The sequence below is a fragment of the Artemia franciscana genome, chromosome 3 (genome assembly GCF_032884065.1).
Source record: "Artemia franciscana chromosome 3, ASM3288406v1, whole genome shotgun sequence".
Lineage (NCBI taxonomy): Eukaryota > Metazoa > Arthropoda > Branchiopoda > Anostraca > Artemiidae > Artemia > Artemia franciscana.
The window spans coordinates 11,528,983-11,588,828 of NC_088865.1; the positions used below are offsets into that span (position 1 = coordinate 11,528,983).

Below are 59,846 nucleotides of genomic sequence, written 5' to 3' on the forward strand. Positions count from 1 at the left end.
ACTTATGTAGGTTGTCAATTATTAGCCCAATTAAAATTGCCCATTATTGCCCAAATTAAAACTTCTAGCTAGAGTCAAAAGTGATTATTGGCCAACTAGCCCAGGCCCCCTTTCTCAACGGGCACCATTTAAGTGACTAATACTATCTTAAGTTAACAATGAATCGCTAGAACATAAATTAAGGGATTTACTAACATATATTAAGCAAACAATACAAACTAACTTAAATAAATACGCATGATGTACTATCCAAGCACACACGAAGGAAGTTATCCGCGTAGGAGATGGGGAGGTGAGAAGGGATTAAAAAAAATTGTGTCAGAAAAATGTCACATTATTTCCGATTGCTACATTACTTCGTGCATTTGTGTGTTTTTAGTTTTGTACCTTGACGCTATCTGATAGTCACAATATATGGATACCAGAAATAGGGAATAGGAGGGAATATGATGTTTTATTATAATTTATTATGATGTTCAAACAGATGCTCTGTGGAGTCAGAATAAGAATTCTTAGGTAGAATAATCAAACAGTTCGTGGTAACGAACTGTAGTAAGGAGCGACCCGGCTCAATAGTAACCAAAACTCTAAAAAATGGAATTTTGGTACCAATAGCTACATCAAAAGAATCGCATTTTAATGTTGATTTTAAATACATAAGTTTCATCAAGTTTAGTCTTACCCATCAAAAGTTATGAGCCTGAGAAAATTTACGTAATTTTAGAAAATAGGGGGAAACACCCCCTAAAAGTCATAGAAATCACATCATCAGATTCAGAGAACCCTACTGTAGAAGTTTGAAGCTCCTATATACTAAAATGTGGAATTTTACATTTTTTGCCAGAAGGCAGATCACGGATGCGTGTTTATTTATTTATTTTTTTTTTTTTTCAGGGGTGATCGTATCGGCCCAGTTGTCCTAGAATGTCGCAAGAGGGCTCATTCTAACGGAAATGAAAAGTTCTAGTGCCCTTTTTACGTGACCAAAAAAATTGGAGGGCACCTAGGCCCCCTCCCACACTAATTATTTTCCCAAATTCAACGGATCAAAATTCTGAGATAGCCATTTTATTCAGAGTAGTCGAAAAACCTTATAACTATGTCTTGGGGAACGATTTACTCCCCCACAGTCTCCGTGGGAGGGGTTACAAGTTCAAAACTTTGACCAGTGCTTACATATAGTAATGGTTATTGGGAAGTGTACAGGCTTTGTCAGGAGGATTTTTTGGTTGGAGGCAGGTGTTGAGAAGAGGGGGATATACTGGGGGGAACTTTCCATCGAGGAATTTGTCATGGGGGAAGAAAATTTCCATGAAGGGAGCGCAGGATTTACTAGCATTACTTATAAAAAAAACAATAAAAAATAAATATGAAAAAGTTTAATTCAGCTGGAAGTAAGCAGCAGCATTAAAACTTAAAACGAACAGAAATTATTACCCATATGAGGGGCTCACCTCCTCCTAATACCTCGGTCTTTACGCAAAAGTATTTTTAGTAATTTCAACTATTTATTCTGCGGCTTTTGTGATTCAGGGGTCATTCTTAACGAATTGGGACAAAATTTAAGCTTTAGTGTAAAGAGCGAGCTACTGACGAGGGGGAGAACCCCATCATATATGTAATAAAAACATGAGAATACAAAAGTTCTTTACGTAAGCTAATTTATAAGTTACGTATATCTTTTACTTATAAAAAGATTCGTAAAAAATTAAAAGTTCTAGTTGCCTTTTTAATTAACCGAAAATCGGAGGGCAACTAGGCTTCCTCACCCGCTCTTTTTTTCTCAAAAGCATTCGATCAAAATTATGAGAAAGCCATTTAGCCAAAAAAAATAAATATACAAATTTCGTTTTAATTATTCCTCTGCGGAGAGCCAAAATCAAAACATGCATTGATTCAAAAACGTTCAGAAATTAAATAATAAAAAAAGTTTTTTTTAATGAAAGTAAGGAGCGACATTAAAACTCAAAACGTACAGAAATTACTCCGTATATGAAAGGGGATTTTCCTTCTCAACGCCCCGCTCTTTACGCTAAAGAGTCAAACTTTAGCGTAAAGAGCGGGGCGTTGAGAAGGAAAAGCCCCTTTCATATACGGAGTAATTTCTGTTCGTTTTAAATTTTAATGTCGCTATTTATTTTCATTTAAAAAAACTTGTTTTTTTTATTTAATTGTAATTAAGGCTTTGGGTTCCATCTAGCGAGTTTATACCTGAATAAATACTATGTCTCGGGGACAGATAATCAAGAAACGGCCCAGCCCTTCTTTGTTTTTTATTCAAAGTCAACCTATGTTTTTTATAGTTTGGAGAATCCAGCGATTGTCGAATTGCACAAATTGTGAAATTTCGCTACATAAGCTGCAAATGGCATGCACACGTGACTTTTTTGGGTTGGTAGGGGTGGGGTGGTTGTTGTCCCACAATTGGGGCAAGGATAACTAAAAAATTAAAATAGACGAATCGTATGCACAAAATAAGAAAATATAAGACAAATCATAACAGTCATTTGCAAGGAAATTTTTATATTCACAAAAGATCCAAGTCACGTGTATGCTAAACCAAAAATGACAAATGAAAAGTTGAAAGGTATCTTCAGGAAAAAGATGATGGCTCGAAAACCAGGTTTAATGATATACGTCTTTTTTGCTGGAACAAAATACTTAGTAAGTTTACTTTCAGAACTTCGACAGTTTTCTAACTAGCCTTTTTTAATGCTACATTGAAGGTTAGAAATTAGCAAGATTTTTCATGCCAAGGACCTCAACATACTTGAATTTATGGTTGTAAGGACGGGGTTGAAGGGAGGGCCTGGGAATCAAATAATTCACTTGAGCCTATAAAGAATTTGCCGAATTCTCACTTTTTTGTCATTAATTTCATTCTTTCATAATGGAAATTTCATTCTAAATATATGGTGTAACTTTGGGTTAAAGACGGGCTCTGAACGTGTAATTTTGCAGAATCTACAGAATCTTTCTTTGCTTTTTCCCATCTACATGTTTGGACTCTAGCAAGAGTTTTCCTTCCTTCAGATAAGAGCTTTCCTTCGTATCAAAATACGACTTGCCCTTAGTGTTATCGATAGTGGCTATGCTGTGGCTATAATCACTATTAAATTGAAAAAGACAGTTTTTTTTTCAGCTGAAAGTGGGAGCAGCGTTAAGACTGAAAATGACCATAAATTATACCTCATATAAGGGGGTTGTCACCTCCTAAATACCTTACCTTTCAGACTAAAGTTTTTTAGTACTTTAAAAAGCCTTCCTATTTTAATTAAAATGTCCTCGTGTTTCATGAAACTTCCTTAAAGATAAAAAGGCAAATTTTACCGCAAAGATCGAGATATTAAGGAGGGGACAGTCCCCATCATATACGGAACTATTTCTGTTTGTTTTAAGGTTTAAAGTTCCTCCTTACTTTCAGTTGAAAAAAAAATAATTTCTGATTTTTTCCAAATAATTCCCCCCCCTCCCCCACTCCATCGAAAATTTGTTCCCCCACAGAAAATTCTTCCATGGAAAGTTTATTCCACGTAAATGCCCGCCTCCCCGGACAATCCCCCTGGATAACTCCATCCTCGCTGAAAATTCTCCCTGGAAAATTTCTTTAGGACGATTCAGCCTGAAAACCTCTCCTTAGCATATTTTCACTTGAAAAAGACTGTATTTTCTGTTGTTCAAATCAAGCTGGAAATCCCCCTTCATAGAAATATTTGTTCTCTGTGACAGCACCTCATTGGCTTTGAACTTTGAAGGTATTTTTATTCTCAAAGTTATGAGGCTGAAATTGGATATGAACCATGGGAGGACCTCGAAGCACGAGCCCCCTCCGTTTTACCATATCGTCGTTCCCTAGGGGTGATCGCACCACTTCCCTCAAAAATATATGGACATACGTTCCTGTGTTAGAACGAACTAGTTGATGAAAACTTTGCTTCAAAGGCATTTCAATTTTATCCATCAATCTTCCTGTTAGGTAGCTCAGTAAATGAACTCAATCCATTATCACAAGTAAATTAAAAATCTATGTTCGTGCCTTACCTGGAATGCGACGAACCATCTATTAGATTAATGTTTCGACTAATGAGAGTAGTTAATGTTTTTCAAGATACGAGAATAGTAATTATTATAAGTTCGGGTAGACCTTTATTGGTTTTATTTGTGCTAATAAAATTTAGGGATATAAATAAAAAATATGCATCGATTTTTTGAAACTTGAAATCCAGGATATCGCAGAACATGATTGTATTTTATGGATAAGTGCATTATGTTTGCTCATTTTTCAAACAGTTCGTGGTAACGAACTGTAGTAAGGAGCGACCCGGCTCAATAGTAACCAAAACTCTAAAAAATTGAATTTTGATATCAATAGCTACATCAAAAGAATCGCATTTTAATGCTGATTTTAAATATATAAGTTTCATCAAGTTTAGTCTTACCCATCAAAAGTTACGAGCCTGAGAAAATTTCCCTTATTTAGGAAAATTGGGGAAACACCCCCTAAAAGTCGTAGGATCTTAACGAAAATGATACCATCAGATTCAGCATATCAGAGAACCCTACTGTGAAAGTTTCAAGCTCCTTTCTACAAAAATGCGGAATTTTGTATTTTTTGCCAGAAGACAAATCACGGGTGCGTGTTTATTTGTTTGTTTTTTTTTTGTTTTTTTTCCCCAGGGGTCATCGTATCGACCAAGTGGTCCTAGAATGTCGCAAGAGGCTAACGAAAATGATAAGTTCTAGTGCCCTTTTTAAGTAACCAAAAATTGGAGGGCATCTAGGCCCCCTCCCACGCTCTTTTTTTCCCAAAGTCAACGGATCAAAATTTGGAGATAGCCATTTTGTTCAGCATAGTCAAAAACCATAATAACTATGTCTTTGGGGATGACTTACTCCCCCACAATCCCTGGGGGAGGGGCTGCAGGTTACAAACTTTGACCAGTGTTTACATATAGTAATGGTTATTGGGAAGTGTACAGACGTTTTCAGGGGGATTTTATTTTGTTTGGGGGTGGGGCTGAGGAGAGGGGGCTATGTTGGAGGATCTTTCCTTGGAGGAATCTGTCATGGGGGAAGAAAAATTCAATGACAAGGGTGCAGGATTCTCTAGCATTACTATAAGAAAACAATGAAAAATAAACATGAAAACGTTTTTTCAAATGAAAGGAAGAAGTAGCGTTGAAACTTAAAACGAACAGAGATTATTACGCATATGAGGGGTTCTAAAAATACTTTAGCATAAAGAGCGAGGTATTTAGGAGGAGATAAATACCTTGCTCTTTATGCTAAAGTATTTTTAGTAATTTCAACTATTTATTCTACGGCCTTTCTGATTCAGGGGTCATTCTTAAAGGATTGGGACAAAACTTACGATTTAGTGTAAAGAGCGAGGTATTAACGAGGGTACAAACCCCCTCGTATACATAATAAAAATATAAGGTTATGAAAGTTTGTTACGTAAGTTAATTCTTAAGTAACGTATATTTTTTACTAATAAAAACGTTCGTTAAAAATTAAAAGTTCTAGTTGCCTTTTTAAGGAACCGAAAAATTGGAGGGTAACTAGGCCTCCTTCTCCACCCCTTATTTCTCAAAATCGTCTGATCAAAACTAAGAGAAAGCCATTTAGCCAAAAAAAGAATTAATATACAAATTTCATTTTAATAATTTATGTGCGGAGAGCCAAAACCAAACATGCATTTATTCAAAAACGTTCAGAAATTAAATAAAAAAAACTAATTTTTTTAGCTGAAAGTAAGGAGCGACATTAAAACTTAAAACGAACAGAAATTACTCCGTATATGAAATGAGTTGTCCCCTCCGCAATCCCTCGCTCTTTACGCTAAAGTTTGACTCTTTGCCACAATTCTATTTTTTAAAACAATTAAAAGCTTTAGCGTAAAGAGCGAGGGATTGCGGAGGGGACAACTCATTTCATATACGGAGTAATTTCTGTTCGTTTTAAGTTTTAATGTCGCTCCTTACTTTCAGCTAAAAAAATTATTTTTTTTTATTTAATCTTATAAAGGCTTTGAACACCTATACGTAGCCTACAGAATCTCTATGAACGCTCTATATCACTTACAAACTCTTTAAAACACACATAAATACTAAGGAACGTCTAAATTATGATATCACTTATAAACACTTTGGGTTACGCAACTGATCACAATTGATCTCTTATCAATACTTCAAGTCTCTTATAAATACTTCATATAAACAAAAAAAAAAGTTTTTTTAAATGAAAGTAAGGAGCGACTTTAAAACTTAGAACGAACAGAAATTACTCCGTATACGAAAGGGGCTTTTCCTCCTCAACGCCCCGCTCTTCACGCTAAAGTTTGACTCTTTCTCTTAACTCTACTTTTTAAAACAGTAAAAAACTAAGCGTAAAGAGCGGGGCGTTGAGGAGGAAAAGCCCCTTTCATATACGGAGTTACTTCTGTTCGTTTTAAGTTTTAATGTCGCTCCTTACTTTCATTTAAAAAAACTTGTTTTTTTTTGTTTAATTTCATTTTAAAGTCAATTCTACTTTTCATATTATCTTATGAATTTGAAACTTGTATTTGGTGGATTATATCCTCTAAGTAACGTCTTTAACAATAAGTAATATAAAAATATAGATCTTCACGGTCTTATTTCACAGAAATAAGAAGGAATTTTTGCATAAGCTTAAATGCAAAGAGCTGGTTATTATCATTAATGTAGACGGGCTCATAGAACTGAGTTTAAGCTCAGACCACAAAAGTCAGTTGCCTCTACTCACTTACCTCCCAAAATAGTAGTACCGATAGTCACTGGCCCATATACGCCATTCTCACGCGTGGTATTTTCTAGGTAAGGCTTACCGCCTTTTTTTCCCTTTTGCCTTCTTTGACAGTTTCATGGTGTCTACCATCAATTTCTCATCCTGAGAACCTCATACACCAGCTTCAGACAGGCTTGGGCTAGCAAGACTCGTCACTTAAAGTAGAGGGAGAGTCAGGCACTGGTCAGGACAGCCAATGGCTCAAGGGCAAAGCCGTATCCAGAGAGAGGAGTTACGAGGTTGGACCCCCCGGAATTTTTTCTGACTCGTAAAAATATAACAAAATGCATATAAGCAAATTTGATGCGTTTTTTAAAATTTGTTTCCGCAAACCCTCCCCTTAACAAAATGAAAAAAAAGAAATGCTTGATATGCTCTTGCAGGAGGGTGTCAGAAGTCAGCAGTTATAGAGCCCCATGTGTCTACTAGTTCCAGGGACACCCCAGTAAGGTTGTCACCACCACTTTATGCTAGAATATTATTGTTGCTAGCTATATAAAAGAATCTCAGAGGAGATGTAAAAAACTCAAACGATCAGACTGGTTGGCTAAAACACATCTCTTAAAAATAAACCGTGGAAAACCTCCGTTTATAAGTTGATTTGGATCGATGTTTCATCTTATTCAATAGACTGTAGTTTGTTAAAGTACCTCTTTACTGGAAGTACCTGGCAGTAGCTCTGTATGAAAATACATGTAGAAAAATGTCAAAATATTATGACGAATCAACTCTGCCAGTCTAATATGAAATAGAAATTAATTATTTACGTTATTTAAAAATTAATTATTCATTAAATTACCCGCATTGCAGGCTAACATTAGTATTTTTAGTCAAATAGGAACAAGATAGACAGGGAACTACAAAATGGTGCTTATTATAGCTTCTTTTTTCTTCTTATCAAATACATAAACATTCTTTTAGTTCGCAGAGCCTACTTTTATGGCAGCGTGAACGCTTTCTCAGCAATGTAATTACAACGGATTTGAGAACAGATAACAATTGCAGCTTGTCGGTAGCTTTATCCTAAAGAGCATGCCGACTACTCTATCTAAATGTAAAATTACCATTGTAAATGTTGATATATTCTAGAATATTATTTTCACTACCACAATTTCTTTCATAACCATCAATTTCGTCACAATCACACGTAAAGACCGTATGTAACATTCCATGCTTCTGAGACCTTTTGATAAGCTGTCCTCAAATAGATGATAAGCATAATAATGTAGATCAGACGGACACAAGTGGGATTGGATAGCATCACCCTGTTTATTATTATTTTAAGAACAGCTTAGCAATCGGTTTTGGGCAATTATTTTAGAAGTGTCCACTACAAAATTTAGGTTGGTCATGACGACGATTTCAACGTGTTCAAAAATATCAATGTCCAGACATTAGAAAGTTGCCCTTTTTCAAAATAATTTACTTGGTATTAGATTCCAGCAAAACATCTTGAAAATAAGAACTAGTGTCGTAGTTGCGGTTTTTGGGTACGTAGACATAATCCGAACTTTAAGGAGGGGAAGATTTCTATGACATCTTATTATTAGAACACCCAGTTGGGGATTTTGGTTGTCAAAATGTAATACGAAGTTGGAAGGGGGGAGGCAATGAATTCATGTTATAAGGATGTTCATCCAATCGGTTATTGGGTGCCAACCATTCTTGTCAACAGTAAGAGCAAGTTACCTAGTTGTGAGTTTTGGACGTCTGTATTTGTCCCAGCCTTTTTGGAAAAAGGTTAGGCCTACTATAATTGTAATCATCTTGGGATTTACTGTTACAAGTTATCAGAGATTAGAAAAAACTTGGTAAGACACCAAACTGGGATCTTACTTTTGCTGCTTCAGGACCCCGACCGTAATTCGCCTTTATGGAGAACCGATAAAAAGGTTAAATTCATGTAACCAAAACATCTATAGGTTCTGGTCGATGAATTTTCACAAATTTTGGTGAAAAGGGAGAGTTAATTTCACCATTGTTCATTTAGGGTGTTGAGTACCAATGGAATCTATTTAGGGTGAGTGGGTTTCTAAATTCTTGCTATTAGGACATCTACCAAATTTTTTTGTTCAGTCTCAACCAAGCTTACCGCAAGTTGACAACCATTGCCCTAGTAGTTGGAATTTGGGACTAGCACTACCTCTCAGATGCAGGAGTGGGATAAGGGATATATTAGTTCAAGCAGATTTAATTAGGCACCTTTAAAATTATTTGTGATGGTGGGAGGAGAGTAGGGAAGGTCATAAAGTGTTTTATCAGAGCTTGTTTTAGAAATGCTTAGGAATTCGGTTAAATTTATGGGCTGGGGTCAGAGACCCCCTCTTTGGATGCCACCCTAGCTTCAGTGTCTTCGAAATGGGGTACTTGGACAACTCCATCTCTATGGGGAAAAAGGGTGATTTTCTTCTTTTTTCCCTTAAGGGTAACGGCACAAATCCAATAATTATGGAATGTTAAGAGAGGGCTCATTTGAAAGAAAATCGCCAAATTTAGTGCCTTTTTAAGCAACGAAAAAGACTATTACAAAGCAAAGTGGCGCTTCCTGCCATTTTCTGCCACCAACTATTAATTTTTGTACATAGAGGGTCAAAAGTCCAAGAACATAGGACATTTAAGACAGCTAGTCTGTTCTTTACAGTCTAAAAGTCTAAAGAAGAAATTTTGAGCCCCCGTCTTGAAAAAACTTCTGCGAAATAGCGTTTTATATCATCTCATACCATGAACCATCATTTTTGCCCAAAAAATATCAAAAGGCCAGTGAAAATCACATTCTAATAGATCCAATCACTTAATAATGGTTTAAAATCCTAAAAGAAAAGTTTTCATCAACCCAGTTAAAAAAAAAAAAACGATTCTAAAGTACGACATAAAAGCTGCAGCGAGACCTGCTTTTATTCATGAATCATCAGTTGATAAAAACACGAATACTGCAGTGATTACCAAGCTTTTTGGTAAAGCATCAGTGGATGATCGCCGTTATTGATCATAAAAGTAATAACGCCATAATCAAAGTAGAATTTTTTACCATTTTGCGCCACAAACCGTTTTTGGTTCCAGACCCATCTTACGGTAATACCTGAAAATCACAACTTTCTGTGAACTTCCTTTTTAGTTGTTTTAAAATTGAGAGCTTTTAGGATAGTTTTAGGATAAATTTTCGTTACTATTGCCACGTTAAAGGATTAAAAGAAGAAAAACTAATTGGTTAAATTTAATAACCCGTTTCGCCCGTAAAAATTCAACATTAACAGCGTGTTGATCCCCAGGGACAACTACATCTTCAAAGAAAAGCTAAGACCATTTAAACTATTGGTGGCATATGTTTTGTTTATTCAGTGCTGATTTTTTACAAAAACATTTCTTTTTTTTCTGAGTTCTGAGTTGAGTTCTGAGTTCTTTATTTAACATTAAAATCCATAAACAAAAAAATTACTTCAAGACAATCTCCCCCATAAGGCTCCATGGCCGGGAAAGAACAGGGGAGAAAAAAATACCAACAACAAAAAATATAAACAAAAACCAAAAATTGAGTCGCCCACCTTAATAATCTCCAAAAACTGACAAGCTAGGCAGGGAGTAGCACATGATTTCACCAACTCAATTAAATATCCAACTCATTCAAGAGACATCAACTCCAAGGGAAACCGGAATAAAAAATAAAGACAAAAAAAAAAAACAAAAAACAAACAAACAAAATTAATTACTAGCTAGAAAATCTCTAACATAATTTTTGAACATACCAAACGAGTGGCAGCTTCGTACGAACTCTGGGAGCGTGTTCCAGATCCTGTTGCAAGCTGTCAGAGGGTTGAAGTCAGACCTCACTGACGGTGTGTGAAGAACCAGTAAATTGTTGGATGTGCGGAGATGATAAGTCGATTGATCAGAAACAAAAGATATATTATGACATAGGACAGCAGGAAGATGGCCGTGCAACTGTAAAAAAACGAAAGAAGAACAAGAAAGAAAATAGAGAGATTTCAAATCAAGCAAGGGTTTAAGTGAAAAACGGTTAGTTTCCTGAATAAGAGTCCTTGCTTTATCATAAAGTTTTGAAAGTGGCTTCAGAGACGAGGGAAAAGTTGACATCCAAATAACAGAACAATATGAAACATAAGACTGAACTAGGCTGCAGAACAAGAGTCTAAGAATCGACCCTGGAAATATATATTTGAGCTTTCTAAGGATTCCAAGACTCCTGGAGACTTTCATTTTAATCAGGTCAATATGATACTTGAACGAAAGATTTTCGTCAAGCAAGATGCCTAGGAATCGAACGTAACGATCCTTAGGTCTACTTAAAGAACCTCTTGATACATTTATTTCATTTAAATCAGGGCAAGCCTTTGAGACTCTGGAGAAAATGAGAAAACATGACTTTTCGACATTTAAGGCAAGATAATTTACATCAAACCACTGGATAACTCTTTCAAAAAGGGCTATCATCCTTGAACGAAGATCAGACTCAGTTCTACCAGTTGTGCCAAGAGTACTGTCATCAGCAAAAGCAATAAGTGTATCCGGTAAGGACAAACTCTTGTCACAGCTAGTAACGGACACTGGTTGACAAAGACGACAGCAAATGGTAGGTTTTAAATTTTTAACCGCATTAATAAGGTCATTGACGTAGATTAGCATTCCCTCTTATTCCAATATGGGACATTTTCAGAAGAAGAATCTTGTGTGTTAATGAGTCAAACGCTTTTCGAACATCAAGAAAAAGAGCAGCAGGTATCAAACCAGAGTCAAGAGCTGAATTTAAATAATTCAAGAGAGTTGCACATGCATGCTCAGTTGAATGTTTGGCCCTAAAACCAAACTGAAAATCATGAAAAAAGAGTTTAGAATTAAGAAAATCAAGAAGTCGAGAAAGCATAGCTTTTTCAAAAATTTTACTAAACACTGATAAAAGAGATATGGGACGATAATTTGCAGGATCATTCCTTGATCCACCTTTAAAAAGGATGATAACACGAGCACGCTTTAGAGCACTTGGGAAGACACCATTTTCAAAAGAAAGATTGACAAGTCTCGTGAGGGCACACACAATGACAGGAAGAATGAACTTGACAACCTTAGTCGGAATACGGTCTGGGCCAGAGGATGAAGAACCCCTCAAACAATTGACAATTCTGGCTATTTCAGCTTCAGAGACAGGTTCCAATGCCATTGATTTAAGACAAGGTGGTCCTAGATAAGACCTAAAATCAGGTAGAGAAGAAGAAGGACTTACAGAAGAGGCTGTAGTTTTGCCGATATTAGCAAAATAGGAAGTAAACGCATCTTGAACTTTTAGCTCACCCTCTACATTTTTCCCGTCAATCACAACACTTGAAGGGACAGAAGGAGGCAGAAAAGATGGCCTGATAACAGAAGTGATTACTTGCCATGTCTTCCTAATGTCTTTACCGCACGCAGAGAATTTTCTATGATAAAATAACGATTTAGCCCTTCGGCAAAGCGAATTGTAAACTCTTTTATAAGCTTTGAAAAGTTGAAGCCGGGAATCACGCGAAAATGGATTAGAGCACCTGTAAGCCTTCCAAAGATAATTTTTCTTCCTCCAACTTTTAAGAAGTCCAGGGGTCATCCAAGGATTCAAAGGGGTTGTTCTTTTCGATGCTGGATTCGACTGGGGTGCATTACATGTATCAAAGATAACTTCTTTCAAAGAATCATAAAATGAATTAAACAAAGAATCTATGTCAGATCCATTTTTAGAAATACTCCACGAAAGACCTGCCAACCGTGACCTAAGAATATGCAAGTCCTGATCATTAAATTTTAAAGAGGAAAAACCTGCTTCTTGGCTCCTCCTTGGCAACGAATCGGAAAAATCATACATGGAAAAAACAGGAAAATGGTCTGAGATATCACTCATCAATATAGAATTTCGCACCAACGTCAAAGATAAAAAAATATTATCAAGCAAAGAAGCGGTAGTGTTAGTTATGCGAGTTGGAATGCATGCAGAAGGTAGTGTTCCACAAGCGAGCATTGTCGAAAGAAAATCCAAGGACGAGGATGACCTCCGGTCACACAAATTAAGGTTGAAGTCGCCCATAATTACAAGTTCACATGAATGAAGTTGGATTATTTCCAAGACCTCATCAAGAATCTGAAGGAAAGAGGGAACAGACCCACTAGGAGACCGGTATATATTACCAACAATCAAAGCTTTAGCTTGGGTTTTAATCTCAATAAATATGGATTCAAAAATTCCTTCTTCATTTCTTGACAGGTCATGTCTAACAGAGTACGGAAGACATTCCGAAACATAAACAGCAAGGCCACCTTTAGCCATCCTACTTCGATTCAAATATTCCATCTTGTACCCAGGGAGATGCAATAGAGATTCGTTTTTTGAATCAAGGAAAGTCTCACAAAGACCAATGAAGTCAGGGTGGCCACTACGCACTATTTTTTTCAACTCATCAAACGAAGAGCAAAGACCCTGAACATTAAGCTGAAGTACAGAGAATCTACCATCTCGTTTGGATACTCGATCTAAATCAGATACGTAATTACTACTAACTGAAAAATGGGGATTTGATGGTGATTTGTTAGACTGACCTACTGAATTATTTATCAAACTAAGAATATCAATTGGGTTATTTTGAAGATGAGATAGTCGCTCACCCAAGGAGGAGATGTCACCCAAACTAGAGTCAGACAAATTAAAAAAAAAAAAAAAAATACAAACTATGATCCATCATGCGCCACCCACCACCCAGCTTGGCATCTTCATAACAATGACATGTGACACTGTCACTATCAATCTTTTCACTAAACATTTAAATCTCGATTCTATTTACTTGTAACACCTTTAAATGATAGAAACACCAAACTAAAAATAGTTTTCACTCTCTGAATAATCTTACGTCTATTAATACCTATAAACTAAAACTTTCTGTGAAATTTTCTTTTGGTGTTTCAAAATTATTGAGCTTTTAGAGTAGTACAGTATTTTCGTCAGTGTTGCAAAGTTGAAGACTTAAAGACAAACTAAAACCACTTAAGCTTTTAATGGCACATTTTTTGGTTTATTTAGTGCTGATTTTGCATCCACATATCTTTTTTCTTAAGATTTCACGCCTGCTACTATCAAAAAAAAAGAAGAAAAAATTACAAATGCAAATGGGTGTCTTTTTCATTAAAAATTGAATTTTCGATTCTTCGAAAGATTTACGAATTTTCGAAGGAACACAAAAATAAAAATACTTTTCGGTCCCCGGCCCATGTTACGTCTATTCACACCTGAGAACCACAATTATCTGTGATTTTTCTTTTCGTTGCTTTAAAACTACAATGATTTTAGATGGTTCAATGGTTTTAAAACTACTGACATTAACGTCAGTGTTGCCACGTTGAAGCCTTATAACAAGCAAAACTTATTGATTAAATTAGACAACACTTCTGTCTCGTAAAAGTTCAAACATTAACAGTCTGTTCATTCCAGAAGAAAATTACTCCTTCAAAAAAGAGCTAAAACCACTTTAAGTATTGAGTGCATATGGTTTTATTTTATTTAGTGCTGGTTTTTCATCCGCATTTCTCTGTTTAGCTTTCGCTACTACTGTTAGCAAAAAAACTTATAACTGCATCTGAAGGCTTTTATGTCATTGAAAATTGACATCATGATTCTTCCGATTTTTTTTTTTTAAAGTCATATTTTAGCTTCCGCTAGTTTTTACCCATTACTGATATGACTTCATATTATTCAAAGGCGTTTTGCATCTTTATATAACAGAAAACTAAGCAATGGAAATTACTTTACTAAATTCAGATTTCGAAATGTCGCAAGAATATTTCGTTTCTTTCGAATTGTCACAAAAATATTCGGTTTCTTTTGAGTTGTCACAAACATATTTCGTTTCTTTCGATTTGTCGCAAAAAAAATGTCATTTCTTTCGAGTTGTCACAAGAAAATATCATTTTTTTCTTCCGAATTATCACAAGAATAACTCGTTTCTTTCGAATTGTCACAAGAATATTTTGCGTCGAGTCAATTGTTATTTTAGCCTCCATCAATTCAAACTATGAGATTGTATTTTCACTTTCCTTGGTACTTTAAACCAAGTAATCTGAACAAGTTCTTTAATAGTAATAGTAATCTGAATGACAGTGATTAAGCTTATTCTTGCGTGAGTTCACTTGTCGAAATTTGTGGTATTTACTATCAAACGAAGTCGTACTCCTTATGAATTCAATCTGTTCATTTATAATTAAAATAATGCGCTCCTTTGAAAAAAAAACTAGACCTCATTTGCATATGTATTTGTTTTTATACATTTGAGACCAAGATTTCTCGGCCAAATTTTAATTGAATGTAACCAAAAATTAAAAATAAACAAAAAGGATTAAAATTGATCAGTAATTGAATATATTTATCTAGAGGGTCAGGGGTAGGGGTTTGAGCCCACCCCCGAAATTTTTCCTATTCTAAAACGTAACAAAGGCCATATGAATAAATTTTTGAAGCGTTTAAAAAAAAAATGTTTTTGTAAAATCCCCCCGAAAAAATGGTTCTAAAGGTGTTTAGTCCACCCCGCAAAATACCACCCGCAGAAAATAACCTAGCCCCGGAAATTACCCCCGTGGAAATATCCGCTCCAACGGAAAATACCTCTCCCGGAAAATACCCAACTCCTTGGAAATAGACCCCTCACAGAAAATACCGCTGGAAACATCCCCTTTCCTCCGGAAAATACTAGCCAATAGGCTCATTAAGCCCTGCGGCCTTCACTATTCCCGAACTTTGAAGGATTTCCCCGAAAATCTTGCAAAATTTGGACCGGCAAAAACGCTTGGGCCTAGAAGCGTTAAAGTTTGAATTCGGCCCTGTGTGATACAAAATCTTGAGCCGGTGAGATTTAAGCAATTAATATTATAATAGGTCTATATCAAATATTCAGTTTAATTTTATTAGTTCTTGCCAAAACTGTTCATTTATTTTGAATAAAAAATTATTTTGAAATAGGGAACTTTGAAAAACATGAAACTCTGGGAATAAAAAATGAACAGAAATTAATTTAAAACAAATTCCGAAAAAGAAGTTTTTCTAAAGAAAAGTAAAGGCCATATTGAACTTAAGATCAGAACAACCCAAAACGAACAGATACTAAATAAACAATCATTCCGAAAAAACATACTGTAGGTACTAATATAAATGAATAAATAAATCTTAAAACGAGTAAAGCTTAAGTTTAATATGAAAATCAAGCTTAAAACGCCCCCTTTCATATAAAAAGTAATTTCTGTTCGTTTAAGTTTTAATGTCGCTCCTTACTTTCTGTTAAAAAAATTTGTTTTTTTATTTAATTTTACTTTAAAGAACGATCAGCTGAGAAATGAATTTCTGAGTGACAAAGGCTTAATTATTTACACACAGGCCTTTTGGTGGCTTTGGAGGCCTCTCAATGACTTTGTTGTTCGGGCATAGGGATAAATAATGTAATCATGTAAATATTTTTTTTAATAAATATTTTTTAATCATGCGTTTTGGGGATGCTTCATGGACGATGTTATTTCAGTTTGGAATTACGTCGAAAATGAACTCAAAGGTTTTCTAGAACATTTAAATTCTTACGATAGAAACCTGCAATTCACTCTAGAGACCCAAGCAGATGGAACAATACCTTTTCTAGATGTATTGATAATACCTAGTGTGAATTAACTTGATTTTACGGCTAACAGAAAACCTACGCACAATAATAGATACCTTCACTTCAAATCTAACCATCCTCTACAGGTTGAAATTGGCGTTGTAATATCTCTTGTGGATAGAGTACTGAATATCTGTTCAGATTCGTATATTAAAAAATAATTAAATTTTATTACAAACATAATTTTTGGCAACGGGTATCCTATTTCTCTTATAAATAATGTTATTGCTCGTGGGATTTAAGCCTTAAATCCCACATCAGTGAATGATTCGAATAAACCCACAAGCACGATTTACCTACATTATATTCCGAAAATTACTTCATAACTGAAAAAGTTTGTTTAAAAAATAATTTATGTGTTGTCTTCGCAAGTATTCTAAGTACAATGAATCTTCTCAATTCAGGTAGGGATAAAACCCCAATTACTCGTCTAAGGGTGTATCAAATACCAGTAGTTGTGGAAACTATTACAGTGGTCGAACCATCCAAAATTTTGGAACAAGATTACAGCAACACAAAGAAATTATTGAAAATGCATTAAAATCTAAAAAAAGCTCCATATCTTTTGATTCAGCTTTAAGCAATCATATTTTTCAAAATCCAAACCATTATGTTCTATTTAGCGAAACAATTCTAATTAGCAATGACCTGGGAATCAAACAAACTGTCCGCGAGGCAATCGAAATCAAACGAAACTTAATTAATCTTGGCTGAACTTTTCGTTGAGATTTAATGATGCCAAGGCTATTTTGAAAAAACGAATTTTTAACCAATAACTTTTATTTCAAATGTTTTCTTTTGTATTATTTTTTTATTTTCTTTGCTGATGATGGCTTTTAGATATAGGGCCGAAATATTCAAATATGATTCAGTATTTTGGGGAAAAATCCTTATTATTCTCTCTTTTGTATTGGCATAGGGATCTTAAATATATTACTCCCTCTTTAATTTTCAGGCCTAAGAAAATCCCCTTAGTGAGGGAGCTCGAGATGGATGAGTAACGTCAAATAAAACTGTAACTTTTAATATTATTTCTTAGGCGTTCGTAATATTAACAAGAGGTAACGTAAGGACAAAAATGTTTCTAGAACAATTTGATTGGTTAATAATTAACCTTGAACTGCAACTTATCGTTGAATGTAGAATCTGTTTTTTCGTGGGACAGCAATCTGCCCTACTACCTCCACTTTCGTATTACATAAGTTTTAGGGTTCCAAAATTAATTGGGCAGCTATATTTGGTAAGAGATCATATAAATTATGTGCGTAGAAGTTCGGGGAGTAACACCTTATCATAAAATATTGTATTAAGTAGTGCATCCCGTATTTTTTTTTTCGTGAAGCATGACCCTATAAACCATCCGTGTTGAAAAGAAATACATAAAAGGTATTCACTACCATTTTAATAACTAAAGAAATAGAGAAGCAACAACCAATTTTGGAGTAAGATTAGAGATAGTAGATTTAACACCAAAACCGATGTGGGCGGTTTAAGTTTCAAAAGAGTCAAAAATCTCTCAGAAAATGATATGTCTTTCAAACTGCTTATTAGAATCCAAATTGTCGTAATTTTAACCACAGAGTTACGTATCTAGCAACAAACTATACCTTTACGGCAAATGGAATTGTACTATGTATATTCCATCTTGAAGGTACAGCGGTTATTTTTAATGAGGGTGGGGGAGGGGGGAGTTCTGATTAACATGGTATACACTTGAAAAATAGAGGTATCTACTATAAGTTCTTTGAGAGGGGATCGCATTAAAATGAAAACTACTTCTTGGCAATATTTCTGATTTTTGCAAGTAAAATAGGAAGAATTACATTCGGCATGTTTCATAAATAGATTAAAATTGAGAAAAATTTGAAATTTGGACCTGAATTCGTACTTGAAAAAAGTGGAATACTTGTTATAGGTAAAATAATTTGACCCCCTTACAGTTTCGATCATGTGCGACTATGCCTTTCAGAAACGTAAGAAGGTGAAAAACTTGTAGTCAAATGCACCCTTTTCCCCAATTATCCGAAATATCCTAATTTTTTTTTGGAGTTCCTGTTCGTATGATTCGTATGTTTAAAGGAATTTCGTCTTCTTCTACCCTATTTTTCTCTGCTTGGATTTAATTAGCTTTCTGAATCGTATTTTTCAGTTTTATGCAAGCTTTCATGGAAAAACTTAGGTTAGGAAAGGCTAAATTAGATTAACCTAGCCTAACCTGTCACCATCAAACCTTGCATAAAACTGAAAAAGTTGACTGGCAGTGCTGACTACACCCAAGGAGAAAAAAAAGGTATTACAGACATTCACCAATTTTGGACATATATATATATATATATATATATATATATATATATATATATATATATATATATATATATATATATATATATATGTATATATATATATATATATATATATATATATATATATATATATATATATATATATATATATATATATATATATATATATATATATATATATATATAACGTTTGCAGTTGCCAGAGACGTCACTAGCTAAAATATTGGGAGGGGGATGCATTCTACCGATAGTATTATTATTTTACCTACTGATTTGAACTGTAAAAAAAGGCAATTCGGCCCATCAGTAACCAAAACTTTAATAAACAGAGTCTTGATAACAATGACAGCATGAATTGAAGCCAGTTCTGATGCTTATTTTTAACATACAAAATTCACGAAGTTTACTTTTAACTATCAAAAATTAAAAGTCTGAGAAAACTTGCCTAATTTTTGAAAACGGGGGAAACAACCATAAAACATCGTGATCTTAATACAAATCATACAATCAGATGTAACATGACGAAGAACTCTACTCTAGAGGTTTCAAGCTTATATTTACAAAATGTGAAATTTTGAATTTTTTGCAAGAAGCAAGGTCAAGGATGCATATTTATTTGTTCTTTTTTTTATTTGTTTACGTCTTTTGGGGTAATCGTATTGAACTGGTGATTTTAGATGAGAAGGGTCTCATTTGATCAGAAATCAAAAGTTCACGGGATTTTCCATAGAGAGGCATCTGGATTTTGTGGTATTATTGAAAAACAATTCGAAATTAAATAAAGAAACCAGTCTTTTTAAACGTTAATTAAGGAGCAAGGTCAAAACTTAAAACAAACAGAAATTATATGAGAGGATAGCTCCCTCCTCAATACTTTTCTCTGTACGCTAAAGTTTTTATTTTAGAACCTTGAAAGAACTTATTATTCTAATTAAATGGCCCTTGTGTTTCTGGAGTCATTCTAAAATAATTGGAATAAAAAGTGAAATTTTACCTTGAAGAAAGAGGTGTTGAGGAGGGGGAGGCCCTCCTATTATACGTAATAATTCCTGTTTATTTCTTGTTTTGATATTGCTCTTTACTTTCGGTTAACAGGTTGTTTTCTTTAGTTTGAACACAGAGGTTGATATTAATTTATTAATGTTACCTCAAATGTTTCTGTCAGCCCATTTAATAGATTAAAAAAGAACTTTGAGCCAGTAAAATAGTGTTTTTTCCCATCGCATTTTTGCCAACTCGAATTGATTTATCGAATGACTGAAAAGACTGGGGGTTATCCCCTCCTCCCATAAATGATGCCCCTTTCTTTAACTTATCAAAACCTTCCAATATAAGCCTATATTTTATTTTCTGCTCTGTTAAAGTTTACACCGGATTTTCTATCTTTCCTAATGTTTTTGTTACTTCTTAGGATTCGCTTGTAAAAGAAAAATATGCTTTATTTCAAAAGTTTGGGACATGTTTCATTTTGGATTCTCAAAAGACATTTTGGATTCTCAGGAAAGTAAAAACAACAGGCAATTTACTCAAAACAGTGGAACTGGTTGGAACCTTAAGAATATTTGAAATGAAATGCAACATACAATGGAATTGTATTTAAAAGTAAAATTTACAAATTAAAACAGTCCCAAGTGCGTTGTTTTTATGATGGAAAGGCAATATGGTCTTCGTCGTTATTCATATGTTATGCCCCCCCCCCTCCAGAGGTGATCATATCAAACCAAAGGTCTTAGAAGATCGGAAAAGGGCCAATCTTCTGATATGTATTCTCTACATTCATTAGTAAGGTTTATTACATGTATGCCTATTCAGATTCCTGGCATGCTAGATATCATTAGAAGAATAAATAAAAAAAAGGAAGTTTCGGGAAGTTCCATTATCAATACATAACTGACATTAGCATCTAAAACTAATTTGCATTCCTATACCACAATCCTTAAAAACCATTAAGCATTTCATACCTATTTCGTTAATGTATGTTGAGGTAAAAGCATGCGCGGGCGGGCATTTAGTAACCATCAATTAATAAGAATTACCGAATTTTAGTCTTCAAACCCAAAATTCATCACTCCGTCCTATTACCCAAATTGATTGTTATGTAACAACTAAGTATGGGCCTATAGGCGAAAAAGGATACATTAGGCTACAAAGGCGGTTTTTACTTTACTAAAATTATTTCAAATTGTGATGTCATTAAAAAGGGAAATTTGTTGGATTAAAAGTATGATTCAGAATTGGGATTAACAACCGAATCAGAGAAAAGGTACCTCTCTGTTTACATGATATAGCCAGAGACAAAATACCTTTGAAAAAATATATTCTGTTCCCAATTAAGTTACAGAAAGATAGGGCCATCATTTCATGAGAATTTTCCTGGGGGGGGGGGTTAAAAAGTGTATGTTACAGAATCAAAAGGGTGAGGCAATTTCATTTTCTTTTTTTTTTAAATTGTAGTATTAAAGGAGATAATTTTTGAAATCTAGGGGGCAAGTGCTCTCTCATGGGGGAAGGGAATTCTTTATGAAAAGGGTGCCAGATTTCCCAGAAAATTTACAAAGCAGCCAGAGCATGAATAAAAAAACAGGTTTTTTCAATTGAAAGTAAGGAGTAACTTTAAAACTTAAAAAGAACAGAAATTTTTACTTATATAGGGGGTCCCGCCCCATCGTCAATACCTTGCTCTTTACGCTAAAGTTATATATATATATATATATATATATATATATATATATATATATATATATATATATATATATATATATATATATATATATATATATATATATCCATGTCTGTACTTTATACTATATACTTAATACACTTAATATTATAATACTGTGTACTTAATATACTAAACACTTAACACTCGGACCGAGGGAGACTTGCATATACTTTATTTTCTAATTACGCATTACTGTAATCATTAGTATTAAGTCATGAGGTGCGAAATCAGCAATTTAAATTGAATTAAGGAATTCTGGAGTGAATTCAATTCTTCCTTCCTGTTAATGTATAACTGAATCATTCATTTTATAGGATTTGTTCCCTCCTGGGACTCGTTGTAATTCTCAATGCTGTTTGTCTTCAAGTTGTAGAATTCGTTTACGGTTCGGTGTGATATTCCCTGTCGCTTTTTTACTAATCATACTTTCCTTTATTATTATATTATATCCATTATTTTATTTGGGATTCATTGTGATTTTTTGCTTTCGTATGTCCTCTAGCCACGGATCTCGTTACGCTTCATTTTTGAGCATCATAAGCTCAGAGACTTTCTAAGCCTTTTGCCTTAGCAGGTTCGGATTCAGTTTAAATTATGTGTAATTTTACATAACAACATAGGTATAAAAAACCTTCTCACCCAGCCTCTCCCAAGTCGTTATATTTCTTTTTTAATTGCGTTGTTGTATAGTTTAGTAACAGTGGCCGGTGTTTACCCTCCCCCTTCTTAAAATATCCTCTTTGAAATGATTTTCCACGAGACTAAACCCCTACCTCCTGCAAAAATTACCCTCTCGGAAAATACCACACTGGAAAATAAACCCCCTCCCGTGGCTGGTTGGTCTCTAATCGCTTTCGACGTGTAAAGAAAGGACTAAAATTCTCAATTTCTGATCTAATGGATACCCTTTCAAGTTTCTGTGACCATAAGTGGATGCGTGGACGAGGAAGGGATAATCCTCCTCCTATACGGAATAAATTCTGCTCATATTGGATTTTAATGTTACTCTTTACTTTAGTAATAACAATAAAGGCCAGAAATACACCGAGAAACCATAAGGGGGTAGATATCAGTTTCACATTTTTGGTAATGCATCAATTTCTACCTCCGCCATCCCCTCGATTCCTCCTCCTCGTGGCAGCATTGCGGCAAAAATTTTGGATTATTAAAACTTGCAAAGGATACCAATCGGAGGGAAAAACTGACTTCTAGAGTTTAAAATTACATCCCCCCTTTATATGTTTGTTTAAGAAAAAACGAAAAAACCTAGATCTAGAAAAGTTACACAAAATTTTTTCTTGTATGAATCAGGGTGTTTGGAGGTATAAACTTCCGGAGGGGGTGCACTGAATATTTTGTTATCTCTAAATTTCCCTCACTAAGCGGAGCTCAGTCCCCGTTAAAACTGATAGTGATAGAAAACATTTATAGGTTCTTGTCGCTTATATGTACAGGAAAAATGTATAAATGGGAGGAAAATACACGTATATTGTTCAAATTCACTTTATTGTACTTGCAGCAGACCTTTCCTCAGTGGAAGCTGATACAGACATAAACGTCCCGCAAGTGGTGCTGGCACTGCGTGGATTAGGAGTAATTCCAGCATACTTACTAATTTACTAATACTTAGTTATACTTAGTTATTAATACTAATACTAATTTACTAATTTAATAATACTAATATACTAATACTTAGTAAATTCACGTCAATTCTTTATTTTGGAGGTGGTTAAAAGAAATATATAGAAAAGCGAAAATAGCGAGAAGTCAGCACGGTATTATAAATAGAAGTTATTTCTACATTATGGGTTAGTATATAAATCCAAAACATAAAGAATACGACGTTTTCAGCGCTTATCAGGCTTTTCAATCACAGATAAAAGAGTTTGGAGCATAATTAAAGTATCAATTAGATATTGGATGTACCTTTTTACGCATCATTCCGAAAATACGAAAACCACGGTGATTTGAGATGCCTGTTGGACAAACATTTTTTTTATTGTTAATGAAACGTATTTCAATCTCCAAAACTTTTATTGACTAAAACAGGGACGATATCTTTTTTACAATGTGATGGTCCTAAGCATATTGGTTTTCCATTACTGAGGCTTGGCTGTAAGTTTGGGCCTGAACATTTCCATCCAAGGCCCCTAGCTCCCCCTTTGGTCCCCAATGTCCCTCAGCTATTACGGCCAACTTTTTTTAAAACTTTGAATTTTGAAATTAAAAAAATTCTTTTTAAACCCCCATAAGTTTCATAAAGTCAATGGAAAACTGCTTAGAAGCTAGAATATTGTTGACTCAGTTGTTATCTCATATGAACAGATATGAGACCATCACACGATGTATTGTATAAATTCACCGAAAACATGAATTATTATGCAATACCAGATTACCTATCATTCTTGAAATTCTCGGAAACAAGCCAATAAATTCTCGGATGACAGGTTGCATATTTTTGGAATGATGCCAAGAAAGGTGTTAGCAACCCAAATAGTACATCAGAGTATGACCTGCCACAGTATCTGTTTCTGCAAAAGACAAGAGTAGGGCTGTCACGTGATGTGTTACACAATACCAGATAAACGCGTCATTATCAAGCTACTCCTTCTTATTTTGCAATGGTTCTATTTCTTTCCTATTTGAAGAAGTAAAGGCTTCATTCATATCCACTTTCAAAAGTTTCAAAAAAAAAAAAAAATGTAATGTTGATAGATTCAACCGAGTAAAAGAGCCTTAAATATCAGGAAAAAACTAGACTTGAGCTAATTTTGCAAAAGAGGTGGTTTGGAATATTTTTGCAGTTTTTTGATCAACTAGGGTCATCTATTTTCTCGATGATAATGCTCTGGAGTCTATGGTAAGGAAATGGACTTTTAAAGGCAGTATATTTGAATATACGTTAATCTGGGACATATCAGGAATTGTAATGGACCCCTATTTTTTGCAGTTTTTTATATTAAAAACGAGAATGGATTAATTTAATAGAAAAATATATATTTGAATTAAAGAGCGAAGGTGAAACTTAAAACGAGCAATATTTTTAAAATTACTGGGGGGAAGGGCAAACCGCCCCCACCCCTCCAAACGACACCTTTGGTGAAAGGACTGTGATAATTGCAACTACGAAAGGTAAAACACTTGAAGTTGATTTTAGTTCACATACCGTATAACCAACTAATATCAGCGTCAGTAGTATCCCCTTATGCACTCCGGCAGTACCCTTACCAAAACGAAATATTGAATTTACTAATAACTTTTTTAGACATCATTCCAAGAATATACATACCGGTTTCCGAGAATTTCGTGAATTTCAAGACTGATGTGTTATCTGATATTACGAAATAATTCATGTTCTCGATGAAACAATTCAGTTAATAAAAGCGCGGTCCTGTCTCTATGTACTATTGCAGTTGCTAATACCCTTTGTTAGGCATCAATTCAAGAGTTTGTAGACATGTTTCCAAGAATTTCGTGAATTCCAAGAATGATACGTTATCTGATATTGTGTAATCATCAATGTTTTCCGTGAACAATTGCAGTAAGTTCAACCGAGGCCAATATCCTGATTACCAAGAATTTCTTGGCATGTTTCACAGAATTTCAAATGATGCGCTATCTGGTATTACGTAAATATTCATGTTGTTGGTGAAACAATACAGTACTTTCTGTGACAGCCCTCACATCCGGTCCTTTAAGTTAAGCCCTGAAAAAACAGCCTTCTCGGCTTTTCAGTAGTTTTCCATTGACTTTATGAAACTTATGTCTAATGTATGATATGAAAGTGATATTCATTATTTTCTATGACGAAAACACAACCCATTACTCGACCGAGCTAACAAGTAATTGATGATATTATGTTCTTAGAAATACATTATAGGCAATAAAATGTACTGCTTCTGGGAAGCTGGAAAACCTGTGTTAAGCGTCACTGCATCGTAACAAGTTATTTGCAAAATCGGTTTCTCAATTGGATATATGGTAAATGCAATCAGTGATTTGTTTTCACGCACCTTTATATGCATTATTCCAAGAACAAGCAAACCACGGTGATTTGAGATGCATGTTGGACACACATTTTCTTTTAATTGTTAATGAAACTTGTTTCGATCTCCAAATTTTTAGTGACTACAACAGGGACGGTATCATTTTTTGTAATATAATTGTCTTGAGCATATTGATTTTCCATGACTTATTCTTGCGCATGAGTTTGTGCCTGAAAATTTCCATCCAAGAGCTAACGTCCCCCTCCAGGGCCCCAACGGCCCCCAGATTAAGCACCCAACATTTGATGTTTTCTTTGAACTTGGAAATTCTTAGACTTTTTTAAAAATAGTTCTAGTTCCCAGAAACCTCCATTAGTTTCGTAAAATCTAGGGAAAACTGCTTAGAAGCTAAAAACGTTGTTGACTGAGTTATTATTCCAAATGAAAAGATGGGAGGCCGTCACACGATGTCTTGTATTAATTCACTGCTAACTTGAAAGATTATGCAATACCAAATTACGCATAATTCTTGAAATTTTCAGAAACATGCCAAGATATTTTCGGATGATAGGATGTATATTTTTGGAATGATGCCAAGAAAGGAGTTAGCAGCTCAAATAGTACATCGGATTATTGGCTGCCAGAGTATCTGTGTCTCAAGAGACAAGATGTGAGGGCTGTTAGGTTGTGTGTTGTATTGTTTCACTAAAACATGAATAATTACGTAATACCAGATACGTATCATTCTAAAAATTCTAGGAAACATCTCTAGAAATTCCCAGGGTTCCAAAATGATTCCAAGTCTCAAAAATTCTTGTTAAAAAACAATTCTAAGCCTCCAAAGAACGTCAAAATTTTCATAAGATCAGTGTTTTAAAAAATTTAAAAATTTTTTTCAAAAAATTTCGTTCTTGAATCTCGGGAAAATGCCAAATAATTCTCAGAAATTAGGATGCATATTCTCGGAATGATACCAAAAAGGTATTAGCAACTCTAATAGTACATTGGATAATGGGCTGCTAGAGTGTATGTGTCTCAAAAGACCGTATGTGAGGGCTGCCAATTGATACATTGCATTGTTTCAGTGACAACATGAATAATAAAGCAATATATGATAAGGCATCATTCTAATACGGTAAGGTAAATTCTTGTTAAAAAAACAATTCTAAGCCCCCAAAGAACGTCAAAATTTTCATAAAATCAGTGGAAAACTGCTTCAAGGCCAAGAAAAGTTTTTGAATTAGCTGTTTTCTAAAAGACTAGATGCGAGGTATGTCACAGGAGGTATTGTACTGTTTCACTGACAACATGAATGATTACGTAATAACAGATAACGCATCATTTTTGAATTCTTCGGAAACATTCTAAGAAATTCTCAGTGTCCCATAATAATTCCAGATGCCCAAAAATTTTAAGTCCAAAAAAGTCCCAAAAAACCCATATATTTCATAAAATCAAAGGTAAACTACTTAGAAACTAAATATGTTGTTGACTCATTTGCTATTTCAAAAGATCAGATATGAAGGCTGTCAGACAATGTATTGCATTATTTCATTGACAATATGAATGATTACGCAATACCAGATAACCCTTCACTTTTGAAATTATCGGAAACATGCTATGAAATTCTCTAAAATGAGAATGATTACACAATACCAGACAACGGATCAATTTTGAATTCTCGGAAATATACCAAGAAATTATCGTTAAAATAAGTATATATCGTTAAATATTAAGTTAAAATGTTGTTGATTTAGTTGTTATTACAAGATACTAGATGTTAGGGCAGTCAAAGGATACAATTGTATTGTTTTACTGACAGCATGAATGATTACACAATACCATATAACGCATCGTTCTTGAATCTCGGGAAAATGCCAAATAATTCTCAGAAATTAGGATGCATATTCTCGAAATGATACCAAAAAGGTATTAGCAACTCTAATAGTACATTGGATAATGGGCTGCTAGAGTGTATGTGTCTCAAAAGACCGTATGTGAGGGCTGCCACTTGATAAATTGCATTGTTTCAGTGACAAAATGAATAATAAAGCAATATACGGTAAGGCATCATTCTTGAATTATTTTCGGAAACATACCACGAAGTTGTCGCCGTCCCAAAATAATTCAAAGTCCCAAAAAAGCAACATAAATGTAATAAAATCAACGTAAGACTGCGTAGAAGCTAAAAAATCTAAAAAATCTTGTTGACTCAGTTGTCATCTCAATAGACCAGATGTGAGATTTGTCAGAGAATGAATTATATACTGACAACATGAATGGATACGTAATACCGGATAACGAGTCATTTTCGAAACTCTTGGAAGCATAGCAAGACACTCTCGGTGTCACAAAATAATTCCATAAAATTGCTAAAAATAAATAAGATAATTTTAAGTTTTCCAAGAAAAACTGTAAATTTCATAAAATCAATGGTAAACTTCTTAGAAGCTAGAAATATTGTTAACTCAGTTGTTATTTCAAAAGACCGGATGTGAGGGCTGTCAAAAGATGTATTGTATTGTTTCACTGACAACATGAATGATTACGCAATATCAGTTAATGTATCATCCTTGAATATATCGGAAAGATGCCACGAAATTTTCTAAAACCAGAATAATTACGCAATACCTGAAAACGCATCACTCTTAAAATTCTTGGAAACATACCAAGAAATTCTCGGTGTCCCAAAATAATTCTATGTACAAAAAAATTCCAAGTCCCAAAAGAAATAAATTTAATAAAACCAATTGAAAATAGCTTAAGAGCTAAAAATGTTGATGATTCAGTTGTTATCTCCAAAGATCAGACGTAACGGTTGCCAAAGGGTGTGTTGTATTGTTTCACTGACAAAATGAATGATTACGTAATATCATATAATGTATCATTCTCGGAAACATGTCATAAGATTCTTGAAAACCAGGATGTATGATCTTGGAACGAAGCCAAAAAGTGCCAGCCCCTCCGATAGTGCATTGGAGCATGGGCTTCCAAAGTAACCATGTCTCATATGGCCAGATGTGAGGGCTGTTACTGGATGTGTTGTTTTATTTCACTAACAACATGAATAATTATGCAATGCTAGATAGCACATTATTCTTGAAGTTTTTGGAAACATAACATTAAATTCTCAGTGTCCCAAAGAAATTCTAAGTCTCCAAGAACTTCTAAGTCCAACAAAATAATTTTAGGTCCGAAAAGCCCATAAATTTCCAAAAATCAGTGGAAAACTGTTTACAAGGAAAAAATGTTGATGACTCAGTTGTTACCTCAGGATACCAGACGTAAGGGCTCTCACAGGTTGTATTGAATTGTTTCAATGACAACATGAATGATTACGCAATATCAGAACACGTATATTTCTTGAAATTCTCTGAAATATGCCAAGTTATTCTCGGAAAACAGGTTATATATTCTTAGAATGATGTCAAAAAGGCTTTAGAAACTCAAATAATACATCGGAGTATTGGCTGAAACGGTAACTGTGTCTCAAAGTCCAGACATGAGGGCTGTCACCGGATGTATTCTGTTGTTTCATTCATAATATGAATAATTACGCATACTGGATAATGCATCATTCTTGAAATTCGCGGAAACATATCAGGCTGCCCCAGCCACATGTCCAAAAAATTGCGTTGAAAAAATGTCAAAGATAACAAATTGCTTGGAGGCAATAAGTTGGGGGGGGGGGGTTTGCGGCCCTGGAGAAGAGCTTGGGGCCCTTGATGGAAATGTCAGGACCCAAACTCATGCACAAGCCCCGGTAAAGGAAATCTTTGTGCTCGGGACCATTACATTACAAAAAATAGTACCGTTCCAGTTGTATTCATTACAATTTTTCGGAGATCGAAACAAATTTCATTAACCATCAAAAGAGTACGTTTGTCTAGCAAGCATCTCAAATCTCCGTGGTACGTATATTTCCAGAGCAATGCTAAAAAAGGTGCCGAGAAATAAATCTCTGATTGCATAAAGCATATATCCAATTGAGAAATCGATTGTGCAACTAACTTGTTACGATATAATGACACTTAACACTAGTTTCACCAGTGTCCTAGAAACAATATATTGACTGCCTAGCATGTATTTCTAAGAACATAATATGACTTGTCGGCTCAGGTCGAGTAACGTGTCGTTCTTTTACCATAGGAAAAATTGAGTCTCACGTTCGATTCATACATTAGACGTAAATTTCATTAAATCAAAGGAAAATTGCTTAAAAGCCAAAAAGGCTCTTGGCTCAGTTCAATACCTCAAAGGGCCAGATGTGAGGGCTGTCACACAACGCAATGTATTGTTTCACCATTAACATGAATGATTACACAATACCAAAAAACGTATCATTCTTGAAATTCTTGTAAACATGCCAAGAAACTCTTGGTAATCAGGATATGTACCCCGCTTGTATTCACTGTATTGTTTTACCGAGAGCATAAATGATCACGCAAAATCATATAACACATCATTATTGAAATTTGTGAAACTCTTGCGAACCTTTTTGCATATCCTTGGAATAATGCCTAAGAAAGTGTGTTAGCAACCCTTATAGTAGATCAGGATAGGACCCCGCTTGAACTCACTGTATTGTTCATCCAATAGTACATCGAGGTAGGGCTGCAGCCGGATTGCATAAGGGGATACTACTAATGTTCAAGGATGCTCTGCTCTAAAGTTTACTAATTAATGCCTAATATGGACCTGTCTCACCCTAAAATAAACCCTTCTACCATATTTCACTATCGCACATTTGTTATGCAGAAGATGATCAATCAGCTAAAAACGTTATCCATAAATTTAGTTGTTTGAAAGGAAACCAAAAAGCAGCGCATTAAGTTCATAGAAATTTATTTAATCATATCGAAATTTATGAATATAAGGCCACTCATGTTAGCATTGAGCATACCACAAAGAATCTTTTTAATTTACGTCTTATAAAATGACATAAATATTCAACAGAATATGGGAAAATAAAAACGTGAGTATTCTATTGAGTACAAAAGGAAGAAATACGTTTAAGGTATGTTTAGTGTTGTTGAGGATTCTTAAATGGAATTAAAATGGATATAGGCATTAAGTGGGGACGAATAAATGGACAATGATCACTAAACAATTTATTAGCACTTCAGCATTAATAAATATTATGAACATTCTCAACGATATTGTGTTGAGGGAATATCTACAGTTATATGCGTTGCTAGACTCTTTATCCCTTTAAAAGTAACAAATATTAAAATAATTATTTTTTTCAATTTAATTTGACATGAATTTTAAACAAAAAATTAAAATAAACACATTCCCTCCAAATACCACAGTATGATATGGAGGTGGGATAATTGAACAAATTCACAAAGAGAAAATAACAATAATAATAATTTCCTCAGAAGGGGTTTAAAAAACAAAACATAATTACGATATTTGCACTGCAACCAATAAATTAAGACTCAACATTCAACTCCATCCTTAAAATGTAACATTGAAAATAAAAATGCTAATTTTGATGATGTAATACCATTTTATTCTATCAATTATGTGTCCTATTAAATTAGTCATCAATATCTAATTCAGAAAACAACTTATCTTCAACATCCTTTTAAATTCACTTAAATTACTACTTTCAATATTCTTATTTAACGAATTCCATAGCTTAGCCCCTCTAAAAATAATAGAAAACAAGGCATATACTTTTTAACTATGCTGGATCAAACGACTATCTCAAATTATTATCAGACGTCTTTTGAAAAGAGAGCCAGGGGAGGCAAGTTGTCCTCTAATCTTTCTGGTCACTGAAAATGGGCAACATAAATTCTGACTTCCATTCAAATTACCCCTCTTCTTATCATCTAGAACCACTGATTTGAAATGATCAACCCCAGGAAAAACAACAACCGCCCCCCAAAAAATAAGCACAGGTCTATAATATATTTTTTGGCAAAAAAAGAAGATATTCAACGTTTTTGTAAAAAGGACCTTGAAACCGCAACATGATAATTCTCTAAAATGTTGAATCTGATGGCGTGATTTTCATTGCAATCACTTAACTTTTAGGGGTGTTTCCCCTCTTTTGTCGGAAATCAGGAAACAAATTTCAGTCTTGTAGCTTTTGATTGGCAACACTAAACTCAATGAATTTTATATATTTAGAATCAAAGCCAAAAGTCAAATCGTTTGATATATCTATTAATTTCAAAATTCCATTTTTTAGAGTTTCGGTCACTATTGAGCTGAGTAGCTCCAACTGTTCTATTTAATTCCCCTAGAAAACTGCAAAAGATATTAGCCCCCTAAAGAGAGCAAACCTTGTAAAATTGGGTATATGAACAGTAGAACATATCATAAATAAAACAATACCTATCGTTATAATCATAATACTAAGGAAAATTTACTGGGTAACCAAAGAAGAATTAAATATGTTACATTTCTTGGAAATTTCGGTTATCAAACCATATTTATATTACATTAATTTATAGTAATTTCCCAAGTCCAGCATTAATGTATAAAATGACTTAAATTATCACTATTTAGTTTGACTTTCTGATCTTTCGAAAACCTGGTTTGCATAAAATCACTTTAAGGTCATATGTAAACGAACTTATTTTGAATGAATTTACTTTGCCGAAACCTTTTCTAACATTAATGTGAATTCATGTTACTGAGGAAGGAAGTAGTCATGTGATTAAGGTTAAAACGGTTTTTATATTGAGAAGGCGCGTGATTGTGTCGAAGAATGACGTGAGATCCTCCCTGCATGGTAGTGAAACGTCTTTCAAATTTTCAACGTTCTCAACGTGCGTTTCGTCACAGACGTAATTGCGATTTAATTATTTCCTTTTTCATTAACCGTGTCCGAATGAACCTTGAATCATTGCGCCAAACGTATAGCAAAGTGTATCTAAAAAGCGTTGACTTTTTTTTGTGCCAAGCATGAAAGATAAAAGCATGAAGGTCCAAAAGTAAGAAAGATAATTTGCTAAGAAATTATGTTTACAAAAGAATATCAGACGTTTTAGATAGGATGCCGATAACTATCCAGCGAAAGCAATAATATTTCCAGTGAATATAATGCTTTTCAAAGACACTTTTATGCAAGTCTTGACTTACGTAAATGGAAACATCATAAAAAGAAACATAAATATCATTCATTTAAAAGAGGACGGGATGAATTTTTTGGAGAGAGAGGAAAATTACGAAAACGTTCATATTTTTAAAACAAACTGAACATTTAAGATCACTTCCTAAATTAATATTGAAGGTTCAGAAACTGAAAGAGGGACGTTTTGTTCAAAACGATCCAAAGGTCCTTTAAATATGGCTAGGAAGGGTAGCAATCAATGAAAATTTCGAATTGTTTTGGAAAAAGGGTGATCTATATCTATCTTCTATATATATAAAAATAAGTTGTCTGTGGGTCTGTTGAGTGACGTCATGTCATCATGTCGTCATGAAGTTAGTTGTCGTCATGTTTGTTATGACGATGATGTCATTAAAGGTATTTAAGAAAATCGTTCAAAGACAAATTTTTAATTATAAGAAGATCGTGGACGGAAAAATGTTTAATTGTAAAATGACTGAAGAACCTACAATGGCAACAGCTGAGGAAGCTGCTAAAAGAGTTTATGCCAAAAACTTGCGGCTGATAGAGAAAATAAGAAAAGAAAGCGTGCCGAGGAATCACAAAAACAGCAAGAAAACAGGCTTGCGGCTGATAGAGAAAGTAAGAAAAGAAAGCGTGCCGAGGAATCACAAGAACAGCAAGAAAACAGGCTTGCGGCTAAAGAATGCAAAACCGCGCAGTTAAATGAAAATCCACCTGGACAGCGAGAGTCAAAACATATCAAAACTGAAAATGATAGCGATGATGATTGGGTTTGGGATTTTGACTTGGATAAGGTCATCAACGCCTACCAGATTTTAGTTAAAAAAACAAAGGTTCGGCGATATGTATTTCACAGTGACGCTGAAAAATAAAGAAGAGAAAGAAAACTGAAAAAAGAAAAAAGGTAAAAAACTAAACAAAACTAAAAAGAAAAAACAGTCAAAGAGAAAATACAGACCGGGACACAAATGAAGACCGGGACAGAGGGAATATAAATGACGACCGGGGCACTCAAAGAGAAATTACAGATTGGGATACCGGGACACAAATGACGACCGGGACACAGGGAATATAAATGACGACCAGGACACAGGGACACAACTACAACAGGGACGCCGGGGCACAGGGGGATATATAAATGACGACGGGGACACAGGGAATGTTCGATTAGCAGTCACCATCAACAAAGCTCAAGGGCAATCGTTAGAAAAATGCGGTATAGATCTGAATACGGATTGTTTTCCCATGGACAATTATTATGTTGCATGTTCAAGAGTTGGTAAACCTGACAATCTATTTATATGGACAGACAATGTGACAGCAAAGAATGTTGTATATTCGCAAGTTTTACGTAGTTAAATATATATATATATATATATATATATATATATATATATATATATATATATATATATATATATATATTTATATATATATATATATATATATATATATATATATATATATATATATATATTTATATATATATATATATATATATTTATATATATATATATATATCTATATATATAAAAATAAGTTGTCTGTGGATCTGTGGATCTGTGGATCAGGTGACGTCGGGTTTGTCCGCATATGACGTCTGAATTATTTCACACTAATACAAAATAAGAAAAAAAACTAAAAAAGGTAAAAACTACAAAAAAAACTAAAAAGAAAAAAAAACTAAAAAAGCTAAAAAACTAAAAAAAACTAAAAAAAGGTAAAAAACTAAAAACAAAAAAAAACTGAAAAAACTAAAAAAAGGCAAAAACTACAAAAAAAACTAAAAACTAATAAAAAAACTAAAAAATCTAAAAAACTAAAAAAACTAAAAAATCTAAAAAACTAAAAAAACTAAAAAAACTAAAAAAAGGTAAAAAACTAAAAAAAACTAAAAACTAAAAAAGAAAAAACTAAAAAAAGGAAAAGACTGAAAAATAAAAGAGAAAAAGAAAACTAAAAAAATATGAATAAAAATACAAAAAAATAAAAAAGATAAAAACTACAAAAAAACTAAAAAGAAAAAACGAAAAAAAACTAAAAAAGCTAAAAAAAAAGGTAAAAACCAATAAAAAAACAAAAAAGAAAAAAAGGAAAAAAACTAAAAATTTTTTTCATCATATAATATGACGTCTGAATTATTTCATCATATACCAATTCAAAAACGAATGTATTCAAGCCGATGTAGCTGAGTTGATAAGGCGTTATGTTCCAGGTTCTAGGTTCAAGAGGTTCCAGGTTCGAACTTTGGCTTTAGCATTAATATAAAAGAAGAAAAATCTAAAGAAGGTAAAAACTACAAAAAAAAAGAAAACAAAATAAAAAAATCTAAAAAAGCTTAAAAACTAAAAAAAAACTAAAAAAAGATAAAAAACTAAAAAAAAACTAAAAAAAGGAAAAAACCATAAAATAAACTAAAAACTAATAAAAAAAATAAAAAAAGCTAAAAAACTAAAAAAACTAAAAAAAACTAAAAAAGGTAAAAACTAAAAGAACTAAAAAAGAAAAAAAAACTAAAAAAAGAAAAAAACTGAAAAATAAAGGAGAAAAAGAAAACTAAAAAATATAAATAAAAATAGAAAACTAAAAAGATAAAAACTTCAAAAAAAAACAAAAAGAAAAAAGAAAAAAACTAAAAAACCTAAAAAAAGGTAAAAACCAATAAAAAAAACTAAAAACAAAAAAAGGGAAAAAATTAAAAATTTATTTCATCATAAGTTTTCAACTGACGAAATTACAGACCGGGACATCGGGACACAAATGACGACCGGGACACCGGCACATAGGGAATATGAATGACGACACTCAAAGAGAAAGCGACCGGGACAAAAGGAATGTTCGATTAGCAATCAACAAAGCACCGGGACACAAATGACGTCCGGGACACAGGGAGTATAAATGACGACCAGGATATAAGTAAAAAAAACTAAAAAAACTAAAAAAAAGGTAAAAACTACAAAAAAACTAAAAAGAAAAAAAATCATGGAATATAAATGACGCCCGGGACACTCAAAGAGAAATCACAGACTGGGACACCGGGACACAAATGACGACCGGGACACAGGGACAAAACTACAAAGGGGATGCCGGGGGCACAAGGGGATATATAAATGACGATGGCGACACAGGGAATGGTAGATTAGCAATCACCATCAACAAAGCTCAAGGGCAATCATTAGAATCATGAGGTATAGATCTGAATACGGATTGTTTTCCCATGGACCATTATATGTTGCATTTTCAAAGAATGTTGTATATTCGCAAGTTTTACGTAGTTAAAAACATATATATATATATATATATATATATATCTATATTCACAGGTGGGACACAGGGACACAACTACAATGGCGCGTAAATAATATGGCGCGTAACGACTTACGCGCGCGGGGGGGCTTGGGGGGGCGCGAAGCGCCCCCACCAACTAGGTGTTGGGGTGGCGCGAAGCGCCACCCCAACAGCTAGTATATATATATATATATATCTATATTCACAGGTGGGACACAGGGACACAACTACAATGGCGCGTAACTTATATGGCGCGTAACGACTTACGCGCGTGGGGGGGCCTTGGGGGGGGGCGCGAAGCGTCCACAACAACTAAGTGTTGGGTAGCGCAAAGCGCCACCCCAACAACTAGTAAAATATATTTGATATTGGGCTTGTGACTCATATGAAACCTTCAAGGATCGTTCTCCAGGGTAAAAAGGTTAATAGTTTGCTATGGGACAAGAGTAAAAAAGGTGAAGAAATAGGTCAAAAAGCATCCTGTCCCGGATCATCTCAAAACTTACAGCTTTATGTCCAAAAGAAACATAATGGAAAAAATATTCCAGATTGCAACCCCCTCCGAGAAAAAATTGATCCCAAAAAAGGGCAAAAAATTATTGTTTTTGCTGACTGGCTAAAAACATATATCCATAAGTCTTTGGGCTAAAAAAACAACAATAAAAAGAAAAGGAAAATAATAAGCTACCTCGGAACAGACATGGAAAAGTACCGTAAAATAGCTATTTTTTCTAGGCCTAATCTCATTGATGGGCCATGGAAACTTGGAACGGGTATCATTTCCTGTGAAATAAAAGATTCCAACCTCCTTTTAAGGGCAGTGATTTTAGGGCAACCAGCAATCCTCCGGTACCCTTTTCTGCTCCCTGTCCCACGTAAGCTACATGACAATAGGTTAAAATTTTGAAATAGTCAATTTGTTCTGAAATGTTGAAACGTCTAGTAAATATAGTTTCAGGATCAAAGTAACCTCCACAGCCCAAGGGGTACTGACCTTAAATTACATAATATAGGCATTGACCAAAGAAGTTTTTAGTTGAAAAACTCATGGGAATCGTTCACTAGGCCGAAATTCCTAGAATATCATAAGGTTTTAATCTAGAAACGACGTGCATACCCGGTAAAGTCAAAACATGATATGTGAATTAAGTTTTCAAATTATGTGCAGTTTCTAAGCTATGGCACGGGAGATCTAGTTGAAACTTTTGGGCGGTGTAGGAAAGGGATCAAAGGGGTCTCTAGCTTTGGCTTGGGGAGGGTGAAGAGGTGGATTACAGCCATTAAAAAAATTTGACCATTGTTTACATATGGTAATGGTTATTGGAAAGTGTAGAGACGTATCCAGGGGGACTTTTTCACGTTGGGGGGATGTTACATGTGAGGGGTGCAGGATTTTCCAGCATTATTTAAAAAATAAATAAAAAAATTTTCACCTGGAAGTAATGAGTAGCATTAAAAATTCGTATTTTTTGCCAGAAGACCGATCGCGGGTGCATGTTCATTTTTTTTTTCCCAGGGTTGATCGTATCGACTCAGTGGTCCTAGAATGTTGCAAGAGCGCTCATTCTAACGGGAATTAAAAGTTCTAGGGCCTTTTTAAAGTGACTAACAAAATAGAAGGCACTTATGCCCCCTCCCACGCTCATTTTTATCCTTGGGTCAACGGATCAAAATTTTGAGATAGCCATGTTGTTCAGCATAGTCAAAATAGATTATAACTATGTATTTGGGGACAATGTACTCCCCAAAAGTCCCCCTGGGAGGGGCTTCAAGTTACAAACTTTGACCAGTGTTTACATATAGTAATGGTTGTTATGAAGCATACAGACGTTTTCAGGGGGACTCTTTCGCGTTGGGGTGAGGGTGGGTCGGGGGGAGGGGTTACGTGAGAGTATATTTCTATGGAGGAATTTATCATGAGGGAAGAGAACTTCTAGCACAGGATTCTCTAGAATTATTAAAAAAAAAATGAGAAAAAAATTCACCTGGAAGTAATGAGTAGCATTAAAACTTAAAGCCAACATAGAATATTTCGCATATAAGGGCGTTCGTCTCCCCACAATACCTTGCTCTTTACGCTAAGGTAATTTTAGTAATTTCAGCTATTTACTCTACGGATTTTGTGATTAGCTTCCTTAAAGATTTGGGATAAAATTCAGGCTTTAGTGTAAAGAGCGAAGTATTGTAGAGAGGGCAAAGCCCATCATATACGCAATAAAAATAAACAAACATAGAAGTTCGTTACGTAATTTAATTCGTAAGGTACGTATGTTTATTACTAACAAAAAAGTTCGCATAAAAAAAATATAGTTGCATTTTTAAGTAACCAAAAATTGGAGGGCAACTAGGCCTTCTTCCCCACCCATATTTTGTTTTTGTCAAAATCATCCAATCAAAACTACGAGAAATGTTTTAATGCTGCTCCTTACATCCTGCTGGAAAAAACTTATCTATATTTGTTTTATCATTGTTTTTTTTTTCAAGAATGCTAGAAAATCCCCCGCCCCAATTTTCTTCCCCCATGATAAATTCTCCATGGATTTTGATGATTATGGGTTTTATGGGTTTTGTATATGGGTTTTTTATGGGTTTTGTATAGATTTTATGGGTATTGAAAATACCCATAAAAATCACAGTAAAATTAATTTCTAACTGATGACCTTTCCGCAATTAATATTATTATATATCAAATATTCAGTTAAATTTTTTTTAGTTCTTTCCAAGGCTGTTCAAGACAGATATAGTTTTACTACAAAAAAGAATTTGGAAACTGCCCCCTCAACTAACTGTACAAATCTAAAACCTACTGTGTGATTGGCGCTTCACTAAAAACGATTTGAATTACAAATATTTTTTTCGAGTTTTTACAGCATTGAAAATGAAAGTAAAATTACAGCGAAATAAAATCTTGAACTGATGATTTTTCAACAATTTGTACTATTACATATAAAATATTCAGTTTGATTTTATTGGAACTTTCCAAGATTGTTCAAAACACATATAGTTTTCTGTAAAGCGTCAATTACGGTGTAGGTTTTAGACTTTTACAATGGGAGGCAATACCTAAACTCTTATCTGTAGAGCTTTTTGTTTGTTTCAATCTTGATCGATTGCTTATTTAATTTCTGTCCGTTTTAGTTCCTTTTATACTTCAATAGAAATATATTTTGTTCATTTTGAGCTTGATTTGTATATTCAAATTAAGCTTTAATCTATGCATTATATATTTATTCATTTATATTACTACCTGTTGTATGTTTTTTTGCTAAGATTGTGTATTTAATTTCTGTTCGTTTTGGGTTTCATTTATTGATTAATAACTATTTATGTTCGTTTAAAGTTTGAGTTATTGTAGGTTTCAATTTCTTCCGAACTTAAGTTTGATATGGCCTTTACTTTTCTTTGAAAAACTTCTTTTCGGAAAAACTTCCATTTCTGTCCTATTTGCAGATGTAGAAGATGTATTTATATCCAATTTTGAAAATTTTCAAACAAGGAAATCTTATATTGAGTCGATAGATTTTAGGTAGGAAAAGACCCATCAGGGGAAAAATTTTGACCAGAACAAACGTGGGAAAACTGGATGTATGGAACTTTTTTCGTAATTATGCCATTAACTAGGCTCATCTATAACTTGATGGCAAGGTTTCAAAGGTGGTATATCAAACAGTTCGTGGTAACGAACTGTAATAAGGAGCGACCCGGCTCATAGTAAACGAAACTCTAAAACTTGAGAAAATTTGCCTTATTTTGGAAAACAGGGGAAACATCCCTTTTCCAAGGGGTGATAGTGTTGACCAGTGGTCCTAGAATGTCGCGAGTAGGGCTAATTCTAACGGAAGATAAAAGTTCTAATGTCCTTTTTAAGTGGCAAAAAAATTGGAGGGCACCTAAGCCCCTCCCACGCTCATTTTCCCCAAAGTCAACAGATCAAAATTTTGAGATAGTCAATCTGTTCAGCATAGTCAAAAAACCTAATAACTATGTCTTTGGGGACGGCTTACTCTCTCACAGTCCCCAGGGGAGGGGTTACAAGCTACAAACTTCGACCAGTGTTTAAATATAGTAATGGTTATTGTACAGACATTTTCAGGGGAATGTTTTTCTTGGTTGGGCAAGGGGTTGAGGGGAGGGGGTAGCGTGGGATTATCTTCACATGGAGGAATCTGTCATGTGAGAAGAGAATTTCTATAAAGGGGTAAAAGATTTTCTAGCATTATTTAAAACAAAAACAATGAAAAAATAGATATGAACAAGTTTTTTTTCAATTGAAAGTAAGGAGCAGCATTAAAACTTAAAAAAATCAGAAATTATTACGCATATGAGGGGTTCATCTCCTTCTAAATACCTGTGTTTTACGCTAAAGTTTTTTATGTAATTTCAACTATTTATTCTACAGCCTTTGTGACTCAGGGGTCATTCTTGCAGAATTGGGACAACATTTAAGCTAAACTGTAAAGAGCAAGGTATTAACGAGGGGGCGAACCTCATATACGTAATAAAAATATACGAAAACAGAAGTTCGTTACGTAAGTTAATTCGTAAGTTACGTATATTTTTTACTAATAAAAGCGTACGTAAAAAAGTTAAAAGTTCTAGTTACCTTTTTAAGTAACCAAAAGATTGAAGGACAACTTGGCCTCCCCCCACTCCTCTTTTTCTCAAAACCATCCGATCAAAACTAAGAGACAGACATTTAGCAGAAATAAAAAATTAATATGGAAATTTCGTTTTAAGTATTCATGAGGGAGAGCCAAAATCAAAACATGCATTAATTGAAAAACGTTCAGATATTAAATAGAAAAACAAGCTTTTTTTTAACTGAAAGTAAGGAGCGACAATAAAACTTAAAACGAAGAGAAATTAATCCATATATGAAAGGGGTTGTTCCTTTCTCAACGCCCCGCTCTTTACGTTAAAAGTTTTATTGTTTTAAAAATTAGAAAAATTAGATTTGAGAAAAAGAGTCAAACTTTAGCCTAAGGAGCGGGGCGTTGAGGAGGGAACAGCCCCTTTCATATACGGAGTAATTTTTGTTCGTTTTAGGTTTTATTGTCGCTCCTTACTTTCAGTTAAAAAAAAACTTGTTTTTTTTTATTTAATCTGTATAAAGATTAATGTAAAACATATTAGTAAGTGTAATGAACTCCTGTTTTTCGCTTTTTTTACATTAAAAACGAGAATGGATTATTTAAAGAAAAATTATCTGCTCAAAGTAAAGAACGAAATTGAAACTTAAAACGAGCAACATTTATAAAACTATATACACATTTTTTTCTCCAAATTATTGGAGGGGGAACTACCCCAACCCCTCGACGATGCCACTGCACACAATAAACATCTGTATTGCTTCCCAATGACAAATACTATGGGCAAACAATGATCAAATTTCATTACTTACAGGCCTTTTAACTGTGGGGGTTCATGCTACCCCCAAAGGTGTAGTTATTGGATCTCTCTTCTATGCTGAACAAAATGGGCCTCTTAAAACTTTGGTCGGATGCCATCGGGGGAAAAGGGGCGTGGGAGACAGACTAGCTGCCCTTTAATCTTTATGCTGACTTAAAAAGGGCGTATCAAAAAACGGAATTTTTAACAATAGTTACATCAACAGAATCACATTTTAATACTGATTTCAAATATATAAGTTTTATCAAGTTTAGACTTACCCATCAAAAGTAACGAGCCTGAGAAAATATACCTTATTTTAGAAAATAGGGGGAAACACCCCTTAAAAGTCATAGAATGTTAACGAAAATTGCACCATGAGATTTAGCGTATCAGAGAGCTCTACAGTAGAAGTTTCAAGCACCTATCTACAAAATGCGGGATTTGTATTTTTTGCCAGAAGACAGATCATGGATGCGTGTTATTTTTTTTGTTTTTTTGTTTTGTTTTGTTGTTTTATCCCCAGGAGTGGTCGTCTCGTCCCAGCAGTCCTAGAACGTCGCGAGAGGGCTCATTCTAACGGAAATTAAAAGCTCTAGTGCCTTTTTTAAGTGACCAAAAAATTTTATGGGCACATAGGCCCCCTCCCACGCTCATTTTTTCCAAGAGTCACCGGATCAAAATTATGATAGCCATTTTATTCAACATAGTCGAAAAACCTAATACCTAAGTCTTTGGGGCCGACTTACTACCCCACAGTCCCCTTGGGAGGGGCTACAAGTTACAAACTTTAACCAGTGTTTACATATTTCAACGGTTATTGGGAAGTGTACAGACGCTTTCAGGGGGATTTTTGTTTCAGGGGAGGGGTTGAGGGGAGGTATTTACGCGGGAGAACTTTCCATGGAGGAATTTGTCATGGTGGAAGAAAATTTCCATGAAGGGGGCAGGACTTTTTATCATTTTTTTAAAAAAACAATGAAAAATAAATACGAAAAAGTTTTTTCAACCGAAAGTAAGGAGCAGCATAAAAATTTAAAACGAACGGAAATTATTACGAATATGAGGGAATCATCTCCTCCTAATATCTTGCTCTCTACGCTAAAGTAACTTTATTAATTTCAACTATTTATTCTACGGCCTTTGTGATTCAGGGGTCATTCTTAAGGAATTGGAACAAAATTTAAGCTTTAGTGTAAAGAGCGAGGTATTGACGAGGGGGTGAAACCCCTCATAAATGGAATAAAAACATACGAATATAGAAGTTCGTTACGTAAGTTAATTCTTAAGTTACGTATATTTATTATTAATAAAAACGTTCGTAAAAAAAATATAATAAAGTTCTAGTTGCCTCTTTAAGTAACCAAAAACCGGAGGGCAACTAGACCTCCTCCCTGATCAGATCTTATGATCAAAACTATTAGAAATCCATTTAGCCGAAAAAAATAATATGCAAATTTTGTTTTAATTATTTATGTGCGGTGAGCCAAAATCAAAACATGCATTAATTCAAAAACGTTCGAAAATTCAATAAAAAAAGTCTTTTTAAGTGAAAGTAAGGAGTGAAATTAAAACTTAAGATGAACAGTAATTACTCAGTATATGAAAGGGGCTGTTCCCTCCTCAACGCCCCACTCTTTATGCTTAAGTTTTTTACTGCTTTGAAAGCAGAGTTAAGAGAAAGAGTCAAACTTTAGCGTAAAGAGTGGAGTGTTGAGGAAGGAATAGCCCCTTTCATATAAGGAGTAATTTCTGTTCGTTTTAAGTTTTAATAACGCTCCTTACTTTCAGTTTAAAAAACTTGTTTTTTTATTTAATTTATCTAGAGTCAGGATAATAAGCCAATTCATTTAATGTGATTATTGATATAAAAATTCCGTTATTTAGAGTGTCGCGTACCATTAAGCTGTTTTACTCTTTACTTACAGTTCGTTACCGTTACCCTTCCATTACCGTTGTTTATGCTTGATCTGATTTTCTTTTTTAGTTTCTCTTTGTTCTGGGTTTGACTCATTCATTGGCAAACTCTATACTTATGTGAGACAGAGAAAAACAATTAAATTTGCAATAGTCCTATCTTTTCAAATAGTTTGTCGTGACGAACTGTAAGTAAGGAGTTACACGGCTCAATGATAAGCAAAACTGTAAAAAAAAACAGAGTTTTGATAACAATGAATGCACTAAGAGACTTGAAATTTTATGACGATTCCAAATCTATAAAGATAATTAAATTTAATTTTAATCAAGAAGAATTATGAGCCTTAGAAAGTTTTCTCCACTTTAAAAAACGAGGGAGACATATCCAAAAAGTATCGCGGTCCTAACAAAAATCAGACCATCAGAGAACCCTACAGTGAGGATGCCAGGCTCCTTTGTACATAATGTAGAATTTTGCATTTTTGCGTGAAGAAAAATAAAGGATGCGTTTTAATTTGTTCTGTTTTATTCTCCAGGGGAAATCGTATCGAACCAGTGATTCTAAAAGATCAGGAGAGGCCCCATTTGAATAGAAACCAAAAGTTCTAAAACCCTTTTTAAGTGCACGAAAAGACTGGAGGACAACTATCCCCCTCCCACGCCACCTTTTCCCCCGTAAGTGTTCCAATCAAAATTTTTAGATAGCCATTTTTGCTCAGTATGATTGAAAGGTCCAATAACTGTGTCTTTGGGAATAACATGACTTCTCACACACCCTGAAGAAAAGGCTATGCAATACGAAACTTTCCCATTGCTTATGTGTTGTATTTCTTATTGGGATGTGCACCAATATTTTTCTTACGGGGGACTTTATGCTCAGAGATTTTCCACGGTGAGAATTTTCCGTGGGGAGGGGTGCTTTTGGGTGAGCTTTTCAATGGAAATTTTACACAGGAGGAATTCGATAGAAATACTATATGTAATTCTTTTTATTTGTCCAAGTCTGTGTTTGCCGACTCAATTTTACATATGGGGACGTTCTGAAGAAATTTTAAGCTGGATTGGAATTCTCTGGAAGATTTTGTCGTGGGATATAACCCGGCAGAAATTCACCATAGGAGGATTCTACGGCAGAAATTCTTCATCAGTTTTCCGCAGCAGCAACTTTCCACTGGGTGTCGGGGGATTTCTGGCAAGACTTGAAAAACGATCAGAACAAAAAAAGTTGTTTCAATTGAAAATAAGAAGAAACATTAAAACTTAAAACGAATAGTGCTTATTTTGTATTAGAAGGGGATTGCACCCTCCGTAATAACTCGTTCTTTACACTAAAGTTTACTTTTTTTCCAAATCCTTAAAAAGAGCTCAACACAAAGACTCGAAACACAAACACTCGTTTAATTAGAACAAGAAGCTTTTTTAAAGCTTTAAAAAACTTTAAAGAGCAAGGTATTGAGGAAGGATTGACCCTCCTGATGTTCCGAATAATTTCTGTTCTTGTTAAGTTTTAATGTTGCTCATTACCTTCAGTCGAAAAAATTGTTTTTTATTTAATTGTCACAACAGAGCAAGACTACGTTGATGCTTCTAATTTTTGTTTGAACTTTATGATGAAACAATTTCCAATATTATCAAGCTTAAATTACTAATAATCATGTAATGACCTTCCCACAACTGAGATAACGTACAGGTATTCCATCAAATCCAATATTTACAATCGTTTTTGCACTTTTCATTTTCTGTTTGCAATAGAAATTGGAGAATATCGACTTTTGTTCTTTGATTTTAGTCAACGATAACCTTAGCAAATATTCTTATCCCTGTGTCTTCTTATATTTTGGTCGAAATATCTCTGTTTTGCATTTTCTCTTCAATTTCGGTTTGTCTAATCATCGCTAGTAATTTCTGTTAGTTTCAAGTTCCTATTATTGTATGCTTTATTTTCTCTCCTCTTTTGGTTTAATATAACTCTTTAGTTTTCATTACAAAGCTTCATTTTTGAGAATAAAAAAATTCTATTCAATTTCCATGGGCATTGCTTTTTTATTAGTTATTGAAAGTTCTTCGGTCTTTCTACTGAGAAAAAACTATCCTTTTTTCTTCAATTTTTCTTCTTTTATTAATTGATAGTAAATTTTTGTTCGTTCCTTGTTCCTATTATTATAGATAAAAAAGTTTTTTTTAACGGAAAGTAAGGAGCGACATTAAAACTTAAAACGAACAGTAATTACTTCGTATATGAAAGGAGCTGCTTCCTCATCAACGCCCCGCTCTTTAAGCTAAAGTTTGACTCTTTCTCTTAACTCTACTTTTTAAAACAGTAAAAAACTTTTTAGGGTTTGTATCCAGCGTGACTTAAAAGTGGCATTGTAAATCAACTTCTGTCATATTTAGCTACTTTCTGCTCTTTGCTCATCATGTGTGGTAAAATATAAACCCAAGCCCGTACTCAGTGGTGGGGGCAGGCTCTAAACCTGATCTGTTTTCCTACTTTTTTACTTTATTTTAATACAATTTACTGAATTTTGTCCTCTTTTTCTTAGAAATAAAGCCTAACACTTCTGAAAACTGCAGCCACAACCGAACCCAAATCCTCTACATTTGATCCTTTGCAAAAATATTTTCTCGGTTGTAAATTGAACTACTTCCACTTTCTACGCTTTCTGATGCAATGGTGTCAAAACCTTTTAATGACTTTAACGTGCAGAGCAGGACTTTAACGACTTTAACCGACTTAACGTTTTTTAACAACTTAGACTTTAACGTGCATTAACGTGCAGCGCAGGAGCACTGCTAGAATAAGTACAAACAGTTTGTTGCTAACCGTATTTTAAAAGTATGTAAGATAATTTGCAGAATAAAGTTTGTTTACAAAAGACAATCAAAGGTTTTAGATTTGATGCCAGCGGAGAATCCAGTTTTAACGAGATTTATCCGATAAATATACTATTTTTTCAACAAGCTTTTGTATAAATCGTTAAACCACAACAAGACATGTTAAATGGTCTGTCTGTAGTTGGTTAAGGGTAGAAATTTACATTTGGAAAGGGAGCTAACAGAAAATTCATTATTCGTAATAATTTAAATAAATTATGGGATAATTAATAAAATAATAAGGTCTGGGGGGAGGGGCCGAAAATCCTCAAAATTTTACATTAGCAGAGTCTGCCCCTGCCAAACCAGATCCCAAGACAAACTCTGGCTTCACCGCCTTTTTGTCACTTCGTTCGGGCCTTAGACTCTCCTGATGCATCATACTTGTTATCGTAACCATAAAAGTAATATATCAGTATAGTGAGTAATAAGTGTTGTATAAGTACTGGAAGGTTCGGAGGATAGTTCCCTGGTGAGATAGTTCCCTATCTCAGGTTAGAGATAGTAATTTACCTACGAATGGGTGTGAGTCATTGAACTCATCACCAAAATGTCTTCATAGAAAAATTGAATTCAAAAATTTTTATGTCAAACAAATTTTTGACATTAATAAATCCGTGCAAATTTGCGCACGGATTGAAGTACTGCCATCTGCACCTATAAGCTAATTATGTTTGTGATTGTTCAGTTTCTTATTTCATTTTCTATGATTAGAATTAAGCTACAATGCGATTTCGCATGTGGTTTTAATTGTTTTCTCATTTTTAAACAAATTGCAGGTTTCTCTTTGCTCCTTTCTTAGTAGTAATATTAGAAAATTAGCCCACAGCAAAGAAATTGACTCTTTGACAAAGATACATACGGTTTCTTAGATGCTTATTATTACCCCTTAAAGAACTGACGAAAATGTATAGAATGATTTTTTTGTCATTCTTGAAATCTGAAAATTTGTCGTGACAGGTTTTATTATCTCATTTAAAATTTTCATTTGCCTGTTATTTTATATATTTGTTTTTTCTGTATTTTTGTTTATATAAAAAATGCATATAAAAGGTTGCTTATAAAAAAATGCTGCCATTTTACTGTCTAAAAAAAAATATGTATAACGTACTAATCAATGCAACCATATTTGTTTCCTAAATATTTTGTCTTTATTGGGGTTCATTTGAGCCTATCTGAATGCTTCATAATTCTTAAGCAGATCAACGGAAACTAAAATTCAAAATTTTGTGCTACAATTCAATACAACCAAATGGCTCTTTAAAAAATTGTGTCCTCCTTAAAGTCCCTTTGGTTTAGCATGCTTTCACTGAAAACTTAAGGTCGGTCGGAGAAAAACAAAGCTTTGTCCAATTTATGTGTCAAAAATCTTTGCAGTCCGATTTTTTCAAAATATTTTCTCTTTGTTCCCCCCTGTGTATTTTGCCTGAAAACTACAAGCCGGTCAGAAACAAAACGAATTTGGTCTTATTTTGGACGTCATTAATCAATGCGCTCAATCTTTTTAAATATTTTTTGCCTTCACTGATATCCCATTGTCCCTGAAAAAAAAGATCAGAACAACTTGAATCATTTTAATCATTTCTAACTTAAAACCAACTAACCCAATGAAAAGAGAAGTCTCGCAGAAGAGGTTATGGCGACAATAAACCTCCGTCTGCCGTCTACATGCCCTCCAAGTTTCGAGCCAATTCAAGAAGAATTCTCTTTTCGGATTTTCTGGTTACATAAGTCTATCAAATCATTTATTTTAACATTATTTTTGTATTTATTTGCTAATCAGTATGATCGTCTATAATCCAGTCTACTGTCTTGAACGTTTAAGCCAAGTGGCGGAGAAAAAATTCGGTCCAGTTTTAAGTGCCACATATCAATGTATCCAACTATTCCCTTCCAAACTCAAACATAAATTAAAAGAATTTGTGGGAAGAGGATTCTAAAGATGCTACCAGGTCTGCAACTGGAACCTGTTTCGGTAAAAACGAAAATTTTAGCCCCTGTTCTAGGACTTTTTCTTCAACATAGCTAAGCTTTTTAGATGAAATATTTACAGTCGCAGGTCCAGGACTTATCTTAGGATTGTAAACTGGGTTGACCATTTGAGATTAGCATTGTAGAATTACAAGACTAGCTGCAGAGAAAACAAATATCGCAATAAGAAATTATTCCAATTTTTAATAAATACAGTTAGTGAAATGAATGAACCTTTTTAGCTTGTAAACGTTAGCTTTTGTCACACAGTCTTGGCTGAACTTTTCGTTAAGAAGTAATGATGCGAAGGCTATTTTTTAAAAAAATGGATTTTTAACCGAGAACTTTTATTGTAAGGGTGTTATTATTTATTATTTTCTTTGCTGAAGACAGCCCTTAGATATAGGGCCGAAATATTCAAATAGGTTTTGTTGGTTCACTGTCTTGGGTTTAATCTTTTTATCATACAGGCTAGTTAAAGACATGTAGATACCGAAGAAAGGTTATTACGTCTTATTATATCTTTCTTATTGAATTCATAAACATTCTCTTGGGACGCCAAATCTCAATTTTAAAGCAGCATCAACGCTTTTTCATTCGCTTCCTTATGACTGACCTTACTATTCAGATGAAGGAATGGTAGTTTTCAGCTTTTAGATGAAAACCTAGCTGAGCTTATGTTTTGGTGTTTTGGTGTTAGGTTATGTTTTGGTGTTTTGGTGTTTCTTTTTAGAAGTATTTGCTTAAACCACATTAGCAAAAGTTAAAAAACATTTTAACCATGCTTTTATAAATAATTTCATAGACCACTCTGCTTTTCCATTTACAAAAAAATCGAGTAAGAAAAAATGGGTTTTAATTTCAACAAAGCAATGACGAAAAATAAAAATCAAACAATTATTTTTTATTCCAAATATTTCGGCCCCTCGTCCGGGAGCCTTTCTCAACGGAAAATGAAAAGAACGAAAAAAAAAGATTTTTTTTGAAAAAATAACACACACACAAAACGATAACTAAACACACGAATAAAAAAAAAATAAGAACAACTCACATTATAAACGAACTTCCAGCACCGACTTCACAACGTAAGAATGAAACCAAAGCAAAAGTCTATAGTGAAACCATGGGTCACTCTCCTCCCAACAATCGCTGTATAAATGGGAATCTATTAAAAGTGAAGACTCTATTTACTGGAACAAACAAAAAAGGTTACCAAACCCCAGGTCCATCACCCCTAACTAAATCTCACAGGTTAATCAACAGATTCATGAATTATAAAATAAATGGACTTTTTTGTTTGCTAATTTAGCTGCAGTCCGTTGACTTTTCCAGCCGACCAGCTGACCAGCTAACCTGACCACATTCTGACTTTTGCTCCAAGGTTATCACTTGTTCCTTGACAATTATACAAATCACTACTGGTTGACGATTCAACCAGCTCCTTAATTAAACTATTATAAATTGAATTTATCCTAAAATCTACTTCATCTCTATTAATACAAATGCCCCCATTGATAATATTTTTTATGTCTATAATTTCTCTGAAACTTTACAAAAGTACTACTTACGTATTTAGTATATGTATTCTCAAAGGAAGACGTCTATATACGTATCCACAACTTTTGTTCAATCAAATAAAATATTGTGATGAAGAAAAATAAATACTTGTTCTGCTAAAGCTGATTCAAACGTTTTCGGCTTTTAATTATGTTTTCGCGAGCAATATATGACATTTTTGTATGGCTGTAGCCTATTTTCTAAATTCTGTTGTGTTCTTCCTGCATAAAATTTCCAACAAGAGCATGGAATTTTGTATACTCCCCTTTGTATGTTTTTTGGAACCTTGGCTTTTCCATTATTTAGTCTGTCCTGATTTAAATGTTGTTTTTATATTTTTTTTAGTTCTCTTCTTAATTTCTGTGACAATATTGGCATATAAGGCAAAGTTATGTAATTTATTTGTTGAGTTGACCCATCTTCTTCGGATATTACAGGTTCCATTAGCTTTTTTCCGTTCTTTCAATTATTTGAGAAATCATATTTTCGGGATATCCATTACCTACTAGAATATCTTTAATAAAAAATATTTCACTATTTATGTAATCTGATGATGCTAATTTTGATACCCTATCAACTAGAGAAATAACTACATCCCTTTTTACTTGGATCGGGTGATTTGAGAAAGACAAATAACGGTTGCTGTTAGTCGGTTTACTGTAAACTGAAAAAGATAGTTCATTATTATCTCTATTGATCCAAACATCCAGAAGAGGTAACGTATTCTCTGTTTTTTTTTTTTTTTTTTTAAATTGAAAAAACTAATTCCCCTCCCAAATCATCTAAATGTTCCAGAAAACCTTCAATTTGTGATTCCCCGTAATTACAAATAACTAAAACGTCATCGATAAATCTGCACCAAAATTTAGATTAAAAAGAAAAATATGTTTCTATAGCTAAATTTTCTACATACTCTGCATAAATGCTTGCTAACACCGGACTTTAGGGCCGTCTCGTTGCTAATCTCCTAATTTAATGGTAAAAATTATCACTAAACTTTAAATAATTAGCATACTTGCTAGTTATTGTAACTAAATTTAATATAGTTTCTATTTTAATTCCGGCAGATAAATATTCTATCTCATTTTTATGTTCATCAAATTTTTTGTAAAAAAAAAACTAAAAAGATTTATCAAAAGGTATATACGCATACATTGATTTTAAATCATAACTAAACCGTCTAAATTCATCTGTTATTTCAATTTTTATTCATATAATTTTTTCCCTTGGTGAGTTAGTTGTTGACACTATACGTCTTAGATTAATACCTATTTTATGTATTTTTGGCAAACCATAAATTCTTGTGCAGTCTGATCCCCCCGGAAAGATCTTGTAATACATGGTTGTAATACTTATGTGGTGTGTTACTTCCATTAGCTATAAAGCCTTCTATAAAGAACTTAGTGTTTAATTTTAATAGATTCCCATTTGTACACTGTATGTTGAGAGGAGACTGACCCACTATAGACATTCGCTTTTTTCTTCGTGTGTTTAGGAATAGTGACTGCTATTTACATCAACCTTAACGTTAACATTAACATTAATGGTAAAATTTCATGACGAAAGCAAATTTATGGGAATTTCGAAAAAGAGCCTGAAACCAAAGGCCGTATGCAAGAGGGTTGGGGGTCTGGCCTACCCCTAGAAATGTTTGTTCAGCCTATAAAAACGTAATACAAGTGCAAGAAGACACATATTTCATGCATTTTGATTTTTTAAACCCCACCTCCCTACCCCAAAAAATCCTGGATAAAGCCTTGCTAAAAAGCTCTTGGAAATTGTAATGAACATAGTGAAAATTACACTAATGGAATCGCAAAAATCTAAGATAGTATCCAGGATTTTTTTTTTTGAAGGGAGAGGGATTAAAAAACTTAAAGAAACACATCAACATGTGTCTGTATTTATTTCTATTACGTTTTTACGAGTCAGACAAGCATTCTGAGAATCGAGTGTCGAATCTCTATTCCCATGGATATGGCCTTGCCATAGTCTAAAGCCTTGTTTAGGAAAATTATAGTCCCTAAATCTAGAACAACAAGAAAAATTGCTTTTTCACATGGGAAGCAGTGATATGTCACCTTTTTATGGCACTTGGTATTTACCAAGTGACACATGGCGATCGTAATTTCTGTCCGTTGGTCTGTCAGTCTGTCTGTCTGTTGGTCTCGGTTTTGCTAGTTCGGGTACTTCCGGTTTTCCAGTGCTTTGGTGAGTTCGGTGCTTCTGCACGTAAAAGGACGATCGAAATTGGTAGGTGTTCGAGGGACCTGCACAAATTCATTTGATAACAGTCGTTTGCCCAATTTGACCATCTAGGGGAGGGGCTGGAGTGAGGAGAAATCGTGAAAATTGAGGTATATTTATCTCACGAATGGGTGATCAGATCTCAGCGAAACTTGATATATAGAAAGATATTATGTCTCAGGTGCTGCGTTTTAAATTTGGATCAAATCCAGGGACGTTGGGGGTGGAGGGGTGAAACAATATCTTGGAAACCAGAAATCTTGAAGAATGCCTAAAGTGGAGAGACCGAGTTGAAACTTTATTGGAAAAATAAACACAAGTTCTAGATACGTGATTGACATAACCGGACCAGATCCGATCTCTTTTTGGGGGAGTTGGAGGGATTTTTATCCCCTTCAACTCCAGAACAGATGATTTAAGTTTATATCACTGCCGGTCTAGATGTTTAATCAAACAATGGAACTTCTGGAAGAGAAACCTTGGATCTCATTCCCAATTATCTACATATTACTTTTTTTGTAAAGTTTTTCTTATCTTATATGTAAACTATTCCCATGAACAGAGTTATTCATAGTTAAAACAGCTTAAAAGACACTATTTTAAAAAGTTATTGATAGTTAATAGACTTTTCTATAACCACACTTTGGAGTTCGAAGTCCTAATTCAACATGCATTTTTTTTTTTTTTTTTTTTTTTTTTTTTTTTTTATTTATTTTTTTTTTTTTTTTTTAGTCGCTAATCACATATATGGTAAGATGTCTTTTTTAGATTCAGATTCAAATGTATATAAGCTTCAGTTTTAAGCACCTCTAGCCATGCCGCGAAAAACTGAAAAGCCTGAATTCAAACTGAGTTCTGAAAACTGAAAACTGAATGGAATGTAAGGTTTCACGTTTTTTGGGAAGGGAGGAAGGATAAGACCATGAAACTGAGGAATTGCATTTCGAAATACAACCCCATTGATCTCAAAGTTAGTCCAAAATAAACAAGAATTAAGGCCGCCTGCAAAAATAGCGAAGGGCAAGTAAGGTCATAATCGACTGTTTTAAGTGGAAGAGCATTCTTAAAGGAAAACACAGTAAAAAGAAATTGTGGACGACTCAGAATCACATTACAAGTATATATTAACTTATACTCAACTTATACTTCATACATACTTATACTGTGTTCACAATAGTGTAAAAATCACAACACCAATATTGTAATAGTGTAAATCACAAGTATGCAATAGTGTAAATCACAACCAATATTGTAAATATTGCGTGCTTGATTGAGAAACCTGTTGAGGCTAAATTTCCTATATCTCAATTCATGAACATAGGCGTTACACGAAAATGTCGGTTTAAAGCTTTATTCATTGGAGCTACATAATTCAAAGTAAATCTTCATCTTAGATAATAAATCCGTTTCAACAATCTTTTTTACTTTTCACTCATATATTTTGTTCGTTCATTCTCATTTTTCCACCGCAATAAAAGTTTAAGCACAAAAACCGTTCAGTTTAATGGCACCTACAAAAGATTTGTGGGACTGCTGTTTTATAGGATCCAAGGTTTGTGCCATAATTTAGCCAGTAAAAATAACTCATATTCGAAAGTAACAACAGTTATTAAGAAACTGTAATCCAAGAAATCTGTTATTGAATTAAGATATTTTTGAAGCGCATTTATAAGGAACTGCCTAGTTAGGAACATTTTCCAACGGATGTTGAATCTGACGTATTAAAACTTATTCCTATTAACTAACAATAATTTGCAGTCAGTGAAACAAATCCTTGAGAATATAAAAAACCCGAAACCTCTTGAAAGTGACGAAAAATGGGAATGAAAATAAACCATTGAAATTTCCATTTTACTAAATTAGGAACTTAAAGCTGCTTCCCACCTTAAAAAACATGGAAAATCATATTTTCGCATGGGTAATATAACTGTTGTGTCTCCTCCTTTCTTTTTCCCCAGAAGTGATCTTACTGAATTAAGGATCCTAGATTGCAGACGTCCATAAAGACATTTTCAAGAAATAAATATTGTTTGAATAAAAAAAATGAAATAAAGTTTGATGACTGTTTGATGCTCTGACTTAGTACAGTATTCATTTTCTTATCAAGGTTCAAGTTTCTTTATGATAGTTATTTTTAAAAACTTTTCCCACAAAACAGGTTTTTCAATGGAAAGTAATTAGCTCTATTAAGTCCAAAAAGAATAGAAAATGTGGTTGTATAAACAACCACAAATCACTATCAATAAGTAACTGAAACTAAAAAAGAACAGAAATAATAAGTAAACGATAATAAGAATAAAAAATAATTGAATAGCTGAGTCAAGGACAAAACGAGCAAGGATTAATATGAGTAGGGCTAATAAGCACCATACATTCTCAATACCAGAACATAAAGTGTGCTTTAATGAAAAACACACAAAAAAAATGAATGACCGTGGATTGTTAGTTTAATTGACATATAAAGACATTAGTTTCTTAAGGTTTCGATAATTTTTTATCAATGAAAGTAAAAACAAGTGAAAGCAATTAAACTGGTTTTTTTTTCAAACAGTTCGTGGTAACGAACTATAGTAAGGAGCGACCTGGCTCAATAGTAACCAAAACTCGAAAAAACGGAGGGCTCATTCTAACGGAAATGAAAAGTTCTAGTGCCCTTTTTCAGTGACAAAAAAATTGGAGGGCACCTAGTCCCCCTCCCCCGCTATCTATTTTCCCAAAGTCACTGGATCAAAATTCTGAGATAGCCATTTTATTCAGCGTAGTCAAAAAACCTTATAACAGTCTTTGGAGACGACTTACTCCCCCACAGTCCCCGTGGGAGGGGTACAAACTTTGACCAGTGCTTACATATAGTAATGGTTATTTGGAAGTGTACATACATTTGAAAACGTGAAAACTTCTTACGTGGGAGGATATTTCCATGGAGAAACTTCTCATGGGGGAATATAATTTCAACGAAGGGGGCGCAGTATTTTCTAGCATTATTTGAAAAAACAATGAAAAATAAATATGAAAAGTTTTTTCTACTGAAAGTTAGGAGCAGCATTAAAACTTGAAACGAATAAAAATTATAAGGCATATGAGGGGTTTACCTCGTCGTTATACCTCACTCTTTACGCTAAGGTATTTTTAGTAATTTCAACTGTTTATTCTATGGCCTTTGTGATTCAGAGGTAATTCTTAAGGAATTGGGACAAAAGGTAAGCTTTAGTGTAAAGAGCGTGGTATCGACGAGGGTTGAACCCTCTCATATACGCAATAAAAACATACGAATATAGAAGTTCGTTACGTGAGTTAATTTGTAAGTTGCGTATATTTCTTACCAATGAAAACGTTTGTAAAAATTAAAAGTTCTAGTTACTTTTTTAAGTAATAAAAAACTTGGAGGGCAACTAGGCCTCCTCCCTCACTCCTTTTTTCTCAAAATCTTTCGATTAATTGCAATTAATTAATATGCGAATTTCGTTTTAATTATTTATGTGCGGAGACCCAAGATCAAAACATGCATTAATTCTAAAACGTCCAGAAATTAAATGAAAAAAAAGTTTTTTTTAAATGAAAAAAGGAGCAACATTAAAACTTAAAACGAACAGAAATTACTCCGTATATGAAAGGGGCTTTTCCTCCACAACGCCCCGCTCTTTACGCTAAAGTTCTTGCTGTTTTAAAAACAGAGTTAAGAGAAAGAGTCAAACTTTAGCGTAAAGAGCGAGGCGTAGAGGAGGAAAAGCCCCTTTCACATACGGAGTAATTTCTGTTCGTTTTAAGTTTTAATGTTGCTCCTTACTTTCATTAAAAAAAAACTTTTTATTTTATTTAATTTTCAGTAAAGAGCAAGTTATGTTCTGGTTTTGAGAAGGCATGGGGATTATCAGCCCTACTGATGGTTATTTTTTTTTTTGGGGGGGGGGCTAAATTAGTTGGTAATAGTTGGGGGGGGGGGCTAGTTGACCTCCGTCATTTTTTGCTCTTCAAAGAAAACTAGAGCCTCTATTTTCAACCAATTGAACCACCTCTAAAGTTAATACAATCATCCCTTCTCTAAGAACCTTAAATGCCCCAGGGGTATAACTTACAACCCTAACCCTCAGGCTCTGGTGGCTCATATCAATCCCAAAAGCCTTGTCATACGATCCTTGGACTAAATAAATTAAATGGTTGTCAAAACTTTCGTTGGATGCATCTCGGGAAAGGGTGTAGGGGGAGGGATAGCTACGCTATGATCACTTTGACTCTCAAAAAGGGCACTAGAACTTCTGATTACCAGTACAGTGAGTCCCCTCCGAAGCATATACGACCACACTTTCTAGAAGAACTTTATATGCCCCTAGGGCATAACTTTCAACCCTTGCCCGTAGTGCTATAGAAGGGGGGGGTATCTTCCTTGAATACATAATTTTTGGACCCTTCAGTTACGATGAACAAAGGGGGGTGTCTTCTTTAAATACATAATTTTGGACCCTTCAATCACGATGAACAGATTTACTATCTCCAAATTTTGACCGGAGATCTTAAGAAAAATGATGAGCGTGGAGGGGGGGGTGCTCTCAAATCACTTTGACTCTTAAAAAGAGCACAATAACTTCCGATTTCAAATCAAATGACATGCCATCTGAAGTTTATACGATCGCATATTCCACATAAACCTTATATGTCCTCATGGCATAACTTACAATCCTATCTCCAGGATGCTGGGGAGTTGTGTTAACCATAGAAGCATTATTATATGTTCTTTAGACTATTTTGAACAAAATCGCTATTTCATAATTTTGATTAGATGCTTTTGGTGAAAAGGGGATAGTCGGGGAGGATGGGGAAATTCCCTCCATCACTTTTGACTTTTAAAAAAGAACTAGAACTTTCAATTTTCCACCAAATGACCTTCTTCTAAAGTTAAACAACCATCCCTTCCATAAAAACCTTAAATGCCCCTGCGGTATAATTAAAACTCTCAAACCCTGGCTCTGTTGGTTTGTATCAACCAAAAAAGCCTTGTTATATGATTTTTGGGCTATTTTGAATAAAAACACATACTCAAAATTTCCTTTGAATGCATTTCGAGAAAATAGGACGTTTGGAAGAGGGGTGGGGGGATAGCTGCACTCTGATCACTTTGACTCTTAAGAAAGGCACTAGAAATTCTGATAAACAATCCAATGAGTCTCCTTCGAAGCATATATGACCACTCTTTCTATAAGAATCCTATATACCCCAGGACATAACTTACAACCTTGCCCTGAGAGCTGTGGGGGCGGGGTACCTTACTCAAAAACATAATTTATGGAGCTTTTAACTACAATGAACAAAATTGCTATCTCTAAATTTTGATTGGATGTCATTGGGGAAATGATGAGCGTGGGGTGGCTGGCTGCTTTCAGATCACTTTTTACTCTTTAAAATGATACTCTTAACTTCTAATTTCGAATCAAATACGCCACATCTGAATTTCATACGACAACCCATTCCATAAGAATCTTCTATGCCCAAAGGGCAAGACTTGTAACCCCATCCCCAGGACACTGGAGGGCTGTGTCAACCCTAGAGGCATTTTTATACGTTGTTTGGACTATTTTTCAGCATAATCGCTATCTAACAATTTCTATCAGATCTTTTGGTGAAAAGAGGGGTAGTCGGAAGGGGGAAGGGTAGCTGTTCTCCATCACATTTGATTCTTAAGAGCAAACTAGAACTTTCATTTTTCAACTCAGTGAGCCTCCTCTGAAGTTTACACAACAATCCCTTCCATAAATACCTTGAACGCCCCCGGAGCACAGCTTAGAACCCTTGCCCCCAGGCTCTATTTTTTTTAACCCCAAAAGCCTTGTTATACGATATTTGGACTATTTTAAATAAATGGCTATCTCAAAATTTCTACAAGTTTGAATTTTGTTCTAATTCTTTAAGAATGAGAAAGGACTGAATCACAAAGGCCGTTTAATTAAAATAAATAGCTCTTCTAAAATTACTTAAAAATATTTTGGCGGCAAGAGCGAGGTATTGACGAGGGGATGAACTCCCACATATACGTAATAATTTCTGTTCGTTTTAATTATTAATGTTACTCCTTTCTTTCAGTTGAAAAAAACTTGTTATCTTATTTAATTTCTGACCATTTTTTAAATAATACAAGAATATCTAGCGCCCCTTCCTCAAAATTCTCTTCCCCCATGAAAGATTCCTCCATGGAAAGATCTCCCACGTGACCTTGTCTTTCCAACCCCCCACCAGACAGAATCCCCCTGAAAACCTCTGCATCCTTCCCAAGAACAAACACTGTATATAACAATGGGAACATGACTTGCTGCCCTTCCCCCGGACACTGTTGGAGATTAAGTCGTCCTCAAAGACTTAATTATAGATATTTCGACTATGCTGAACAAAATGACAATCTCAAAATTTTGACCTCATGACTTTTGGAGAAAATGAGCATGGGATACCTAGTTGCCCTCCAAATCTTTCGGTCACTTGTAAAAGGTACTAGAACTTTTAATTTCGTTTTGAATAAGTTCTCCCTTGAAATCGTAGGACGACTGGGTCGATACAACCACCCATGGGAAAAAAACAAACAAAAAGACAACAAAAAAACAAACAAATAAGAACCCATCCGTGATCTTTCTTATGGTAAAAAAAAAATTCCACATATGTGCAGATAAGAGCTTGAAACTTCTACAGTAGGGTTATCTGATATGCTGAATCTGATGGTGTGACTTTCATTAAGCTTATACACCTTTTAAGGAATGTTTTCCCCCTTTTCTGAAACTGAAGCAAATTTTCTTAGGCTCGTAACCTTTGACGTGTACTAAACTTGATGAACATATATATTTAAAATCGACATAAAAATCTCATTCTTTTGATGTATCTATTGGTATTAAAATTCCTTTTTTTTAGACTTTCGGTTACTATTCAGCCGGGTCGCTTCTTGCTTGCAGTTTGTTACCACGAACTTTTTGATTTCTTCTCTCCCCTCCCCCTCTGTATGCAGCTGGTAATGCACTTTTCTTACATTAATACAAAATACAAAATTAAAGATTTTCTCGGATGTTGGATTCTGATGTTAAAAAGAAATTAAAAGATTATTTTTTGGGAGATAAATGTTGAATTTTACTATGGGTGGTAGGGTGATTAGGTGAAAAAGGGTGGGTTCGGGAGGTAAGGGTGGGACAAGGGAGGTAAGGGTGGGCTAGGGAAGTACGGGTGGGCTAGGGAGGTAAGGTTGGGCAGGAGGGTAAGGTGGGATTGGGAGGAATGAAAGGGAGAGGGAGAGTTGTGTATTAATAAGCAAGAGAGATTGGATTTGTTATTATAGGTAAGTAGATATGTGGACTTTCGCGTGAAAAAAACCCTCATAGGTTTTCCCCAGCGCGAAAGTGTTGTATTTTAATTATTTATTTGTGAATGTTGAAATAAAACTTGAACTTGAAAAAAAACTTGATGAAAGTCACTGTGTAAGAAATTTCAGAAAGGAAGTACAAAATATAAATGGCGCTTTTTGCGTAAATTTATCTGATTCTACACACCAGTGAAAGAAAAGTTGCAAAAGAAATATAATTTTACTCAAGGACAGTACTTTATAAATAATTGATTTTTGTGTAAATTGTCAAAGATACACAGGGCCGTATCCAGAATTTTTTGGGAGGGGGGTACAAAAGAATTTTTTCTGGGTTTTTAACATTCTTTTTTCATTTTTTTGAGGAATTTAAGAACTTATGAAAACTATAAACAAAAAATACATAAAATAAAAAGCGAAGTTTTCTTGATTGAAGCAAAGACTTGAAACTTAAAATGAAAATGAAGTTCAAGATTAGTGAACAAGACTTGTAGCTACACAGTCTATGCATCAGTTAGACTAGATAAAGTAACTCGGGATATTTACCCATATTTGTAAAATTTTGAAAAACCAGCGCTTTAGTGAAGATGAGGTTTTTTTTATAGAAAATTTAATTTCTGCAATTTCTAAATTTCTTAGAAATTTCTAAATTTCTAAATCTATTTCTTAGGTGGGTTTGCTTTTCAGTAAAGCAATAG

General features: G+C 34.2%; 1 long non-coding RNA gene across 1 annotated transcript; it reads right to left on the reverse strand.

Moving 5' to 3' along the window:
- Positions 1-9,616: 9,616 nt before the first annotated feature.
- Positions 9,617-49,154, reverse strand: LOC136024885 (uncharacterized). The gene is made up of 3 exons (XR_010616949.1): positions 49,069-49,154; positions 23,897-24,031; positions 9,617-9,886 (listed from the first exon to the last, which is right to left on the reverse strand). It is a non-coding gene; the product is annotated as an uncharacterized LOC136024885 (long non-coding RNA).
- Positions 49,155-59,846: the final 10,692 nt, after the last annotated feature.